We start from the raw sequence: 71,890 nt of genomic DNA, 5'->3' as shown, positions 1-71,890 counted from the left end.
TTCTGTGTTGCACATCACACATGAAAGGAGCCTTGATTTCCTTCATGGCACTCCAGAGAAACCCCAAGAACACTGTTTCAAGGCTAGAGGGATCCTGAGGTCACTGTAGCAACACGAAAGAGCTCCGTGGGCCAAAAATCAACTCCAGATGAGAGGTTAGTCCCTGGCTTCGACTCCAGAAGAATACCACCTTACCAAAAGCACCTCAAGAGGAGGCTTCTCTCAGCTCTAGGTATGTGAGAGGGACGCTGAGTTTGCGGCCTCAAGTGGAATGGACACCGCGATGCCCTGACTCGAAATAAGGCCGGATATCCCTGCAGTGACTGGAATGCAGGCTCGTCTTGCATCTCCCAAGACGAAAGGGTGTCTGAATCCCCTGTGGAGACCACAGAGAAAGACCTAGTTCCCCACCTCATCGCGACCGGAGGCCTCACATCCTTTGAAAACTCCAGAGGTACGCGGAGATCAGTGCCTCCAAAGGAGACGATGCCTGACTCCTCGTGAAACTTGATAGGAGTCCCAGGATTCCTGTGGCACTTGGAAAGGGACACTTGGTCTCCCGCCTCAGTTGGAGAGGCGTCCCAATTGCCCTGCCAAGCCTCGAGGAGAATCCAGAGTTGTCCCTCGCAACTAGGCAGGAGTCCTGACGTCGCTGAAGAAACACGTGGGTGGAAGGGCCATCCCCGTCGTAACTCGAGAATATACCCCAGGTTCCCGCCGCAACTCGAGAAAAACCATGAGACTTCCCCCTTGCCACGAGATGAGGCCCGATTCCCCTGAACTGCATGCAGAGCAATTCCGTGTTGCACATCACACTTGAAAGGAGCCTTGATTTCCTTGATGGCACTCCAGAGAAACCCCAAGAACACTGTTTCAAGGCTAGAGGGATCCTGAGGTCACTGTAGCAACACGAAAGAGCTCCGTGGGCCAAAAATCAACTCGAGATGAGAGGTTAGTCCCTGGCTTCGACTCCAGAGGAATACCACCTTACCACAAGCACCTCAAGAGGAGGCTTCTCTCAGCTCTAGGTATGTGAGAGGGACCCTGAGTTTGCGGCCTCAAGTGGAATGGACACCGCGATGCCCTGACTCGAAATAAGGCTGGATATCCCTGCAGTGACTTGAATGCATGCTCGTCTTGCATCTCCCAAGATGAATGGATGTCTGAATCCCCTGTGGAGACCACAGAGAAAGACCTAGTTCCCCACCTCATCGCGACCTGAGGCCTCACATCCTTTGAAAAGTCCAGAGGTACGCGGTGATCAGTGCCTCCAAAGGAGACGATGCCTGACTCCTCGTGAAACTTGATAGGAGTCCCAGGATTCCTGTGGCACGTGGAAAGGGACCCTTGGTCTCCCGCCTCAGCTGGAGAGGCGTCCCAATTGCCTTGCCAAGCCTCGAGGAGAATCCCGAGTTGTGTCTCGCAACTAGGCAAGAGTCCTGACGTGGCTGAACAAACACGTGTGTGGAAGGGCCATCCCCGTCGTAACTCGAGAATATACCCCAGGTTCCCGCCGCAACTCCAGAAAAACCATGAGACTTCCCCCTCGCCGCGAGATGAGGCCCGATTCCCCTGCACTGCGTGCAGAGCAATTCTGTGTTGCACATCACACATGAAAGGAGCCTTGATTTCCTTCATGGCACTTCAGAGAAACCCCAAGAACACTGTTTCAAGGCTAGAGGGATCCTGAGGTCACTGTAGCAACACGAAAGAATTCCGTGGACCAAAAATCAACTCGAGATGAGAGGTTAGTCCCTGGCTTCGACTCCAGAGGAATACCACCTTACCACAAGCACCTCAAGAGGAGGCTTCTCTCAGCTCTAGGTATGTGAGAGGGACCCTGAGTTTGCGGCCTCAAGTGGAATGGACACCGCGATGCCCTGACTCGAAATAAGGCCGGATATCCCTGCAGTGACTGGAATGCAGGCTCATCTTGCATCTCCCAAGACGAAAGGGTGTCTGAATCCCCTGTGGAGACCACAGAGAAAGACCTAGTTCCCCACCTCATCGCGACAGGAAGCCTCAAATCCTTTGAAATCTCCAGAGGTACGCGGAGATCAGTGCCTCCAAAGGAGACGATGCCTGACTCCTCGTGAAACTTGATAGGAGACCCAGGATTCCTGTGGCACGTGGAAAGGGACACTTGGTCTCCCGTCTCAGCTGGAGAGGCGTCCCAATTGCCCTGCCAAGCCTCGAGGAGAATCCAGAGTTGTTCCTTGCAACTAGGCAGGAGTCCTGACGTCGCTGAAGAAACACGTTGGTGGAAGGGCCATCCCCGTCGTAACTCGAGAATATACCCCAGGTTCCCGCCGCAACTCGAGAAAAACCATGAGACTTCCCCCTCGCCGCGAGATGAGGCCCGATTCCCCTGCACTGCGTGCAGAGCAATTCTGTGTTGCACATCACACATGAAAGGAGCCTTGATTTCCTTCATGGCACTCCAGAGAAACCCCAAGAACACTGTTTCAAGGCTAGAGGGATCCTGAGGTCACTGTAGCAACACGAAAGAGCTCCGTGGGCCAAAAATCAACTCGAGATGAGAGGTTAGTCCCTGGCTTCGACTCCAGAGGAATACCACCTTACCACAAGCACCTCAAGAGGAGGCTTCTCTCAGCTCTAGGTATGTGAGAGGGACCCTGAGTTTGCGGCCTCAAGTGGAATGGACACCGCGATGCCCTGACTCGAAATAAGGCCGGATATCCCTGCAGTGACTGGAATGCAGGCTCGTCTTGCATCTCCCAAGACGAAAGGGTGTCTGAATCCCCTGTGGAGACCACAGAGAAAGACCTAGTTCCCCACCTCATCGCGACAGGAGGCCTCAAATCCTTTGAAAACTCCAGAGGTATGCGGAGATCAGTGCCTCCAAAGGAGACGATGCCTGACTCCTCGTGAAACTTGATAGGAGACCCAGGATTCCTGTGGCACGTGGAAAGGGACCCTTGGTCTCCCGTCTCAGCTGGAGAGGCGTCCCAATTGCCCTGCAAATCCTCGAGGAGAATCCCGAGTTGTGCCTCACAACTAGGCAGGAGTCCTGACATGGCTGAACACACACGTGTGTGGAAGGGCCATCCCCGTCGTAACTCGAGAATATACCCCAGGTTCCCGCAGCAACTCGAGAAAAACCATGAGACTTCCCCCTCGCCGCGAGATGAGGCCCGATTCCCCTGCACTGCGTGCAGAGCAATTCCGTGTTGCACATCTCACATGAAAGGAGCCTTGATTTCCTTGATGGCACTCCAGAGAAACCCCAAGAACACTGTTTCAAGGCTAGAGGGATCCTGAGGTCACTGTAGCAACACGAAAGAGCTCCGTGGACCAAGAATCAACACGAGATGAGAGGTTAGTCCCTGTCTTCAACTCCTGAGGAATACCACCTTACCACAAGCACCTCAAGAGGAGGCTTCTCTCAGCTCTAGGTATGTGAGAGGGATCCTGAGTTTGCGGCCTCAAGTGGAATGGACACCGCGATGCCCTGACTCGAAATAAGGCCGGATATCCCTGCAGTGACTTGAATGCAGTCTCGTCTTGCATCTCCCAAGAAGAAAGGATGTCTGAATCCCCTGTGGAGACCACAGAGAAAGACCTAGTTCCCCACCTCATCACGACAGGAGGCCTCACATCCTTTGAAAACTCCAGAGGTATGCGGAGATCAGTGCCTCCAAAGGAGACGATGCCTGACTCCTCGTGAAACTTGATAGGCGTCCCAGGATTCCTGTGGCACGTGGAAAGGGACCCTTGGTCTCCCGCCTCAGCTGGAGAGGCGTCCCAATTGCCTTGCCAAGCCTCGAGGAGAATCCCGAGTTGTGTCTCGCAACTAGGGAAGAGTCCTGACGTCGTTGAACAAACACGTGTGTGGAAGGGCCATCCCCGTCGTAACTCGAGAATATACCCCAGGTTCCCGCCGCAACTCGAGAAAAACCATGAGACTTCCCCCTCGCCGCGAGATGAGGCCCGATTCCCCTGCACTGCGTGCAGAGCAATTCTGTGTTGCACATCACACGTGAAAGGAGACTTGATTTCCTTCATGGCACTCCAGAGAAATCCCAAGAACACTGTTTCAAGGCTAGAGGGATCCTGAGGTCACTGTAGCAACACGAAAGCGCTCCGTGGACCAAAAATCAACTCGAGATGAGAGGTTAGTCCCTGGCTTCGACTCCAGAGGAATACCACCTTACCACAAGCACCTCAAGAGGAGGCTTCTCTCAGCTCTAGGTATGTGAGAGCGACCCTGAGTTTGCGGCCTCAAGTGGAATGGACACCGCGATGCCCTGACTCGAAAAAAGGCCGGATATCCCTGCAGTGACTTCAATGCAGGCTCGTCTTGCATCTCCCAGGACGAAAGGATGTCTGAATCCCCTGTGGAAAGCACAGAGAAAGACTTAGTTCCCCACCTCATCGCGACCGATAGCCTCACATCCTTTGAAAACTCCAGAGGTACGCGGAGATCAGTGGCTCCAAAGGAGACGATGCCTGACTCCTCGTGAAACTTGATAGGAGTCCCAGGATTCCTGTGGCACTTGGAAAGGGACACTTGGTCTCCCGCCTCAGCTGGAGAGGCGTCCCAATTGCCCTGCCAAGCCTCGAGGAGAATCCCGAGTTGTCCCTCGCAAGTAGGCAGGAGTCCTGACGTCGCTGAAGAAACACGTGCGTGGAAGGGCCATCCCCGTCGTAACTCCAGAATATATCCCAGGTTCCCGCCGCAACTCGAGAAAAACCATGAGACTTCCCCCTCGCCGCGAGATGAGGCCCGATTCCCCTGCACTGCGTGCAGAGCAATTCCGTGTTGCACATCACACATGAAAGGAGCCCTGATTTCCTTGATGGCACTCCAGAGAAACCCCAAGAACACTGTTTCAAGGCTAGAGGGATCCTGAGGTCACTGTAGCAACACGAAAGAACTCTGTGGACAAAATCAACTAGAAAAGAGAGGTTAGTCCCTGGATTCGTCTCCAGAGGAATACCACCTTACCACAAGCACCTCAAGAGGAGGCTTCTCTCAGCTCTAGGTATGTGAGAGGGACCCTGAGTTTGCGGCCTCAAGTGGAATGGACACCGCGATGCCCTGACTCGAAATAAGGCCGGATATCCCTGCAGTGACTTCAATGCAGGCTCGTCTTGCATCTCCCAGGACGAAAGGATGTCTGAATCCCCTGTGGAAAGCACAGAGAAAGACTTAGTTCCCCACCTCATCGCGACCGATAGCCTCACATCCTTTGAAAACTCCAGAGGTACGCGGAGATCAGTGCCTCCAAAGGAGACGATGCCTGACTCCTCGTGAAACTTGATAGGAGTCCCAGGATTCCTGTGGCACTTGGAAAGGGACCCTTGGTCTCCCGTCTCAGCTGGAGAGGCGTTCCAATTGCCCTGCCAAGCCTCGAGGAGAATTCCGAGTTGTCCCTCGCAACTAGGCAGGAGTCCTGACGTGGCTGAACAAACACGTGGGTGGAAGGGCCATCCCCGTCGTAACTGGAGAATATACCCCAGGTTCCCGCCGCAACTCGAGAAAAACCATGAGACATCCCCCTCGATGCGAGATGAGGCCCGATTCCCCTGCACTGCGTGCAGAGCAATTCCGTGTTGCACATCACACATGAAAGGAGCCTTGATTTCCTTGATGGCACTCCAGAGAAACCCCAAGAACACTGTTTCAAGGCTAGAGGGATCCTGAGGTCACTGTAGCAACACGAAAGAGCTCCGTGGACCAAGAATCAACACGAGATGAGAGGTTAGTCCCTGGCTTCGACTCCTGAGGAATACCACCTTACCACAAGCACCTCAAGAGGAGGCTTCTCTCAGCTCTAGGTATGTGAGAGGGACCCTGAGTTTGCGGCCTCAAGTGGAATGGACACCGCGATGCCCTGACTCGAAATAAGGCCGGATATCCCTGCAGTGACTTGAATGCAGGCTCGTCTTGCATCTCCCAAGAAGAAAGGATGTCTGAATCCCCTGTGGAGACCACAGAGAAAGACCTAGTTCCCCACCTCATCGCGACCGGAGGCCTCACATCCTTTGAAAACTCCAGAGGTACGCGGAGATCAGTGCCTCCAAAGGAGACGATCCCTGACTCCTCGTGAAACTTGATAGGAGTCCCAGGATTCCTGTGGCACTTGGAAAGGGACCCTTGGTCTCCCGCCTCAGCTGGAGAGGCGTCCCAATTGCCCTGCCAAGCCTTGAGGAGAATCCAGAGTTGTCCCTCGCAACTAGGCAGGAGTCCTGACGTCGCTGAAGAAACACGTGGGTGGAAGGGCCATCCCCGTCGTAACTCGAGAATATACCCCAGGTTCCCGCCGCAACTCGAGAAAAACCATGAGACTTCCCCCTCGCCGCGAGATGAGGCCCGATTCCCCTGCACTGCGTGCAGAGCAATTCCGTGTTGCACATCACACATGAAAGGAGCCTTGATTTCCTTGATGGCACTCCAGAGAAACCCCAAGAACACTGTTTCAAGGCTAGAGGGATCCTGAGGTCACTGTAGCAACAAGAAAGAGCTCGGTGGGCCAAAAATCAACTCGAGATGAGAGGTTAGTCCCTGGCTTCGACTCCAGAGGAATACCACCTTACCACAAGCACCTCAAGAGGAGGCTTCTCTCAGCTCTAGGTATGTGAGAGGGACCCTGAGTTTGCGGCCTCAAGTGGAATGGACACCGCGAGGCCCTGACGCGAAATAAGGCTGGATATCCCTGCAGTGACTTGAATGCAGGCTCGTCTTGCATCTCCCAAGATGAAAGGATGTCTGAATCCCCTGTGGAGACCTCAGAGAAAGACCTAGTTCCCCATCTCATCGCGACCGGAGGCCTCACATCCTTTGAAAACTCCAGAGGTACGCGGAGATCAGTGCCTCCAAAGGAGACGATGCCTGACTCCTCGTGAAACTTGATAGGAGTCCCAGGATTCCTGTGGCACGTGGAAAGGGACCCTTGGTCTCCCGCCTCAGCTGGAGAGGCGTCCCAATTGCCTTGCCAAGCCTCGAGGAGAATCCCGAGTTGTGTCTCGCAACTAGGCAAGAGTCCTGACGTGGCTGAACAAACACGTGTGTGGAAGGGCCATCCCCGTCGTAACTCGAGAATATACCCCAGGTTCCCGCCGCAACTCGAGAAAAACCATGAGACTTCCCCCTCGCCGCGAGATGAGGCCCGATTCCCCTGCACTGCGTGCAGAGCAATTCCGTGTTGCACATCACACATGAAAGGAGCCTTGATTTCCTTCATGGCACTCCAGAGAAACCCCAAGAACACTGTTTCAAGGCTAGAGGGATCCTGAGGTCACTGTAGCAACACGAAAGAGCTCCGTGGACCATAAATCAACTCGAGATGAGAGGTTAGTCCCTGGCTTCGACTCCAGAGGAATACCACCTTACCACAAGCACCTCAACAGGAGGCTTCTCTCAGCTCTAGGTATGTGAGAGGGACCCTGAGTTTGCGGCCTCAAGTGGAATGGACACCGCGATGCCCTGACTCGAAATAAGGCCGGATATCCCTGCAGTGACTGGAATGCAGGCTCGTCTTGCATCTCCCAAGACGAAAGGGTGTCTGAATCCCCTGTGGAGACCACAGAGAAAGACCTAGTTCCCCACCTCATCGCGACAGGAGGCCTCAAATCCTTTGAAAACTCCAGAGGTATGCGGAGATCAGTGCCTCCATAGGAGACGATGCCTGACTCCTCGTGAAACTTGATAGGAGACCCAGGATTCCTGTGGCACGTGGAAAGGGACCCTTGGTCTCCCGTCTCAGCTGGAGAGGCGTCCCAATTGCCCTGCCAAGCCTCGAGGAGAATCCCGAGTTGTCCCTCGCAACTAGGCAGGAGTCCTGACGTGGCTGAACAAACACGTGGGTGGAAGGGCCATCCCCGTCGTAACTCGAGAATATACCCCAGGTTCCCGCCGCAACTCGAGAAAAACCATGAGACTTCCCCCTCGCCGCGACATGAGGCCCGATTCCCCTGAACTGCGTGCAGAGCAATTCCGTGTTGCACATCACACATGAAAGGAGCCTTGATTTCCTTGATGGCACTCCAGAGAAACCCCAAGAACACTGTTCCAAGGCTAGAGGGATCCTGAGGTCACTGTAGCAACACGAAAGAGCTCCGTGGACCAAGAATCAACACGAGATGAGAGGTTAGTCCCTGGCTTCGACTCCTGAGGAATACCACCTTACCATAAGCACCTCAAGAGGAGGCTTCTCTCAGCTCTAGGTATGTGAGAGGGACCCTGAGTTTGCGGCCTCAAGTGGAATGGACACCGCGATGCCCTGACTCGAAATAAGGCCGGATATCCCTGCAGTGACTTGAATGCAGGCTCGTCTTGCATCTCCCAAGAAGAAATGATGTCTGAATCCCCTGTGGAGACCACAGAGAAACACCTAGTTCCCCACCTCATCGCGACCGGAGGCCTCACATCCTTTGAAAACTCCAGAGGTACGCGGAGATCAGTGCCTCCAAAGGAGACGATGCCTGACTCCTCGTGAAACTTGATAGGAGTCCCAGGATTCTTGTGGCACGTGGAAAGGGACACTTGGTCTCCCGCCTCAGCTGGAGAGGCGTCCCAATTGCCCTGCCAAGCCTCAAGGAGAATCCAGAGTTGTCCCTCGCAACTAGGCAGGATTCCTGACGTCGCTGAAAAAACACGTGGGTGGAAGGGCCATCCCCGTCGTAACTCGAGAATATACCCCAGGTTCCCGCCGCAACTCGAGAAAAACCATGAGACTTCCCCCTCGTCGCGAGATGAGGCCCGATTCCCCTGCACTGCGTGCAGAGCAATTCCGTGTTGCACATCACACATGAAAGGAGCCTTGATTTCCTTGATGGCACTCCAGAGAAACCCCAAGAACACTGTTTCAAGGCTAGAGGGATCCTGAGGTCACTGTAGCAACACGAAAGAGCTCCGTGGACCAAGAATCAACACGAGATGAGAGGTTAGTCCCTGGCTTCGACTCCTGAGGAATACCACCTTACCACAAGCACCTCAAGAGGAGGCTTCTCTCAGCTCTAGGTATGTGAGAGGGATCCTGAGTTTGCGGCCTCAAGTGGAATGGACACCGCGATGCCCTGACTCGAAATAAGGCCGGATATCCCTGCAGTGACTTGAATGCAGGCTCGTCTTGCATCTCCCAAGAAGAAAGGATGTCTGAATCCCCTGTGGAGACCACAGAGAAACACCTAGTTCCCCACCTCATCGCGACCGGAGGCCTCACATCCTTTGAAAACTCCAGAGGTACGCGGAGATCAGTGCCTCCAAAGGAGACGATGCCTGACTCCTCGTGAAACTTGATAGGAGTCCCAGGATTCTTGTGGCACGTGGAAAGGGACCCTTGGTCTCCCGCCTCAGCTGGAGAGGCGTTCCAATTGCCCTGCCAAGCCTCGAGGAGAATCCCGAGTTGTCCCTCGCAACTAGGCAGGAGTCCTGACGTGGCTGAACAAACACGTGGGTGGAAGGGCCATCCCCGTCGTAACTCGAGAATATACCCCAGGTTCCCGCCGCAACTCGAGAAAAACCATGAGACTTCCCCCTCGATGCGAGATGAGGCCCGATTCCCCTGTACTGCGTGCAGAGCAATTCCGTCTTGCACATCATACATGAAAGGAGCCTTGATTTCCTTGATGGCACTCCAGAGAAACTCCAAGAACACTGTTTCAAGGATAGAGGGATCCTGAGGTCACTGTAGCAACACGAAAGAACTCTGTGGACCAAAAATCAACTCGAAAAGAGAGGTTAGTCCCTGGATTCGTCTCCAGAGGAATACCACCTTACCACAAGCACCTCAAGAGGAGGCTTCTCTCAGCTCTAGGTATGTGAGAGGGACCCTGAGTTTGCGGCCTCAAGTGGAATGGACACCGCGATGTCCTGACTCGAAATAAGGCCGGATATCCCTGCAGTGACTTCAATGCAGGCTCGTCTTGCATCTCCCAGGACGAAAGGATGTCTGAATCCCCTGTGGAAAGCACAGAGAAAGACTTAGTTCCCCACCTCATCGCGACCAATAGCCTCACATCCTTTGAAAACTCCAGAGGTACGCGGAGATAAGTGCCTCCAAAGGAGACGATGCCTGACTCCTCGTGAAACTTGATAGGAGTCCCAGGATTCCTGTGGCACTTGGAAAGGGACACTTGGTCTCCCGCCTCAGCTGGAGAGGCGTCCCAATTGCCCTGCCAAGCCTCAAGGAGAATCCAGAGTTGTCCCTCGCAACTAGGCAGGAGTCCTGACGTCGCTGAAGAAACACGTGGGTGGAAGGGCCATCCCCGTCGTAACTCGAGAATATACCCCAGGTTCCCGCCGCAACTCGAGAAAAACCATGAGACTTCCCCCTCGTCGCGAGATGAGGCCCGATTCCCCTGCACTGCGTGCAGAGCAATTCCGTGTTGCACATCACACATGAAAGGAGCCTTGATTTCCTTGATGGCACTCCAGAGAAACCCCAAGAACACTGTTTCAAGGCTAGAGGGATCCTGAGGTCACTGTAGCAACACGAAAGAGCTCCGTGGACCAAGAATCAACACGAGATGAGAGGTTAGTCCCTGGCTTCGACTCCTGAGGAATACCACCTTACCACAAGCACCTCAAGAGGAGGCTTCTCTCAGCTCTAGGTATGTGAGAGGGATCCTGAGTTTGCGGCCTCAAGTGGAATGGACACCGTGATGCCCTGACTCGAAATAAGGCCGGATATCCCTGCAGTGACTTGAATGCAGGCTCGTCTTGCATCTCCCAAGAAGAAAGGATGTCTGAATCCCCTGTGGAGACCACAGAGAAACACCTAGTTCCCCACCTCATCGCGACCGGAGGCCTCACATCCTTTGAAAACTCCAGAGGTACGCGGAGATCAGTGCCTCCAAAGGAGACGATGCCTGACTCCTCGTGAAACTTGATAGGAGTCCCAGGATTCTTGTGGCACGTGGAAAGGGACCCTTGGTCTCCCGCCTCAGCTGGAGAGGCGTTCCAATTGCCCTGCCAAGCCTCGAGGAGAATCCCGAGTTGTCCCTCGCAACTAGGCAGGAGTCCTGACGTGGCTGAACAAACACGTGGGTGGAAGGGCCATCCCCGTTGTAACTCGAGAATATACCCCAGGTTCCCGCCGCAACTCGAGAAAAACCATGAGACTTCCCCCTCGATGCGAGATGAGGCCCGATTCCCCTGTACTGCGTGCAGAGCAATTCCCTCTTGCACATCACACATGAAAGGAGCCTTGATTTCCTTCATGGCACTCCAGAGAAACCCCAAGAACACTGTTTCAAGGATAGAGGGATCCTGAGGTCACTGTAGCAACACAAAAGAACTCTGTGGACCAAAAATCAACTCGAAAAGAGACGTTAGTCCCTGGATTCGTCTCCAGAGGAATACCACCTTACCACAAGCACCTCAAGAGGAGGCTTCTCTCAGCTCTAGGTATGTGAGAGGGACCCTGAGTTTGCGGCCTCAAGTGGAATGGACACCGCGATGCCCTGACTCGAAATAAGGCTGGATATCCCTGCAGTGACTTCAATGCAGGCTCGTCTTGCATCTCCCAGGACGAAAGGATGTCTGAATCCCCTGTGGAAAGCACAGAGAAAGACTTAGTTCCCCACCTCATCGCGACCGATAGCCTCACATCCTTTGAAAACTCCAGAGGTACGCGGAGATCAGTGCCTCCAAAGGAGACGATGCCTGACTCCTCGTGAAACTTGATAGGAGTCCCAGGATTCCTGTGGCACTTGGAAAGGGACACTTGGTCTCCCGCCTCAGCTGGAGAGGCGTCCCAATTGCCCTGCCAAGCCTCGAGGAGAATCCAGTGTTGTCCCTCGCAAGTAGGCAGGAGTCCTGACGTCGCTGAAGAAATACGTGGGTGGAAGGGCCATCCCCGTCGTAACTCGAGAATATACCCCAGGTTCCCGCCGCAACTCGAGAAAAACCATGAGACTTCCCCCTCGCCGCGAGATGAGGCCCGATTGCCCTGCACTGCGTGCAGAGCAATTCCGTGTTGCACATCACACATGAAAGGAGCCTTGATTTCCTTGATGGCACTCCAGAGAAACCCCAAGAACACTGTTTCAAGGCTAGAGGGATCCTGAGGTCACTGTAGCAACACGAAAGAGCTCCGTGGACCAAGAATCAACACGAGATGAGAGGTTAGTCCCTGGCTTCGATTCCAGAGGAATACCACCTTACCACAAGCACCTCAAGAGGAGGCTTCTCTCAGCTCTAGGTATGTGAGAGGGACCCTGAGTTTGCGGCCTCAAGTGGAATGGACACCGCGATGCCCTGACGCGAAATAAGGCTGGATATCCCTGCAGTGACTTGAATGCAGGCTCGTCTTGCATCTCCCAAGATGAACGGATGTCTGAATCCCCTGTGGAGACCACAGAGAAAGACCTAGTTCCCCACCTCATCGCGACCGGAGGCCTCACATCCTTTGAAAACTCCAGAGGTACGCGGAGATCAGTGCCTCCAAAGGAGACGATGCCTGACTCCTCGTGAAACTTGATAGGAGTCCCAGGATTCCTGTGGCACGTTCAAAGGGACCCTTGGTCTCCCGCCTCAGCTGGAGAGGCGTCCCAATTGCCTTGCCAAGCCTCGAGGAGAATCCCGAGTTGTGTCTCGCAACTAGGCAAGAGTCCTGACGTGGCTGAACAAACACGTGTGTGGAAGGGCCATCCCCGTCGTAACTCGAGAATATACCCCAGGTTCCCGCCGCAACTCGAGAAAAACCATGAGACTTCCCCCTCGCCGCGAGATGAGGCCCGATTCCCCTGCACTGCGTGCAGAGCAATTCTGTGTTGCACATCACACATGAAAGGAGCCTTGATTTCCTTCATGGCACTCCAGAGAAACCCCAAGAACACTGTTTCAAGGCTAGAGGGATCCTGAGGTCACTGTAGCAAAAGGAAAGAGCTCCGTGGGCCAAAAATCAACTTGAGATGAGAGGTTAGTCCCTGGCTTCGACTCCAGAGGAATACCACCTTACCACAAGCACCTCAAGAGGAGGCTTCTCTCAGCTCTAGGTATGTGAGAGGGACCCTGAGTTTGCGGCCTCAAGTGGAATGGACACCGCAATGCCCTGACTCGAAATAAGGCCGGATATCCCTGCAGTGACTGGAATGCAGGCTCGTCTTGCATCTCCCAAGACGAAAGGGTGTCTGAATCCCCTGTGGAGACCACAGACAAAGACCTAGTTCCCCACCTCATCGCGATAGGAGGCCTCACATCCTTTGAAAACTCCAGAGGTATGCGGAGATCAGTGCCTCCAAAGGAGACGATGCCTGACTCCTCGTGAAACTTGATAGGAGACCCAGGATTCCTGTGGCATGTGGAAAGGGACCCTTGGTCTCCCGTCTCAGCTGGAGAGGCGTCCCAATTGCCCTGCCAAGCCTCGAGGAGAATCCAGAGTTGTCCCTCGCAACTAGGCAGGAGTCCTGACGTCGCTGAAGAAACACGTGGGTGGAAGGGCCATCCCCGTCGTAACTCGAGAATATACCCCAGGTTCCCGCCGCAACTCGAGAAAAACCATGAGACTTCCCCCTCGCCGCGAGATGAGGCCCGATTCGCCTGCACTGCGTGCAGAGCAATTCCGTGTTGCACATCACACATGAAAGGAGCCTTGATTTCCTTGATGGCACTCCAGAGAAACCCCAAGAACACTGTTTCAAGGCTAGAGGGATCCTGAGGTCACTGTAGCAACACGAAAGAGTTCCGTGGACCAAGAATCAACACAAGATGAGAGGTTAGTCCCTGGCTTCGACTCCTGAGGAATACCACCTTACCACAAGCACCTCAAGAGGAGGCTTCTCTCAGCTCTAGGTATGTGAAAGGGATCCTGAGTTTGCGGCCTCAAGTGGAATGGACACCGCGATGCCCTGACTCGAAATAAGGCCGGATATTCCTGCAGTGACTGGAATGCAGGCTCGTCTTGCATCTCCCAAGAAGAAAGGATGTCTGAATCCCCTGTGGAGACCACAGAGAAACACCTAGTTCCCAACCTCATCGCGACCGGACGCCTCACATCCTTTGAAAACTCCAGAGGTACGCGGAGATCAGTGCCTCCAAAGGAGACGATGCCTGACTCCTCGTGAAAATTGATAGGAGTCCCAGGATTCCTGTGGCACTTGGAAAGGGACCCTTGGTCTCCCGCCTCAGCTGGAGAGGCGTTCCAATTGCCCTGCCATGCCTCGAGGTGAATCCCGAGTTGTCCCTCGCAACTAGGCAGGAGTCCTGACGTGGCTGAACAAACACGTGGGTGGAAGGGCCATCCCCGTCGTAACTCGAGAATATACCCCAGGTTCCCGCCGCAACTCGAGAAAAACCATGAGACTTCCCCCTCGATGCGAGATGAGGCCCGATTCCCCTGTACTGCGTGCAGAGCAATTCCGTCTTGCACATCACACATGAAAGGAGCCTTGATTTCCTTGATGGCACTCCAGAGAAACCCCAAGAACACTGTTTCAAGGCTAGAGGGATCCTGAGGTCACTGTAGCAACACGAAAGAGCTCCGTGGACCAAAAATCAACTCGAGATGAGAGGTTAGTCCCTGGATTCGTCTCCAGAGGAATACCACCTTACCACAAGCACCTCAAGAGGAGGCTTCTCTCAGCTCTAGGTATGTGAGAGGGACCCTGAGTTTGCGGCCTCAAGTGGAATGGACACCGCGATGCCCTGACGCGAAATAAGGCTGGATATCCCTGCAGTGACTTGAATGCAGGCTCGTCTTGCATCTCCCAAGATGAACGGATGTCTGAATCCCCTGTGGAGACCACAGAGAAAGACCTAGTTCCCCACCTCATCGCGACCGGAGGCCTCACATCCTTTGAAAACTCCAGAGGTATGCGGAGATCAGTGCCTCCAAAGGAGACGATGCCTGACTCCTCGTGAAACTTGATAGGAGACCCAGGATTCCTGTGGCATGTGGAAAGGGACCCTTGGTCTCCCGTCTCAGCTGGAGAGGCGTCCCAATTGCCCTGCCAAGCCTCGAGGAGAATCCAGAGTTGTCCCTCGCAACTAGGCAGGAGTCCTGACGTCGCTGAAGAAACACGTGGGTGGAAGGGCCATCCCCGTCGTAACTCGAGAATATACCCCAGGTTCCCGCCGCAACTCGAGAAAAACCATGAGACTTCCCCCTCGCCGCGAGATGAGGCCCGATTCGCCTGCACTGCGTGCAGAGCAATTCCGTGTTGCACATCACACATGAAAGGAGCCTTGATTTCCTTGATGGCACTCCAGAGAAACCCCAAGAACACTGTTTCAAGGCTAGAGGGATCCTGAGGTCACTGTAGCAACACGAAAGAGTTCCGTGGACCAAGAATCAACACAAGATGAGAGGTTAGTCCCTGGCTTCGACTCCTGAGGAATACCACCTTACCACAAGCACCTCAAGAGGAGGCTTCTCTCAGCTCTAGGTATGTGAAAGGGATCCTGAGTTTGCGGCCTCAAGTGGAATGGACACCGCGATGCCCTGACTCGAAATAAGGCCGGATATTCCTGCAGTGACTGGAATGCAGGCTCGTCTTGCATCTCCCAAGAAGAAAGGATGTCTGAATCCCCTGTGGAGACCACAGAGAAACACCTAGTTCCCAACCTCATCGCGACCGGAGGCCTCACATCCTTTGAAAACTCCAGAGGTACGCGGAGATCAGTGCCTCCAAAGGAGACGATGCCTGACTCCTCGTGAAAATTGATAGGAGTCCCAGGATTCCTGTGGCACTTGGAAAGGGACCCTTGGTCTCCCGCCTCAGCTGGAGAGGCGTTCCAATTGCCCTGCCATGCCTCGAGGTGAATCCCGAGTTGTCCCTCGCAACTAGGCAGGAGTCCTGACGTGGCTGAACAAACACGTGGGTGGAAGGGCCATCCCCGTCGTAACTCGAGAATATACCCCAGGTTCCCGCCGCAACTCGAGAAAAACCATGAGACTTCCCCCTCGATGCCAGATGAGGCCCGATTCCCCTGTACTGCGTGCAGAGCAATTCCGTCTTGCACATCACACATGAAAGGAGCCTTGATTTCCTTGATGGCACTCCAGAGAAACCCCAAGAACACTGTTTCAAGGCTAGAGGGATCCTGAGGTCACTGTAGCAACACGAAAGAGCTCCGTGGACCAAAAATCAACTCGAGATGAGAGGTTAGTCCCTGGATTCGTCTCCAGAGGAATACCACCTTACCACAAGCACCTCAAGAGGAGGCTTCTCTCAGCTCTAGGTATGTGAGAGGGACCCTGAGTTTGCGGCCTCAAGTGGAATGGACACCGCGATGCCCTGACTCGAAATAAGGCCGGATATCCCTGCAGTGACTTCAATGCAGGCTCGTCTTGCATCTCCCAGGACGAAAGGATGTCTGAATCCCCTGTGGAAAGCACAGAGAAAGACTTAGTTCCCCACCTCATCGCGACCGATAGCCTCACATCCTTTGAAAACTCCAGAGGTACGCGGAGATCAGTGCCTCCAAAGGAGACGATGCCTGACTCCTCGTGAAACTTGATAGGAGTCCCAGGATTCCTGTGGCACTTGGAAAGGGACCCTTGGTCTCCCGCCTCAGCTGGAGAGGCGTCCCAATTGCCCTGCCTAGCCTCGAGGAGAATCCAGAGTTGTCCCTCGCAACTAGGCAGGAGTCCTGACGTCGCTGAAGAAACACGTGGGTGGAAGGGCCATCCCCGTCGTAACTCGAGAATATACCCCAGGTTCCCGCCGCAACTCGAGAAAAACCATGAGACTTCCCCCTCGCCGCGAGATGAGGCCCGATTCCCCTGCACTGCGTGCAGAGCAATTCTGTGTTGCACATCACACATGAAAGGAGCCTTGATTTTCTTCATGGCACTCCAGAGAAACCCCAAGAACACTGTTTCAAGGCTAGAGGGATCCTGAGGTCACTGTAGCAACACGAAAGAGCTCCGTGGACCAAAAATCAACTCGAGATGAGAGCTTAGTCCCTGGCTTCGACTCCAGAGGAATACCACCTAACCACAAGCACCTCAAGAGGAGGCTTCTCTCAGCTCTAGGTATGTGAGAGGGACCCTGAGTTTGCGGCCTCAAGTGGAATGGACACCGCGATGCCCTGACTCGAAATAAGGCCGGATATCCCTGCAGTGACTGGAATGCAGGCTCGTCTTGCATCTCCCAAGACGAAAGGGTGTCTGAATCCCCTGTGGAGACCACAGAGAAAGACCTAGTTCCCCACCTCATCGCGACAGGAGGCCTCAAATCCTTTGAAAACTCCAGAGGTATGCGGAGATCAGTGCCTCCAAAGGAGACGATGCCTGACTCCTCGTGAAACTTGATAGGAGACACAGGATTCCTGTGGCACGTGGAAAGGGACCCTTGGTCTCCCGTCTCAGCTGGAGAGGCGTCCCAATTGCCCTGCCAAGCCTCGAGGAGAATCCCGAGTTGTCCCTCGCAACTAGGCAGGAGTCCTGACATGGCTGAACACACACGTGTGTGGAAGGGCCATCCCCGTCGTAACTCGAGAATATACCCCAGGTTCCCGCCGCAACTCGAGAAAAACCATGAGACTTCCCCCTCGCCGCGAGATGAGGCCCGATTCCCCTGCACTGCGTGCAGAGCAATTCCGTGTTGCACATCACACATGAAAGGAGCCTTGATTTCCTTGATGGCACTCCAGAGAAACCCCAAGAACACTGTTTCAAGGCTAGAGGGATCCTGAGGTCACTGTAGCAACACGAAAGAGCTCCGTGGACCAAGAATCAACACGAGATGAGAGGTTAGTCCCTGGCTTCGGCTCCTGAGGAATACCACCTTACCACAAGCACCTCAAGAGGAGGCTTCTCTCAGCTCTAGGTATGTGAGAGGGATCCTGAGTTTGCGGCCTCAAGTGGAATGGACACCGCGATGCCCTGACTCGAAATAAGGCCGGATATCCCTGCAGTGACTTGAATGCAGGCTCGTCTTGCATCTCCCAAGAAGAAAGGATGTCTGAATCCCCTGTGGAGACCACAGAGAAACACCTAGTTCCCCACCTCATCGCGACCGGAGGCCTCACATCCTTTGAAAACTCCAGAGGTACGCGGAGATCAGTGCCTCCAAAGGAGACGATGCCTGACTCCTCGTGAAACTTGATAGGAGTCCCAGGATTCTTGTGGCACGTGGAAAGGGACGCTGGTCTCCCGCCTCAGCTGGAGAGGCGGTCCAATTGCCCTGCCAAGCCTCGAGGAGAATCCCGAGTTGTCCCTCGCAACTAGGCAGGAGTCCTGACGTGGCTGAACAAACACGTGGTTGGAAGGGCCATCCCCGTCGTAACTCGAGAATATACCCCAGGTTCCCGCCGCAACTCGAGAAAAACCATGAGACTTGCCCCTCGATGCGAGATGAGGCCCGATTCCCCTGTACTGCGTGCAGAGCAATTCCGTCTTGCACATCACACATGAAAGGAGCCTTGATTTCCTTGATGGCACTCCAAAGAAACCCCAAGAACACTGTTTCAAGGATAGAGGGATCCTGAGGTCACTGTAGCAACACGAAAGAACTCTGTGGACCAAAAATCAACTCGAAAAGAGAGGTTAGTCCCTGGATTCGTCTCCAGAGGAATACCACCTTACCACAAGCACCTCAAGAGGAGGCTTCTCTCAGCTCTAGGTATGTGAGAGGGACCCTGAGTTTGCGGCCTCAAGTGGAATGGACACCGCGATGCCCTGACTCGAAATAAGGCCGGATATCCCTGCAGTGACTTCAATGCAGGCTCGTCTTGCATCTCCCAGGACGAAAGGATGTCTGAATCCCCTGTGGAAAGCACAGAGAAAGACTTAGTTCCCCACCTCATCGCGACCGATAGCCTCACATCCTTTGAAAACTCCAGAGGTACGCGGAGATCAGTGCCTCCAAAGGAGACGATGCCTGACTCCTCGTGAAACTTGATAGGAGTCCCAGGATTCCTGTGGCACTTGGAAAGGGACCCTTGGTCTCCCGCCTCAGCTGGAGAGGCGTCCCAATTGCCCTGCCAAGCCTCGAGGAGAATCCAGAGTTGTCCCTCGCAACTAGGCAGGAGTCCTGACGTCGCTGAACAAACACGTGGGTGGAAGGGCCAGCCCCGTCATAACTCGAGAATATACCCCAGGTTCCCGCCGCAACTCGAGAAAAACCATGAGACTTCCCCCTCGCCGCGAGATGAGGCCCGATTCCCCTGCACTGCGTGCAGAGCAATTCCGTGTTGCACATCACACATGAAAGGAGCCTTGATTTCCTTGATGGCACTCCAGAGAAACCCCAAGAACACTGTTTCAAGGCTAGAGGGATCCTGAGGTCACTGTAGCAACACGAAAGAGCTCCGTGGACCAAAAATCAACTCGAGATGAGAGGTTAGTCCCTGGATTCTTCTCCAGAGGAATACCACCTTACCACAAGCACCTCAAGAGGAGGCTTCTCTCAGCTCTAGGTATGTGAGAGGGACCCTGAGTTTGCGGCCTCAAGTGGAATGGACACCGCGATGCCCTGACTCGTAATAAGGCCGGATATCCCTGCAGTGACTTCAATGCAGGCTCGTCTTGCATCTCCCAGGACGAAAGGATGTCTGAATCCCCTGTGGAAAGCACAGAGAAAGACTTAGTTCCCCACCTCATCGCGACCGATAGCCTCACATCCTTTGAAAACTCCAGAGGTACGCGGAGATCAGTGCCTCCAAAGGAGACGATGCCTGACTCCTCGTGAAACTTGATAGGAGTCCCAGGATTCCTGTGGCACTTGGAAAGGGACCCTTGGTCTCCCGCCTCAGCTGGAGAGGCGTCCCAATTGCCCTGCCTAGCCTCGAGGAGAATCCAGAGTTGTCCCTCGCAACTAGGCAGGAGTCCTGACGTCGCTGAAGAAACACGTGGGTGGAAGGGCCATCCCCGTCGTAACTCGAGAATATACCCCAGGTTCCCGCCGCAACTCGAGAAAAACCATGAGACTTCCCCCTCGCCGCGAGATGAGGCCCGATTCCCCTGCACTGCGTGCAGAGCAATTCTGTGTTGCACATCACACATGAAAGGAGCCTTGATTTTCTTCATGGCACTCCAGAGAAACCCCAAGAACACTGTTTCAAGGCTAGAGGGATCCTGAGGTCACTGTAGCAACACGAAAGAGCTCCGTGGACCAAAAATCAACTCGAGATGAGAGCTTAGTCCCTGGCTTCGACTCCAGAGGAATACCACCTAACCACAAGCACCTCAAGAGGAGGCTTCTCTCAGCTCTAGGTATGTGAGAGGGACCCTGAGTTTGCGGCCTCAAGTGGAATGGACACCGCGATGCCCTGACTCGAAATAAGGCCGGATATCCCTGCAGTGACTGGAATGCAGGCTCGTCTTGCATCTCCCAAGACGAAAGGGTGTCTGAATCCCCTGTGGAGACCACAGAGAAAGACCTAGTTCCCCACCTCATCGCGACAGGAGGCCTCAAATCCTTTGAAAACTCCAGAGGTATGCGGAGATCAGTGCCTCCAAAGGAGACGATGCCTGACTCCTCGTGAAACTTGATAGGAGACACAGGATTCCTGTGGCACGTGGAAAGGGACCCTTGGTCTCCCGTCTCAGCTGGAGAGGCGTCCCAATTGCCCTGCCAAGCCTCGAGGAGAATCCCGAGTTGTCCCTCGCAACTAGGCAGGAGTCCTGACATGGCTGAACACACACGTGTGTGGAAGGGCCATCCCCGTCGTAACTCGAGAATATACCCCAGGTTCCCGCCGCAACTCGAGAAAAACCATGAGACTTCCCCCTCGCCGCGAGATGAGGCCCGATTCCCCTGCACTGCGTGCAGAGCAATTCCGTGTTGCACATCACACATGAAAGGAGCCTTGATTTCCTTGATGGCACTCCAGAGAAACCCCAAGAACACTGTTTCAAGGCTAGAGGGATCCTGAGGTCACTGTAGCAACACGAAAGAGCTCCGTGGACCAAGAATCAACACGAGATGAGAGGTTAGTCCCTGGCTTCGACTCCTGAGGAATACCACCTTACCACAAGCACCTCAAGAGGAGGCTTCTCTCAGCTCTAGGTATGTGAGAGGGATCCTGAGTTTGCGGCCTCAAGTGGAATGGACACCGCGATGCCCTGACTCGAAATAAGGCCGGATATCCCTGCAGTGACTTGAATGCAGGCTCGTCTTGCATCTCCCAAGAAGAAAGGATGTCTGAATCCCCTGTGGAGACCACAGAGAAACACCTAGTTCCCCACCTCATCGCGACCGGAGGCCTCACATCCTTTGAAAACTCCAGAGGTACGCGGAGATCAGTGCCTCCAAAGGAGACGATGCCTGACTCCTCGTGAAACTTGATAGGAGTCCCAGGATTCTTGTGGCACGTGGAAAGGGACGCTGGTCTCCCGCCTCAGCTGGAGAGGCGGTCCAATTGCCCTGCCAAGCCTCGAGGAGAATCCCGAGTTGTCCCTCGCAACTAGGCAGGAGTCCTGACGTGGCTGAACAAACACGTGGTTGGAAGGGCCATCCCCGTCGTAACTCGAGAATATACCCCAGGTTCCCGCCGCAACTCGAGAAAAACCATGAGACTTGCCCCTCGATGCGAGATGAGGCCCGATTCCCCTGTACTGCGTGCAGAGCAATTCCGTCTTGCACATCACACATGAAAGGAGCCTTGATTTCCTTGATGGCACTCCAAAGAAACCCCAAGAACACTGTTTCAAGGATAGAGGGATCCTGAGGTCACTGTAGCAACACGAAAGAACTCTGTGGACCAAAAATCAACTCGAAAAGAGAGGTTAGTCCCTGGATTCGTCTCCAGAGGAATACCACCTTACCACAAGCACCTCAAGAGGAGGCTTCTCTCAGCTCTAGGTATGTGAGAGGGACCCTGAGTTTGCGGCCTCAAGTGGAATGGACACCGCGATGCCCTGACTCGAAATAAGGCCGGATATCCCTGCAGTGACTTCAATGCAGGCTCGTCTTGCATCTCCCAGGACGAAAGGATGTCTGAATCCCCTGTGGAAAGCACAGAGAAAGACTTAGTTCCCCACCTCATCGCGACCGATAGCCTCACATCCTTTGAAAACTCCAGAGGTACGCGGAGATCAGTGCCTCCAAAGGAGACGATGCCTGACTCCTCGTGAAACTTGATAGGAGTCCCAGGATTCCTGTGGCACTTGGAAAGGGACCCTTGGTCTCCCGCCTCAGCTGGAGAGGCGTCCCAATTGCCCTGCCAAGCCTCGAGGAGAATCCAGAGTTGTCCCTCGCAACTAGGCAGGAGTCCTGACGTCGCTGAACAAACACGTGGGTGGAAGGGCCATCCCCGTCGTAACTCGAGAATATACCCCAGGTTCCCGCCGCAACTCGAGAAAAACCATGAGACTTCCCCCTCGCCGCGAGATGAGGCCCGATTCCCCTGCACTGCGTGCAGAGCAATTCCGTGTTGCACATCACACATGAAAGGAGCCTTGATTTCCTTGATGGCACTCCAGAGAAACCCCAAGAACACTGTTTCAAGGCTAGAGGGATCCTGAGGTCACTGTAGCAACACGAAAGAGCTCCGTGGGCCAAAAATCAACTCGAGATGAGAGGTTAGTCCCTGGCTTCGACTCCAGAGGGATACCACCTAACCACAAGCACCTCAAGAGGAGGCTTCTCTCAGCTCTAGGTATGTGAGAGGGACCCTGAGTTTGCGGCCTCAAGTGGAATGGACACCGCGATGCCCTGACTCGAAATAAGGCTGGATATCCCTGCAGTGACATGAATGCAGGCTCGTCTTGCATCTCCCAAGATGAAAGGATGTCTGAATCCCCTGTGGAGACCACAGAGAAAGACCTAGTTCCCCACCTCATCGCGACCGGAGGCCTCACATCCTTTGAAAACTCCAGAGGTACGCGGAGATCAGTGCCTCCAAAGGAGACGATGCCTGACTCCTCGTGAAACTTGATAGGAGTCCCAGGATTCCTGTGGCACGTGGAAAGGGACCCTTGGTCTCCCGCCTCAGCTGGAGAGGCGTCCCAATTGCCTTGCCAAGCCTCGAGGAGAATCCCGAGTTGTGTCTCGCAACTAGGCAAGAGTCCTGACGTGGCTGAACAAACACGTGTGTGGAAGGGCCATCCCCGTCGTAACTCGAGAATATACCCCAGGTTCCCGCCGCAACTCGAGGAAAACCATGAGACTTCCCCCTCGCCGCGAGATGAGGCCCGATTCCCCTGCACTGCGTGCAGAGCAATTCTGTGTAGCACATCACACATGAAAGGAGCCTTGATTTCCTTCATGGAACTCCAGAGAAACCCCAAGAACACTGTTTCAAGGCTAGAGGGATCCTGAGGTCACTGTAGCAACACAAAAGAGCTCCGTGGACCAAAAATCAACTCGAGATGAGAGGTTAGTCCCTGGCTTCGTCTCCAGAGGAATACCACCTTACCACAAGCACCTCAAGAGGAGGCTTCTCTCAGCTCTAGGTATGTGAGAGGGACCCTGAGTTTGCGGCCTCAAGTGGAATGGACACCGCGAAGCCCTGACTCGAAATAAGGCCGGATATCCCTGCAGTGACTGGAATGCAGGCTCGTCTTCCATCTCCCAAGAAGAAAGGGTGTCTGAATCCCCTGTGGAGACCACAGAGAAAGACCTAGTTCCCCACATCATCGCGACAGGAGGCCTCAAATCCTTTGAAAACTCCAGAGGTATGCGGAGATCAGTGCCTCCAAAGGAGACGATGCCTGACTCCTCGTGAAACTTGATAGGAGACCCAGGATTCCTGTGGCACGTGGAAAGGGACACTTGGTCTCCCGTCTCAGCTGGAGAGGCGTCCCAATTGCCCTGCAAAGCCTCGAGGAGAATCCAGAGTTGTCCCTCGCAACTAGGCAGGAGTCCTGACATGGCTGAACACACACGTGTGTGGAAGGGCCATCCCCGTCGTAACTCGAGAATATACCCCAGGTTCCCGCCGCAACTCGAAAAAAACCATGAGACTTCCCCCTCCCCGCGAGATGAGGCCCGATTCCCCTGCACTGCGTACAGAGCAATTCTGTGTTGCACATCACACATGAAAGGAGCCTTGATTTCCTTCATGGCACTCCAGAGAAACCCCAAGAACACTGTTTCAAGGCTAGAGGGATCCTGAGGTCACTGTAGCAACACGAAAGAGCTCCGTGGACCAAGAATCAACACGAGATGAGAGGTTAGTCCCTGGCTTCGACTCCTGAGGAATACCACCTTACCACAAGCACCTCAAGAGGAGGCTTCTCTCAGCTCTAGGTATGTGAGAGGGATCCTGAGTTTGCGGCCTCAAGTGGAATGGACACCGCGATGCCCTGACTCGAAATAAGGCCGGATATCCCTGCAGTGACTTGAATGCAGGCTCGTCTTGCATCTCCCAAGAAGAAAGGATGTCTGAATCCCCTGTGGAGACCACAGAGAAACACCTAGTTCCCCACCTCATCGCGACCGGAGGCCTCACATCCTTTGAAAACTCCAGAGGTACGCGGAGATCAGTGCCTCCAAAGGAGACGATGCCTGACTCCTCGTGAAACTTGATAGGAGTCCCAGGATTCCTGTGGCACTTGGAAAGGGACACTTGGTCTCCCGCCTCAGCTGGAGAGCCGTCCCAATTGCCCTGCCAAGCTTCGAGGAGAATCCAGAGTTGTCCCTCGCAACTAGGCAGGAGTCCTGACGTGGCTGAACAAACACTTGGGTGGAAGGGCCATCCCCATCGTAACTCGAGAATATACCCCAGGTTCCCGCCGCAACTCGAGAAAAACCATGAGACTTGCCCCTCGATGCGAGATGAGGCCCGATTCCCCTGTACTGCGAGCAGAGCAATTCCGTCTTGCACATCACACATGAAAGGAGCCTTGATTTCCTTGATGGCACTCCAGAGAAACCCCAAGAACACTGTTTTAAGGATAGAGGGATCCTGAGGTCACTGTAGCAACACGAAAGAACTCTGTGGACCAAAAATCAACTCGAAAAGAGAGGTTAGTCCCTGGATTCGTCTCCAGAGGAATACCACCTTACCACAAGCACCTCAAGAGGAGGCTTCTCTCAGCTCTAGGTATGTGAGAGGGACCCTGAGTTTGCGGCCTCAAGTGGAATGGACACCGCGATGCCCTGACTCGAAATAAGGCCGGATATCCCTGCAGTGACTTCAATGCAGGTTCGTCTTGCATCTCCCAGGACGAAAGGATGTCTGAATCCCCTGTGGAAAGCACAGAGAAAGACTTAGTTCCCCACCTCATCGCGACCGATAGCCTCACATCCTTTGAAAACTCCAGAGGTACGCGGAGATCAGTGCCTCCAAAGGAGACAATGCCTGACTCCTCGTGAAACTTGATAGGAGTCCCAGGATTCCTGTGGCACTTGGAAAGGGACACTTGGTCTCCCGCCTCAGCTGGAGAGCCGTCCCAATTGCCCTGCCAAGCTTCGAGGAGAATCCAGAGTTGTCCCTCGCAACTAGGCAGGAGTCCTGGCGTCGCTGAAGAAACACGTGGGTGGAAGGGCCATCCCCGTCGTAACTCGAGAATATACCCCAGGTTCCCGCCGCAACTCGAGAAAAACCATGAGACTTCCCCCTCGCCGCGAGATGAGGCCCGATTCCCCTGCACTGCGTGCAGAGCAATTCCGTGTTGCACATCACACATGAAAGGAGCCTTGATTTCCTTGATGGCACTCCAGAGAAACCCCAAGAACACTGTTTCAAGGCTAGAGGGATCCTGAGGTCACTGTAGCAACACGAAAGAGCTCCGTGGGACAAAAATCAACTCGAGATGAGAGCTTAGTCCCTGGCTTCGACTCCAGAGGAATACCACCTTACCACAAGCACCTCAAGAGGAGGCTTCTCTCAGCTCTAGGTATGTGAGAGGGACCCTGAGTTTGCGGCCTCAAGTGGAATGGACACCGCGATGCCCTGACGCGAAATAAGGCTGGATATCCCTGCAGTGACTTGAATGCAGGCTCGTCTTGCATCTCCCAAGATGAAAGGATGTCTGAATCCCCTGTGGAGACCACAGAGAAAGACCTAGTTCCCCACCTCATCGCGACCGGAGGCCTCACATCTTTGAAAACTCCAGAGGTATGCGGAGATCAGTGCCTCCAAAGGAGACGATGCCTGACTCCTCGTGAAACTTGATAGGAGTCCCAGGATTCCTGTGGCACTTGGAAAGGGACACTTGGTCTCCCGCCTCAGCTGGAGAGGCGTCCCAATTGCCCTGCCAAGCCTCGAGGAGAATCCAGAGTTGTCCCTCGCAACTAGGCAGGAGTCCTGACATGGCTGAACACACACGTGGGTGGAAGGGCCATCCCCGTCGTAACTCGAGAATATACCCCAGGTTCCCGCCGCAACTCGAGAAAAACCATGAGACTTCCCCCTCGCCGCGAGATGAGGCCCGATTCCCCTGCACTGCGTGCAGAGCAATTCCGTGTTGCACATCACACATGAAAGGAGCCTTGATTTCCTTGATGGCACTCCAGAGAAACCCCAAGAACACTGTTTCAAGGCTAGAGGGATCCTGAGGTCACTGTAGCAACACGAAAGAGCTCCGGGGACGAAAAATCAACTCGAGATGAGAGGTTAGTCCCTGGCTTCGACTCCAGAGGAATACCACCTTACCACAAGCACCTCAAGAGGAGGCTTCTCTCAGCTCTAGGTATGTGAGAGGGACCCTGAGTTTGCGGCCTCAAGTGGAATGGACACCGCGATGCCCTGACTCGAAATAAGGCCGGATATCCCTGCAGTGACTGGAATGCAGGCTCGTCTTGCATCTCCCAAGACGAAAGGGTGTCTGAATCCCCTGTGGAGACCACAGAGAAAGACCTAGTTCCCCACCTCATCGCGACAGGAGGCCTCAAATCCTTTGAAAACTCCAGAGGTATGTGGCGATCAGTGCCTCCAAAGGAGACGATGCCTGACTCCTCGTGAAACTTGATAGGAGACCCAGGATTCCTGTGGCACGTGGAAAGGGACCCTTGGTCTCCCGTCTCAGCTGGAGAGGCGTCCCAATTGCGCTGCAAAGCCTCGAGGAGAATCCCGAGTTGTCCCTCGCAACTAGGCAGGAGTCCTGACGTCGCTGAAGAAACACATGGGTGGAAGGGCCATCCCCGTCGTAACTCGAGAATATACCCCAGGTTCCCGCCGCAACTCGAGAAAAACCATGAGACTTCCCCCTCGATGTGAGATGAGGCCCGATTCCCCTGTACTGCGTGCAGAGCAATTCCGTCTTGCACACCACACATGAAAGGAGCCTTGATTTCCTTGATGGCACTCCAGAGAAACCCCAAGAACACTGTTTCAAGGATAGAGGGATCCTGAGGTCACTGTAGCAACACGAAAGAACTCTGTGGACCAAAAATCAACTCGAAAAGAGAGGTTAGTCCCTGGATTCGTCTCCAGAGGAATACCACCTTACCACAAGCACCTCAAGAGGAGGCTTCTCTCAGCTCTAGGTATGTGAGAGGGACCCTGAGTTTGCGGCCTCAAGTGGAATGGACACCGCGATGCCCTGACTCGAAATAAGGCTGGATATCCCTGCAGTGACTTCAATGCAGGCTCATCTTGCATCTCCCAGGACGAAAGGATGTCTGAATCCCCTGTGGAAAGCACAGAGAAAGACTTAGTTCCCCACCTCATCGCGACCGATAGCCTCACATCCTTTGAAAACTCCAGAGGTACGCGGAGATCAGTGCCTCCAAAGGAGACGATGCCTGACTCCTCGTGAAACTTGATAGGAGTCCGAGGATTCCTGTGGCACTTGGAAAGGGACCCTTGGTCTCCCGCCTCAGCTGGAGAGGCGTCCCAATTGCCCTGCCAAGCCTCGAGGAGAATCCAGAGTTGTCCCTCGCAACTAGGCAGGAGTCCTGACGTCGCTGAAGAAACACGTGGGTGGAAGGGCCATCCCCGTCGTAACTCGAGAATATACCCCAGGTTCCCGCCGCAACTCGAGAAAAACCATGAGACTTCCCCCTCACCGCGAGATGAGGCCCGATTCCCCTGCACTGCGTGCAGAGCAATTCCGTGTTGCACATCACACATGAAAGGAGCCTTGATTTCCTTGATGGCACTCCAGAGAAACCCCAAGAACACTGTTTCAAGGCTAGAGGGATCCTGAGGTCACTGTAGCAACATGAAAGAACTTTGTGGGCCAAAAATCAACTCGAGATGAGAGGTTAGTCCCTGGCTTCGACTCCAGAGGAATACCACCTTACCACAAGCACCTCAAGAGGAGGCTTCTCTCAGCTCTAGGTATGTGAGAGGGACCCTGAGTTTGCGGCCTCAAGTGGAATGGACACTGCGATGCCCTGACGGGAAATAAGGCTGGATATCCCTGCAGTGACATGAATGCAGGCACGTCTTGCATCTCCCAAGATGAAAGGATGTCTGAATCCCCTGTGGAGACCAGAGAGAAAGACCTAGTTCCCCACCTCATTGCGACCGGAGGCCTCACATCCTTTGAAAACTCCAGAGGTACGCGGAGATCAGTGCCTCCAAAGGAGACGATGTCTGACTCCTCGTGAAACTTGATAGGAGTCCCAGGATTACTGTGGCACGTGGAAAGGGACCCTTGGTCTCCCGCCTCAGCTGGAGAGGCGTCCCAATTGCCTTGCCAAGCCTCGAGGAGAATCCCGAGTTGTGTCTCGCAACTAGGCAAGAGTCCTGACGTGGCTGAACAAAAACGTGTGTGGAAGGGCCATCCCCGTCGGAACTCGAGAATATACCCCAGGTTCCCGCCGCAACTTGAGAAAAACCATGAGACTTCCCCCTCGTCGCGAGATGAGGCCCGATTCCCCTGCACTGCGTGCAGAGCAATTCCGTGTTGCACATCACACATAAAAGGAGCCTTGATTTCCTTGATGGCACTCCAGAGAAACCCCAAGAACACTGTTTCAAGGCTAGAGGGATCCTGAGGTCACTGTAGCAACACAAAAGAGCTCCGTGGACCAAGAATCAACACGAGATGAGAGGTTAGTCCCTGGCTTCGACTCCTGAGGAATACCACCTTACCACAAGCACCTCAAGAGGAGGCTTCTCTCAGCTCTAGGTATGTGAGAGGGATCCTGAGTTTGCGGCCTCCAGTGGAATGGACACCGCGATGCCCTGACTCGAAATAAGGCCGGATATCCCTGCAGTGACTGGAATGCAGGCTCGTCTTGCATCTCCCAAGAAGAAAGGATGTCTGAATCCCCTGTGGAGACAACAGAGAAACACCTAGTTCCCCACCTCATCGCGACCGGAGGCCTCACATCCTTTGAAAACTCCAGAGGTACGCGGAGATCAGTGCCTCCAAAGGAGACGATGCCTGACTCCTCGTGAAACTTGATAGGAGTCCCAGGATTCTTGTGGCACGTGGAAAGGGACCCTTGGTCTCCCGCCTCAGCTGGAGAGGCGTTCCAATTGCCCTGCCAAGCCTCGAGGAGAATCCCGAGTTGTCCCTCGCAACTAGGCAGGAGTCCTGACGTGGCTGAACAAACACGTGGGTGGAAGGGCCATCCCCGTCGCAACTCGAGAATATACCCCAGGTTCCCGCCGCAACTCGAGAAAAACCATGAGACTTCCCCCTCGATGCGAGATGAGGCCTGATTCCCCTGTGCTGCGTGCAGAGCAATTCCGTCTTGAACATCACACATGAAAGAGGCCTTGATTTCCTTGATGGCACTCCAGAGAAACCCCAAGAACACTGTTTCAAGGATAGAGGGATCCTGAGGTCACTGTAGCAACACGAAAGAACTCTGTGGACCAAAAATCAACTCGAAAAGAGAGGTTAGTCCCTGGATTCGTCTCCAGAGGAATACCACCTTACCACAAGCACCTCAAGAGGAGGCTTCTCTCAGCTCTAGGTATGTGAGAGGGATCCTGAGTTTGCGGCCTCAAGTGGAATGGACACCGTGATGCCCTGACTCGAAATAAGGCCGGATATCCCTGCAGTGACCTGAATGCAGGCTCGTCTTGCATCTCCCAAGAAGAAAGGATGTCTGAATCTCCTGTGGAGACCACAGAGAAACACCTAGTTCCCCACCTCATCGCGACCGGAGGCCTCACATCCTTTGAAAACTCCAGAGGTACGCGGAGATCAGTGCCTCCAAAGGAGACGATGCCTGACTCCTCGTGAAACTTGATAGGAGTCCCAGGATTCCTGTGGCACTTGGAAAGGGACCCTTGGTCTCCCGCCTCAGCTGGAGAGGCGTCCCAATTGCCCTGCCAAGCCTCGAGGAGAATCCAGAGTTGTCCCTCGCAACTAGGCAGGAGTCCTGACGTCGCTGAAGAAACACGTGGGTGGAAGGGCCATCCCCGTCGTAACTCGAGAATATACCCCAGGTTCCCGCCGCAACTCGAGAAAAACCATGAGACTTCCCCCTCGCTGCGAGATGAGGCCCGATTCCCCTGCACTGCATGCAGAGCAATTCCGTGTTGCACATCACACATGAAAGGAGCCTTGATTTCCTTGATGGCACTCCAGAGAAACCCCAAGAACACTGTTTCAAGGCTAGAGGGATCCTGAGGTCACTGTAGCAACACGAAAGAGCTCCGTGGGCCAAAAATCAACTCGAGATGAGAGGTTAGTCCCTGGCTTCGACTCCAGAGGAATACCACCTTACCACAAGCACCTCAAGAGGAGGCTTCTCTCAGCTCTAGGTATGTGAGAGGGACCCTGAGTTTGCGGCCTCAAGTGGAATGGACACCGCGAAGCCCTGACTCGAAATAAGGCCGGATATCCCTGCAGTGACTGGAATGCAGGCTCGTCTTCCATCTCCCAAGAAGAAAGGGTGTCTGAATCCCCTGTGGAGACCACAGAGAAAGACCTATTTCCCCACATCATCGCGACAGGAGGCCTCAAATCCTTTGAAAACTCCAGAGGTATGCGGAGATCAGTGCCTCCAAAGGAGACGATGCCTGACTCCTCGTGAAACTTGATAGGAGACCCAGGATTCCTGTGGCACGTGGAAAGGGACACTTGGTCTCCCGTCTCAGCTGGAGAGGCGTCCCAATTGCCCTGCAAAGCCTCGAGGAGAATCCAGAGTTGTCCCTCGCAACTAGGCAGGAGTCCTGACATGGCTGAACACACACGTGTGTGGAAGGGCCATCCCCGTCGTAACTCGAGAATATACCCCAGGTTCCCGCCGCAACTCGAAAAAAACCATGAGACTTCCCCCTCCCCGCGAGATGAGGCCCGATTCCCCTGCACTGCGTACAGAGCAATTCTGTGTTGCACATCACACATGAAAGGAGCCTTGATTTCCTTCATGGCACTCCAGAGAAACCCCAAGAACACTGTTTCAAGGCTAGAGGGATCCTGAGGTCACTGTAGCAACACGAAAGAGCTCCGTGGACCAAGAATCAACACGAGATGAGAGGTTAGTCCCTGGCTTCGACTCCTGAGGAATACCACCTTACCACAAGCACCTCAAGAGGAGGCTTCTCTCAGCTCTAGGTATGTGAGAGGGATCCTGAGTTTGCGGCCTCAAGTGGAATGGACACCGCGATGCCCTGACTCGAAATAAGGCCGGATATCCCTGCAGTGACTTGAATGCAGGCTCGTCTTGCATCTCCCAAGAAGAAAGGATGTCTGAATCCCCTGTGGAGACCACAGAGAAACACCTAGTTCCCCACCTCATCGCGACCGGAGGCCTCACATCCTTTGAAAACTCCAGAGGTACGCGGAGATCAGTGCCTCCAAAGGAGACGATGCCTGACTCCTCGTGAAACTTGATAGGAGTCCCAGGATTCCTGTGGCACTTGGAAAGGGACACTTGGTCTCCCGCCTCAGCTGGGGAGCCGTCCCAATTGCCCTGCCAAGCTTCGAGGAGAATCCAGAGTTGTCCCTCGCAACTAGGCAGGAGTCCTGACGTGGCTGAACAAACACTTGGGTGGAAGGGCCATCCCCGTCGTAACTCGAGAATATACCCCAGGTTCCCGCCGCAACTCGAGAAAAACCATGAGACTTGCCCCTCGATGCGAGATGAGGCCCGATTCCCCTGTACTGCGAGCAGAGCAATTCCGTCTTGCACATCACACATGAAAGGAGCCTTGATTTCCTTGATGGCACTCCAGAGAAACCCCAAGAACACTGTTTTAAGGATAGAGGGATCCTGAGGTCACTGTAGCAACACGAAAGAACTCTGTGGACCAAAAATCAACTCGAAAAGAGAGGTTAGTCCCTGGATTCGTCTCCAGAGGAATACCACCTTACCACAAGCACCTCAAGAGGAGGCTTCTCTCAGCTCTAGGTATGTGAGAGGGACCCTGAGTTTGCGGCCTCAAGTGGAATGGACACCGCGATGCCCTGACTCGAAATAAGGCCGGATATCCCTGCAGTGACTTCAATGCAGGTTCGTCTTGCATCTCCCAGGACGAAAGGATGTCTGAATCCCCTGTGGAAAGCACAGAGAAAGACTTAGTTCCCCACCTCATCGCGACCGATAGCCTCACATCCTTTGAAAACTCCAGAGGTACGCGGAGATCAGTGCCTCCAAAGGAGACAATGCCTGACTCCTCGTGAAACTTGATAGGAGTCCCAGGATTCCTGTGGCACTTGGAAAGGGACACTTGGTCTCCCGCCTCAGCTGGAGAGCCGTCCCAATTGCCCTGCCAAGCTTCGAGGAGAATCCAGAGTTGTCCCTCGCAACTAGGCAGGAGTCCTGGCGTCGCTGAAGAAACACGTGGGTGGAAGGGCCATCCCCGTCGTAACTCGAGAATATACCCCAGGTTCCCGCCGCAACTCGAGAAAAACCATGAGACTTCCCCCTCGCCGCGAGATGAGGCCCGATTCCCCTGCACTGCGTGCAGAGCAATTCCGTGTTGCACATCACACATGAAAGGAGCCTTGATTTCCTTGATGGCACTCCAGAGAAACCCCAAGAACACTGTTTCAAGGCTAGAGGGATCCTGAGGTCACTGTAGCAACACGAAAGAGCTCCGTGGGACAAAAATCAACTCGAGATGAGAGCTTAGTCCCTGGCTTCGACTCCAGAGGAATACCACCTTACCACAAGCACCTCAAGAGGAGGCTTCTCTCAGCTCTAGGTATGTGAGAGGGACCCTGAGTTTGCGGCCTCAAGTGGAATGGACACCGCGATGCCCTGACGCGAAATAAGGCTGGATATCCCTGCAGTGACTTGAATGCAGGCTCGTCTTGCATCTCCCAAGATGAAAGGATGTCTGAATCCCCTGTGGAGACCACAGAGAAAGACCTAGTTCCCCACCTCATCGCGACCGGAGGCCTCACATCTTTGAAAACTCCAGAGGTATGCGGAGATCAGTGCCTCCAAAGGAGACGATGCCTGACTCCTCGTGAAACTTGATAGGAGTCCCAGGATTCCTGTGGCACTTGGAAAGGGACACTTGGTCTCCCGCCTCAGCTGGAGAGGCGTCCCAATTGCCCTGCCAAGCCTCGAGGAGAATCCAGAGTTGTCCCTCGCAACTAGGCAGGAGTCCTGACATGGCTGAACACACACGTGGGTGGAAGGGCCATCCCCGTCGTAACTCGAGAATATACCCCAGGTTCCCGCCGCAACTCGAGAAAAACCATGAGACTTCCCCCTCGCCGCGAGATGAGGCCCGATTCCCCTGCACTGCGTGCAGAGCAATTCCGTGTTGCACATCACACATGAAAGGAGCCTTGATTTCCTTGATGGCACTCCAGAGAAACCCCAAGAACACTGTTTCAAGGCTAGAGGGATCCTGAGGTCACTGTAGCAACACGAAAGAGCTCCGGGGACGAAAAATCAACTCGAGATGAGAGGTTAGTCCCTGGCTTCGACTCCAGAGGAATACCACCTTAGCACAAGCACCTCAAGAGGAGGCTTCTCTCAGCTCTAGGTATGTGAGAGGGACCCTGAGTTTGCGGCCTCAAGTGGAATGGACACCGCGATGCCCTGACTCGAAATAAGGCCGGATATCCCTGCAGTGACTGGAATGCAGGCTCGTCTTGCATCTCCCAAGACGAAAGGGTGTCTGAATCCCCTGTGGAGACCACAGAGAAAGACCTAGTTCCCCACCTCATCGCGACAGGAGGCCTCAAATCCTTTGAAAACTCCAGAGGTATGTGGCGATCAGTGCCTCCAAAGGAGACGATGCCTGACTCCTCGTGAAACTTGATAGGAGACCCAGGATTCCTGTGGCACGTGGAAAGGGACCCTTGGTCTCCCGTCTCAGCTGGAGAGGAGTCCCAATTGCGCTGCAAAGCCTCGAGGAGAATCCCGAGTTGTCCCTCGCAACTAGGCAGGAGTCCTGACGTCGCTGAAGAAACACATGGGTGGAAGGGCCATCCCCGTCGTAACTCGAGAATATACCCCAGGTTCCCGCCGCAACTCGAGAAAAACCATGAGACTTCCCCCTCGATGTGAGATGAGGCCCGATTCCCCTGTACTGCGTGCAGAGCAATTCCGTCTTGCACACCACACATGAAAGGAGCCTTGATTTCCTTGATGGCACTCCAGAGAAACCCCAAGAACACTGTTTCAAGGATAGAGGGATCCTGAGGTCACTGTAGCAACACGAAAGAACTCTGTGGACCAAAAATCAACTCGAAAAGAGAGGTTAGTCCCTGGATTCGTCTCCAGAGGAATACCACCTTACCACAAGCACCTCAAGAGGAGGCTTCTCTCAGCTCTAGGTATGTGAGAGGGACCCTGAGTTTGCGGCCTCAAGTGGAATGGACACCGCGATGCCCTGACTCGAAATAAGGCTGGATATCCCTGCAGTGACTTAAATGCAGGCTCATCTTGCATCTCCCAGGACGAAAGGATGTCTGAATCCCCTGTGGAAAGCACAGAGAAAGACTTAGTTCCCCACCTCATCGCGACCGATAGCCTCACATCCTTTGAAAACTCCAGAGGTACGCGGAGATCAGTGCCTCCAAAGGAGACGATGCCTGACTCCTCGTGAAACTTGATAGGAGTCCGAGGATTCCTGTGGCACTTGGAAAGGGACCCTTGGTCTCCCGCCTCAGCTGGAGAGGCGTCCCAATTGCCCTGCCAAGCCTCGAGGAGAATCCAGAGTTGTCCCTCGCAACTAGGCAGGAGTCCTGACGTCGCTGAAGAAACACGTGGGTGGAAGGGCCATCCCCGTCGTAACTCGAGAATATACCCCAGGTTCCCGCCGCAACTCGAGAAAAACCATGAGACTTCCCCCTCACCGCGAGATGAGGCCCGATTCCCCTGCACTGCGTGCAGAGCAATTCCGTGTTGCACATCACACATGAAAGGAGCCTTGATTTCCTTGATGGCACTCCAGAGAAACCCCAAGAACACTGTTTCAAGGCTAGAGGGATCCTGCGGTCACTGTAGCAACATGAAAGAACTTTGTGGGCCAAAAATCAACTCGAGATGAGAGGTTAGTCCCTGGCTTCGACTCCAGAGGAATACCACCTTACCACAAGCACCTCAAGAGGAGGCTTCTCTCAGCTCTAGGTATGTGAGAGGGACCCTGAGTTTGCGGCCTCAAGTGGAATGGACACTGCGATGCCCTGACGGGAAATAAGGCTGGATATCCCTGCAGTGACATGAATGCAGGCACGTCTTGCATCTCCCAAGATGAAAGGATGTCTGAATCCCCTGTGGAGACCAGAGAGAAAGACCTAGTTCCCCACCTCATTGCGACCGGAGGCCTCACATCCTTTGAAAACTCCAGAGGTACGCGGAGATCAGTGCCTCCAAAGGAGACGATGTCTGACTCCTCGTGAAACTTGATAGGAGTCCCAGGATTACTGTGGCACGTGGAAAGGGACCCTTGGTCTCCCGCCTCAGCTGGAGAGGCGTCCCAATTGCCTTGCCAAGCCTCGAGGAGAATCCCGAGTTGTGTCTCGTAACTAGGCAAGAGTCCTGACGTGGCTGAACAAAAACGTGTGTGGAAGGGCCATCCCCGTCGGAACTCGAGAATATACCCCAGGTTCCCGCCGCAACTTGAGAAAAACCATGAGACTTCCCCCTCGTCGCGAGATGAGGCCCGATTCCCCTGCACTGCGTGCAGAGCAATTCCGTGTTGCACATCACACATAAAAGGAGCCTTGATTTCCTTGATGGCACTCCAGAGAAACCCCAAGAACACTGTTTCAAGGCTAGAGGGATCCTGAGGTCACTGTAGCAACACAAAAGAGCTCCGTGGACCAAGAATCAACACGAGATGAGAGGTTAGTCCCTGGCTTCGACTCCTGAGGAATACCACCTTACCACAAGCACCTCAAGAGGAGGCTTCTCTCAGCTCTAGGTATGTGAGAGGGATCCTGAGTTTGCGGCCTCAAGTGGAATGGACACCGCGATGCCCTGACTCGAAATAAGGCCGGATATCCCTGCAGTGACTGGAATGCAGGCTCGTCTTGCATCTCCCAAGAAGAAAGGATGTCTGAATCCCCTGTGGAGACAACAGAGAAACACCTAGTTCCCCACCTCATCGCGACCGGAGGCCTCACATCCTTTGAAAACTCCAGAGGTACGCGGAGATCAGTGCCTCCAAAGGAGACGATGCCTGACTCCTCGTGAAACTTGATAGGAGTCCCAGGATTCTTGTGGCACGTGGAAAGGGACCCTTGGTCTCCCGCCTCAGCTGGAGAGGCGTTCCAATTGCCCTGCCAAGCCTCGAGGAGAATCCCGAGTTGTCCCTCGCAACTAGGCAGGAGTCCTGACGTGGCTGAACAAACACGTGGGTGGAAGGGCCATCCCCGTCGCAACTCGAGAATATACCCCAGGTTCCCGCCGCAACTCGAGAAAAACCATGAGACTTCCCCCTCGATGCGAGATGAGGCCTGATTCCCCTGTGCTGCGTGCAGAGCAATTCCGTCTTGAACATCACACATGAAAGAGGCCTTGATTTCCTTGATGGCACTCCAGAGAAACCCCAAGAACACTGTTTCAAGGATAGAGGGATCCTGAGGTCACTGTAGCAACACGAAAGAACTCTGTGGACCAAAAATCAACTCGAAAAGAGAGGTTAGTCCCTGGATTCGTCTCCAGAGGAATACCACCTTACCACAAGCACCTCAAGAGGAGGCTTCTCTCAGCTCTAGGTATGTGAGAGGGATCCTGAGTTTGTGGCCTCAAGTGGAATGGACACCGTGATGCCCTGACTCGAAATAAGGCCGGATATCCCTGCAGTGACCTGAATGCAGGCTCGTCTTGCATCTCCCAAGAAGAAAGGATGTCTGAATCTCCTGTGGAGACCACAGAGAAACACCTAGTTCCCCACCTCATCGCGACCGGAGGCCTCACATCCTTTGAAAACTCCAGAGGTACGCGGAGATCAGTGCCTCCAAAGGAGACGATGCCTGACTCCTCGTGAAACTTGATAGGAGTCCCAGGATTCCTGTGGCACTTGGAAAGGGACCCTTGGTCTCCCGCCTCAGCTGGAGAGGCGTCCCAATTGCCCTGCCAAGCCTCGAGGAGAATCCAGAGTTGTCCCTCGCAACTAGGCAGGAGTCCTGACGTCGCTGAAGAAACACGTGGGTGGAAGGGCCATCCCCGTCGTAACTCGAGAATATACCCCAGGTTCCCGCCGCAACTCGAGAAAAACCATGAGACTTCCCCCTCGCTGCGAGATGAGGCCCGATTCCCCTGCACTGCATGCAGAGCAATTCCGTGTTGCACATCACACATGAAAGGAGCCTTGATTTCCTTGATGGCACTCCAGAGAAACCCCAAGAACACTGTTTCAAGGCTAGAGGGATCCTGAGGTCACTGTAGCAACACGAAAGAGCTCCGTGGGCCAAAAATCAACTCGAGATGAGAGGTTAGTCCCTGGCTTCGACTCCAGAGGAATACCACCTTACCACAAGCACCTCAAGAGGAGGCTTCTCTCAGCTCTAGGTATGTGAGAGGGACCCTGAATTTGCGGCCTCAAGTGGAATGGACACCGCGATGCCCTGACGCGAAATAAGGCTGGATATCCCTGCAGTAACTTGAATGCAGGCTCGTCTTGCATCTCCCAAGATGAAAGGATGTCTGAATCCCCTGTGGAGACCACAGAGAAAGACCTAGTTCCCCACCTCATCGCGACCGGAGGCCTCACATCCTTTGAAAACTCCAGAGGTACGCGGAGATCAGTGCCTCCAAAGGAGACGATGCCTGACTCCTCGTGAAACTTGATAGGAGACCCAGGATTCCTGTGGCACGTGGAAAGGGACCCTTGGTCTCCCGTCTCAGCTGGAGAGGCGTCCCAATTGCCCTGCCAAGCCTCGAGGAGAATCACGAGTTGTCCCTCACAACTAGGCAGGAGTCCTGACATGGCTGAACACACACGTGTGTGGAAGGGCCATCCCCGTCGGAACTCGAGAATATACCCCAGGTTCCCGCCGCAACTCGAGAAAAACCATGAGACTTCCCCCTCACCGCGAGATGAGGCCCGATTCCCCTGCACTGCGTGCAGAGCAATTCCGTGTTGCACATCACACATGAAAGGAGCCTTGATTTCCTTGATGGCACTCCAGAGAAACCCCAAGAACACTGTTTCAAGGCTAGAGGGATCCTGAGGTCACTGTAGCAACACGAAAGAGCTCCGTGGACCAAGAATCAACCCGAGATGAGAGGTTAGTTCCTGGCTTCGACTCCTGAGGAATACCACCTTACCACAAGCACCTCAAGAGGAGGCCTCTCTCAGCTCTAGGTATGTGAGAGTGACCCTGAGTTTGCGGCCTCAAGTAGAATGGACACCGCGATGCCCTGACTCAAAATAAGGCCGGATATCCCTGCAGTGACTGGAATGCAGGCTCATCTTGCATCTCCCAAGATGAAAGGGTGTCTGAATCCCCTGTGGAGACCACAGAGAAAGACCTAGTTCCCCACCTCATTGCGACCGGAGGCCTCACATCCTTTGAAAACTCCAGAGTTATGCGGAGATCAGTGCCTCCAAAGGAGACGATGCCTGACTCCTCGTGAAACTTGATAGGAGACCCAGGATTCCTGTGGCACGTGGAAAGGGACCCTTGGTCTCCCGTCTCAGCTGGAGAGGCGTCCCAATTGCCCTGCAAAGCCTCGAGGAGAATCCCGAGTTGTCCCTCGCAACTAGGCAGGAGTCCTGACATGGCTGAACACACACGTGGGTGGAAGGGCCATCCCCGTCGTAACTCGAGAATATACCCCAGGTTCCCGCCGCAACTCGAGAAAAACCATGAGACTTCCCCCTCGCTGCGAGATGAGGCCCGATTCCCCTGCACTGCGTGCAGAGCAATTCCGTGTTGCACATCACACATGAAAGGAGCCTTGATTTCCTTGATGGCACTCCAGAGAAACCCCAAGAACACTGTTTCAAGGCTAGAGGGATCCTGAGGTCACTGTAGCAACACGAAAGAGCTCCGTGGGACAAAAATCAACTCGAGATGAGAGGTTAGTCCCTGGCTTCGACTCCAGAGGAATACCACCTTACCACAAGCACCTCAAGAGGAGGCTTCTCTCAGCTCTAGGTATGTGAGAGGGACCCTGAGTTTGCGGCCTCAAGTGGAATGGACACCGCGATGTCCTGACTCGAAATAAGGCCAGATATCCCTGCAGTGACTGGAATGCAGGCTCGTCTTGCATCTCCCAAGAAGAAAGGGTGTCTGAATCCCCTGTGGAGACCACAGAGAAAGACCTAGTTCCCCACCTCATCGCGACAGGAGGCCTCAAATCCTTTGAAAACTCCAGAGGTATGCGGAGATCAGTGCCTCCAAAGGAGACGATGCCTGACTCCTTGTGAAACTTGATAGGAGACCCAGGATTCCTGTGGCACGTGGAAAGGGACCTTTGGTCTCCCGTCTCAGCTGGAGAGGCGTCCCAATTGCCCTGCAAAGCCTCGAGGAGAATCCCGAGTTGTGTCTCGCAACTAGGCAGGAGTCCTGACATGGCTGAACACACACGTGTGTGGAAGGGCCATCCCCGTCGTAACTCGAGAATATACCCCAGGTTCCCGCCGCAACTCGAGAAAAACCATGAGACTTCCCCCTCGCCGCGAGATGAGGCCCGATTCCCCTGCACTGCGTGCAGAGCAATTCCGTGTTGCACATCACACATGAAAGGAGCCTTGATTTCCTTGATGGCACTCCAGAGAAACCCCAAGAACACTGTTTCAAGGTTAGAGGGATCCTGAGGTCACTGTAGCAACACAAAAGAGCTCCGTGGACCAAGAATCAACACGAGATGAGAGGTTAGTCCCTGGCTTCGACTCCTGAGGAATACCACCTTACCACAAGCACCTCAAAAGGAGGCTTCTCTCAGCTCTAGGTATGTGAGAGGGACCCTGAGTTTGCGGCCTCAAGTGGAATGGACACCGCGATGCCCTGACTCGAAATAAGGCCGGATATCCCTGCAGTGACTGGAATGCAGGCTCGTCTTGCATCTCCCAAGAAGAAAGGATGTCTGAATCCCCTGTGGAGACCACAGAGAAAGACCTAGTTCCCCACCTCATCGCGACCGGAGGCCTCACATCCTTTGAAAACTCCAGAGGTACGCGGAGATCAGTGCCTCCAAAGGAGACGATGCCTGACTCCTCGTGAAAATTGATAGGAGTCCCAGGATTCTTGTGGCACGTGGAAAGGGACCCTTGGTCTCCCGCCTCAGCTGGAGAGGCGTTCCAATTGCCCTGCCAAGCCTCGAGGAGAATCCCGAGTTGTCCCTCGCAACTAGGCAGGAGTCCTGACGTGGCTGAACAAACACGTGAGTTGAAGGGCCATCCCCGTCGTAACTCGAGAATATACCCCAGGTTCCCGCCGCAACTCGAGAAAAACCATGAGACTTCCCCGTCGATGCGAGATGAGGCCCGATTCCCCTGTACTGCGTGCAGAGCAATTCCGTCTTGCACATCACACATGAAAGGAGCCTTGATTTCCTTGATGGCACTCCAGAGAAACCCCAAGAACACTGTTTCAAGGCTAGAGGGATCCTGAGGTCACTGTAGCAACACGAAAGAACTCTGTGGACCAAAAATCAACTCGAAAAGAGAGGTTAGTCCCTGGATTCGTCTCCAGAGGAATACCACCTTACCACAAGCACCTCAAGAGGAGGCTTCTCTCAGCTCTAGGTATGTGAGAGGGACCCTGAATTTGCGGCCTCAAGTGGAATGGACACCGCGATGCCCTGACTCGAAATAAGGCCAGATATCCCTGCAGTGACTGGAATGCAGGCTCGTCTTGCATCTCCCAAGAAGAAAGGGTGTCTGAATCCCCTGTGGAGACCACAGAGAAAGACCTAGTTCCCCACCTCATCGCGACAGGAGGCCTCAAATCCTTTGAAAACTCCAGAGGTATGCGGAGATCAGTGCCTCCAAAGGAGACGATGCCTGACTCCTCGTGAAACTTGATTGGAGACCCAGGATTCCTGTGGCACGTGGAAAGGGACCCTTGGTCTCCCGTCTCAGCTGGAGAACCGTCCCAATTGCCCTGCAAAGCCTCGAGGAGAATCCCGAGTTGTCCCTCGCAACTAGGCAGGAGTCCTGACATGGCTGAACACACACGTGGGTGGAAGGGCCATCCCCGTCGTAACTCGAGAATATACCCCAGGTTCCCGCCGCAACTCGAGAAAAACCATGAGACTTCCCCCTCGCTGCGAGATGAGGCCCGATTCCCCTGCACTGCGTGCAGAGCAATTCCGTGTTGCACATCACACATGAAAGGAGCCTTGATTTCCTTGATGGCACTCCAGAGAAACCCCAAGAACACTGTTTCAAGGCTAGAGGGATCCTGAGGTCACTGTAGCAACACGAAAGAGCTCCGTGGGACAAAAATCAACTCGAGATGAGAGGTTAGTCCCTGGCTTCGACTCCAGAGGAATACCACCTTACCACAAGCACCTCAAGAGGAGGCTTCTCTCAGCTCTAGGTATGTGAGAGGGACCCTGAGTTTGCGGCCTCAAGTGGAATGGACACCGCGATGTCCTGACTCGAAATAAGGCCAGATATCCCTGCAGTGACTGGAATGCAGGCTCGTCTTGCATCTCCCAAGAAGAAAGGGTGTCTGAATCCCCTGTGGAAACCACAGAGAAAGACCTAGTTCCCCACCTCATCGCGACAGGAGGCCTCAAGTCCTTTGAAAACTCCAGAGGTATGCGGAGATCAGTGCCTCCAAAGGAGACGATGCCTGACTCCTTGTGAAACTTGATAGGAGACCCAGGATTCCTGTGGCACGTGGAAAGGGACCTTTGGTCTCCCGTCTCAGCTGGAGAGGCGTCCCAATTGCCCTGCAAAGCCTCGAGGAGAATCCCGAGTTGTGTCTCGCAACTAGGCAGGAGTCCTGACATGGCTGAACACACACGTGTGTGGAAGGGCCATCCCCGTCGTAACTCGAGAATATACCCCAGGTTCCCGCCGCAACTCGAGAAAAACCATGAGACTTCCCCCTCGCCGCGAGATGAGGCCCGATTCCCCTGCACTGCGTGCAGAGCAATTCCGTGTTGCACATCACACATGAAAGGAGCCTTGATTTCCTTGATGGCACTCCAGAGAAACCCCAAGAACACTGTTTCAAGGCTAGAGGGATCCTGAGGTCACTGTAGCAACACGAAAGAGCTCCGTGGACCAAGAATCAACCCGAGATGAGAGGTTAGTTCCTGGCTTCAACTCCTGAGGAATACCACCTTACCACAAGCACCTCAAGAGGAGGCCTCTCTCAGCTCTAGGTATGTGAGAGGGACCCTGAGTTTGCGGCCTCAAGTAGAATGGACACCGCGATGCCCTGACTCAAAATAAGGCCGGATATCCCTGCAGTGACTGGAATGCAGGCTCATCTTGCATCTCCCAAGATGAAAGGGTGTCTGAATCCCCTGTGGAGACCACAGAGAAAGACCTAGTTCCCCACCTCATTGCGACCGGAGGCCTCACATCCTTTGAAAACTCCAGAGTTATGCGGAGATCAGTGCCTCCAAAGGAGACGATGCCTGACTCCTCGTGAAACTTGATAGGAGACCCAGGATTCCTGTGGCACGTGGAAAGGGACCCTTGGTCTCCCGTCTCAGCTGGAGAGGCGTCCCAATTGCCCTGCAAAGCCTCGAGGAGAATCCCGAGTTGTCCCTCGCAACTAGGCAGGAGTCCTGACATGGCTGAACACACACGTGGGTGGAAGGGCCATCCCCGTCGTAACTCGAGAATATACCCCAGGTTCCCGCCGCAACTCGAGAAAAACCATGAGACTTCCCCCTCGCTGCGAGATGAGGCCCGATTCCCCTGCACTGCGTGCAGAGCAATTCCGTGTTGCACATCACACATGAAAGGAGCCTTGATTTCCTTGATGGCACTCCAGAGAAACCCCAAGAACACTGTTTCAAGGCTAGAGGGATCCTGAGGTCACTGTAGCAACACGAAAGAGCTCCGTGGGACAAAATCAACTCGAGATGAGAGGTTAGTCCCTGGCTTCGACTCCAGAGGAATACCACCTTACCACAAGCACCTCAAGAGGAGGCTTCTCTCAGCTCTAGGTATGTGAGAGGGACCCTGAGTTTGCGGCCTCAAGTGGAATGGACACCGCGATGTCCTGACTCGAAATAAGGCCAGATATCCCTGCAGTGACTGGAATGCAGGCTCGTCTTGCATCTCCCAAGAAGAAAGGTTGTCTGAATCCCCTGTGGAGACCACAGAGAAAGACCTAGTTCCCCACCTCATCGCGACAGGAGGCCTCAAATCCTTTGAAAACTCCAGAGGTATGCGGAGATCAGTGCCTCCAAAGGAGACGATGCCTGACTCCTTGTGAAACTTGATAGGAGACCCAGGATTCCTGTGGCACGTGGAAAGGGACCTTTGGTCTCCCGTCTCAGCTGGAGAGGCGTCCCAATTGCCCTGCAAAGCCTCGAGGAGAATCCCGAGTTGTGTCTCGCAACTAGGCAGGAGTCCTGACATGGCTGAACACACACGTGTGTGGAAGGGCCATCCCCGTCGTAACTCGAGAATATACCCCAGGTTCCCGCCGCAACTCGAGAAAAACCATGAGACTTCCCCCTCGCCGCGAGATGAGGCCCGATTCCCCTGCACTGCGTGCAGAGCAATTCCGTGTTGCACATCACACATGAAAGGAGCCTTGATTTCCTTGATGGCACTCCAGAGAAACCCCAAGAACACTGTTTCAAGGCTAGAGGGATCCTGAGGTCACTGTAGCAACACAAAAGAGCTCCGTGGACCAAGAATCAACACGAGATGAGAGGTTAGTCCCTGGCTTCGACTCCTGAGGAATACCACCTTACCACAAGCACCTCAAAAGGAGGCTTCTCTCAGCTCTAGGTATGTGAGAGGTATCCTGAGTTTGCGGCCTCAAGTGGAATGGACACCGCGATGCCCTGACTCGAAATAAGGCCGGATATCCCTGCAGTGACTGGAATGCAGGCTCGTCTTGCATCTCCCAAGAAGAAAGGATGTCTGAATCCCCTGTGGAGACCACAGAGAAAGACCTAGTTCCCCACCTCATCGCGACCGGAGGCCTCACATCCTTTGAAAACTCCAGAGGTACGCGGAGATCAGTGCCTCCAAAGGAGACGATGCCTGACTCCTCGTGAAAATTGATAGGAGTCCCAGGATTCTTGTGGCACGTGGAAAGGGACCCTTGGTCTCCCGCCTCAGCTGGAGAGGCGTTCCAATTGCCCTGCCAAGCCTCGAGGAGAATCCCGAGTTGTCCCTCGCAACTAGGCAGGAGTCCTGACGTGGCTGAACAAACACGTGGGTTGAAGGGCCATCCCCGTCGTAACTCGAGAATATACCCCAGGTTCCCGCCGCAACTCGAGAAAAACCATGAGACTTCCCCCTCGCCGCGAGATGAGGCCCGATTCCCCTGCACTGCGTGCAGAGCAATTCCGTCTTGCACATCACACATGAAAGGAGCCTTGATTTCCTTGATGGCACTCCAGAGAAACCCCAAGAACACTGTTTCAAGGTTAGAGGGATCCTGAGGTCACTGTAGCAACACGAAAGAACTCTGTGGACCAAAAATCAACTCGAAAAGAGAGGTTAGTCCCTGGATTCGTCTCCAGAGGAATACCACCTTACCACAAGCACCTCAAGAGGAGGCTTCTCTCAGCTCTAGGTATGTGAGAGGGACCCTGAGTTTGCGGCCTCAAGTGGAATGGACACCGCGATGCCCTGACTCGAAATAAGGCCAGATATCCCTGCAGTGACTGGAATGCAGGCTCGTCTTGCATCTCCCAAGAAGAAAGGGTGTCTGAATCCCCTGTGGAGACCACAGAGAAAGACCTAGTTCCCCACCTCATCGCGACAGGAGGCCTCAAATCCTTTGAAAACTCCAGAGGTATGCGGAGATCAGTGCCTCCAAAGGAGACGATGCCTGACTCCTCGTGAAACTTGATTGGAGACCCAGGATTCCTGTGGCACGTGGAAAGGGACCCTTGGTCTCCCGTCTCAGCTGGAGAACCGTCCCAATTGCCCTGCAAAGCCTCGAGGAGAATCCCGAGTTGTCCCTCGCAACTAGGCAGGAGTCCTGACATGGCTGAACACACACGTGGGTGGAAGGGCCATCCCCGTCGTAACTCGAGAATATACCCCAGGTTCCCGCCGCAACTCGAGAAAAACCATGAGACTTCCCCCTCGCTGCGAGATGAGGCCCGATTCCCCTGCACTGCGTGCAGAGCAATTCCGTGTTGCACATCACACATGAAAGGAGCCTTGATTTCCTTGATGGCACTCCAGAGAAACCCCAAGAACACTGTTTCAAGGCTAGAGGGATCCTGAGGTCACTGTAGCAACACGAAAGAGCTCCGTGGGACAAAAATCAACTCGAGATGAGAGGTTAGTCCCTGGCTTCGACTCCAGAGGAATACCACCTTACCACAAGCACCTCAAGAGGAGGCTTCTCTCAGCTCTAGGTATGTGAGAGGGACCCTGAGTTTGCGGCCTCAAGTGGAATGGACACCGCGATGTCCTGACTCGAAATAAGGCCAGATATCCCTGCAGTGACTGGAATGCAGGCTCGTCTTGCATCTCCCAAGAAGAAAGGGTGTCTGAATCCCCTGTGGAAACCACAGAGAAAGACCTAGTTCCCCACCTCATCGCGACAGGAGGCCTCAAGTCCTTTGAAAACTCCAGAGGTATGCGGAGATCAGTGCCTCCAAAGGAGACGATGCCTGACTCCTTGTGAAACTTGATAGGAGACCCAGGATTCCTGTGGCACGTGGAAAGGGACCTTTGGTCTCCCGTCTCAGCTGGAGAGGCGTCCCAATTGCCCTGCAAAGCCTCGAGGAGAATCCCGAGTTGTCCCTCACAACTAGGCAGGAGTCCTGACATGGCTGAACACACACGTGTGTGGAAGGGCCATCCCCGTCGTAACTCGAGAATATACCCCAGGTTCCCGCCGCAACTCGAGAAAAACCATGAGACTTCCCCCTCGCCGCGAGATGAGGCCCGATTCCCCTGCACTGCGTGCAGAGCAATTCCGTGTTGCACATCACACATGAAAGGAGCCTTGATTTCCTTGATGGCACTCCAGAGAAACCCCAAGAACACTGTTTCAAGGCTAGAGGGATCCTGAGGCCACTGTAGCAACACAAAAGAGCTCCGTGGACCAAGAATCAACACGAGATGAGAGGTTAGTCCCTGGCTTCGACTCCTGAGGAATACCACCTTACCACAAGCACCTCAAAAGGAGGCTTCTCTCAGCTCTAGGTATGTGAGAGGTATCCTGAGTTTGCGGCCTCAAGTGGAATGGACACCGCGATGCCCTGACTCGAAATAAGGCCGGATATCCCTGCAGTGACTGGAATGCAGGCTCGTCTTGCATCTCCCAAGAAGAAAGGATGTCTGAATCCCCTGTGGAGACCACAGAGAAAGACCTAGTTCCCCACCTCATCGCGACCGGAGGCCTCACATCCTTTGAAAACTCCAGAGGTACGCGGAGATCAGTGCCTCCAAAGGAGACGATGCCTGACTCCTCGTGAAAATTGATAGGAGTCCCAGGATTCTTGTGGCACGTGGAAAGGGACCCTTGGTCTCCCGCCTCAGCTGGAGAGGCGTTCCAATTGCCCTGCCAAGCCTCGAGGAGAATCCCGAGTTGTCCCTCGCAACTAGGCAGGAGTCCTGACGTGGCTGAACAAACACGTGGGTGGAAGGGCCATCCCCGTCGTAACTCGAGAATATACCCCAGGTTCCCGCCGCAACTCGAGAAAAACCATGAGACTTCCCCCTCGATGCGAGATGAGGCCCGATTCCCCTGTACTGCGTGCAGAGCAATTCCGTCTTGCACATCACACATGAAAGGAGCCTTGATTTCCTTGATGGCACTCCAGAGAAACCCCAAGAACACTGTTTCAAGGCTAGAGGGATCCTGAGGTCACTGTAGCAACACGAAAGAACTCTGTGGACCAAAAATCAACTCGAAAAGAGAGGTTAGTCCCTGGATTCGTCTCCAGAGGAATACCACCTTACCACAAGCACCTCAAGAGGAGGCTTCTCTCAGCTCTAGGTATGTGAGAGGGACCCTGAGTTTGCGGCCTCAAGTGGAATGGACACCGCGATGCCCTGACTCGAAATAAGGCCAGATATCCCTGCAGTGACTGGAATGCAGGCTCGTCTTGCATCTCCCAAGAAGAAGGGGTGTCTGAATCCCCTGTGGAGACCACAGAGAAAGACCTAGTTCCCCACCTCATCGCGACAGGAGGCCTCAAATCCTTTGAAAACTCCAGAGGTATGCGGAGATCAGTGCCTCCAAAGGAGACGATGCCTGACTCCTCGTGAAACTTGATTGGAGACCCAGGATTCCTGTGGCACGTGGAAAGGGACCTTTGGTCTCCCATCTCAGCTGGAGAGGCGTCCCAATTGCCCTGCAAAGCCTCGAGGAGAATCCCGAGTTGTGTCTCGCAACTAGGCAGAAGTCCTGACATGGCTGAACACACACGTGTGTGGAAGGGCCATCCCCGTCGTAACTCGAGAATATACCCCAGGTTCCCGCCGCAACTCGAGAAAAACCATGAGACTCCCCCTCGCCGCGAGATGAGGCCCGATTCCCCTGCACTGCGTTCAAAGCAATTCCGTGTTGCACATCACACATGAAAGGAGCCTTGATTTCCTTGATGGCACTCCAGAGAAACCCCAAGAACACTGTTTCAAGGCTAGAGGGATCCTGAGGTCACTGTAGCAACACGAAAGAGCTCCGTGGACCAAGAATCAACACGAGATGAGAGGTTAGTCCCTGGCTTCGACTCCTGAGGAATACCACCTTACCACAAGCACCTCAAGAGGAGGCTTCTCTCAGCTCTAGGTTTGTGAGAGGGATCCTGAGTTTGCGGCCTCAAGTGGAATGGACACCGCGATGCCCTGACTCGAAATAAGGCCGGATATCCCTGCAGTGACTGGAATGCAGGCTCGTCTTGCATCTTCCAAGAAGAAAGGATGTCTGAATCCCCTCTGGAGACCACAGAGAAAGACCTAGTTCCCCACCTCATCGCGACCGGAGGCCTCACATCCTTTGAAAACTCCAGAGGTACGCGGAGATCAGTGCCTCCAAAGGAGACGATGCCTGACTCCTCGTGAAACTTGATAGGAGTCCCAGGATTCCTGTGGCACGTGGAAAGGGACCCTTGGTCTCCCGCCTCAGCTGGAGAGGCGTCCCAATTGCCTTGCCAAGCCTCGAGGAGAATCCCGAGTTGTGTCTCGCAACTAGGCAAGAGTCCTGACGTGGCTGAACAAACACGTGTGTGGAAGGGCCATCCCCGTCGTAACTCGAGAATATACCCCAGGTTCCCGCCGCAACTCGAGAAAAACCATGAGACTTCCCCATCGCCGCGAGATGAGGCCCGATTCCCCTGCACTGCGTGCAGAGCAATTCTGTGTTGCACATCACACATGAAAGGAGCCTTGATTTCCTTCATGACACTCCAGAGAAACGCCAAGAACACTGTTTCAAGGCTAGAGGGATCCTGAGGTCACTGTAGCAACACGAAAGAGCTCTGTGGGCCAAAAATCAACTCGAGATGAGAGGTTGGTCCCTGGCTTCGACTCCAGAGGAATACCACCTTACCACAAGCACCTCAAGAGGAGGCTTCTCTCAGCTCTAGGTATGTGAGAGGGACCCTGAGTTTGCGGCCTCAAGTGGAATGGACACCGCGATGTCCTGACTCGAAATAAGGCCAGATATCCCTGCAGTGACTGGAATGCAGGCTCGTCTTGCATCTCCCAAGAAGAAAGGGTGTCTGAATCCCCTGTGGAGACCACAGAGAAAGACCTAGTTCCCCACCTCATCGCGACAGGAGGCCTCAAATCCTTTGAAAACTCCAGAGGTATGCGGAGATCAGTGCCTCCAAAGGAGACGATGCCTGACTCCTCGTGAAACTTGATAGGAGACCCAGGATTCCTGTGACACGTGGAAAGGGACCTTTGGTCTCCCGTTTCAGCTGGAGAGGCGTCCCAATTGCCCTGCAAAGCCTCGAGGAGAATCCCGAGTTGTCCCTCACAACTAGGCAGGAGTCCTGACATGGCTGAACACACACGTGTGTGGAAGGGCCATCCGCGTCGTAACTCGAGAATATACCGCAGGTTCCCGCCGCAACTCGAGAAAAACCATGAGTCTTCCCCCTCGCCGCGTGATGAGGCCCGATTCCCCTGCACTGCGTGCAGAGCAATTCCGTGTTGCACATCACACATGAAAGGAGCCTTGATTTCCTTCATGGCACTCCAGAGAAACCCCAAGAACACTGTTTCAAGGCTAGAGCGATCCTGAGGTCACTGTAGCAACACGAAAGAGCTCCGTGGACCAAGAATCAACACGAGATGAGAGGTTAGTCCCTGGCTTCGACTCCAGAGGAATACCACCTTACCACAAGCACCTCAAGAGGAGGCTTCTCTCAGCTCTAGGTATGTGAGAGGGATCCTGAGTTTGTGGCCTCAAGTGGAATGGACACCGCGATGCCCTGACTCGAAATAAGGCCGGATATCCCTGCAGTGACTTGAATGCAGGCTCGTCTTGCATCTCCCAAGAAGAAAGGTTGTCTGAATCCCCTCTGGAGACCACAGAGAAACACCTAGTTCCCCACCTCATCGCGACCGATAGCCTCACATCCTTTGAAAACTCCAGAGGTACGCGGAGATCAGTGCCTCCAAAGGAGACGATGCCTGACTCCTCGTGAAACTTGATAGGAGTCCCAGGATTCTTGTGGCACGTGGAAAGAGACCCTTGGTCTCCCGCCTCAGCTGGAGAGGCGTTCCAATTGCCCTGCTAAGCCTCGAGGAGAATCACGAGTTGTCCCTCGCAACTAGGCAGGAGTCCTGACGTGGCTGAACAAACACGTGTGTGGAAGGGCCATCCCCGTCGTAACTCGAGAATATACCCCAGGTTCCCGCCGCAACTCGAGAAAAACCATGAGACTTCCCCCTCGCCGCGAGATGAGGCCCGATTCCCCTGCACTGCGTGCAGAGCAATTCTGTGTTGCACATCACACATGAAAGGAGCCTTGATTTCCTTCATGGCACTCCAGAGAAACCCCAAGAACACTGTTTCAAGGCTAGAGGGATCCTGAGGTCACTGTAGCAACAGGAAAGAGCTCTGTGGACCAAAAATCAACTCGCGATGAGAGGTTAGTCCCTGGCTTCGACTCCAGAGGAATACCACCTTACCACAAGCACCTCAAGCGGAGGCTTCTCTCAGCTCTAGGTATGTGAGAGGGACCCTGAGTTTGCGGCCTCAAGTGGAATGGACACCGCGATGCCCTGACTCGAAATAAGGCCGGATATCCCTGCAGTGACTTGAATGCAGGCTCGTCTTGCATCTCCCAAGACGAAAGGGTGTCTGAATCCCCTGTGGAGACCACAGAGAAACACCAAGTTCCCCACCTTATCGCGACCGGAGGCCTCACATCCTTTGAAAACTCCAGAGGTACGCGGAGATCAGTGCCTCCAAAGGAGACGATGCCTGACTCCTCGTGAAACTTGATAGGAGTCCCAGGATTCTTCTGGCACGTGGAAAGGGACACTTGGTCTCCCGCCTCAGCTGGAGAGGCGTTCCAATTGCCCTGCCAAGCCTCGAGGAGAATCCCGAGTTGTCCCTCGCAACTAGGCAGGAGTCCTGACGTGGCTGAACAAACACTTGGGTGGAAGGGCCATCCCCGTCGTAACTCGAGAATATACCCCAGGTTCCCGCCGCAACTCGAGAAAAACCATGAGACTTCCCCCTCGATGCGAAATGAGGCCCGATTCCCCTGTACTGCATGCAGAGCAATTCCGTCTTGCACATCACACATGAAAGGAGCCTTGATTTCCTTGATGGCACTCCAGAGAAACCCCAAGAACACTGTTTCAAGGATAGAGGGATCCTGAGGTCACTGTAGCAACACGAAAGAACTCTGTGGACCAAAAATCAACTCGAAAAGAGAGGTTAGTCCCTGGATTCGTCTCCAGAGGAATACCACCTTACCACAAGCACCTCAAGAGGAGGCTTCTCTCAGCTCTAGGTATGTGAGAGGGACCCTGAGTTTGCGGCCTCAAGTGGAATGGACACCGCGATGCCCTGACTCGAAATAAGGCCGGATATCCCTGCAGTGACTTCAATGCAGGCTCGTCTTGCATCTCCCAGGACGAAAGGATGTCTGAATCCCCTGTGGAAAGCACAGAGAAAGACTTAGTTTCCCACCTCATCGCGACCGATAACCTTACATCCTTTGAAAACTCCAGAGGTACGCGGAGATCAGTGCCTCCAAAGGAGACGATGCCTGACTCCTCGTGAAACATGATAGGAGTCCCAGGATTCCTGTGGCACTTGGAAAGGGACCCTTGGTCTCCCGCCTCAGCTGGAGAGGCATCCCAATTGCCCTGCCAAGCCTCGAGGAGAATCCAGAGTTGTCCCTCGCAACTAGGCAGGAGTCCTGACGTCGCTGAAGAAACACGTGGGTGGAAGGGCCATCCCCGTCGTAACTCGAGAATATACCCCAGGTTCCCGCCGCAACTCGAGAAAAACCATGAGACTTCCCCCTCGCCGCGAGATGAGGCCCGATTCCCCTGCACTGCGTGCAGAGCAATTCCGTGTTGCACATCACACATGAAAGGAGCCTTGATTTCCTTGATGGCACTCCAGAGAAACCCCAAGAACACTGTTTCAAGGCTAGAGGGATCCTGAGGTCACTGTAGCAACACGAAAGAGTTCCGTGGGCCAAAAATCAACTCGAGATGAGAGGTTAGTCCCTGGCTTCGACTCCAGAGGAATACCACCTTACCACAAGCACCTCAAGAGGAGGCTTCTCTCAGCTCTAGGTATGTGAGAGGGACCCTGAGTTTGCGGCCTCAAGTGCAATGGACACCGCGATGCCCTGACTCGAAATAAGGCTGGATATCCCTGCAGTGACTTGAATGCAGGCTCGTCTTGCATCTCCCAAGATGAAAGGATGTCTGAATCCCCTGTGGAGACCACAGAGAAAGACCTAGTTCCCCACCTCATCGCGACCGGAGGCATCACATCCTTTGAAAACTCCAGAGGTACGCGGAGATCAGTGCCTCCAAAGGAGACGATGCCTGACTCCTCGTGAAACTTGATAGGAGTCCCAGGATTCCTGTGGCACGTGGAAAGGGACCCTTGGTCTCCCGCCTCAGCTGGAGAGGCGTCCCAATTGCCTTGCCAAGCCTCGAGGAGAATCCCGAGTTGTGTTTCGCAACTAGGCAAGAGTCCTGACGTGGCTGAACAAACACGTGAGTGGAAGGGCCATCCCCGTCGTAACTCGAGAATATACCCCAGGTTCCCGCCGCAACTCGAGAAAAACCATGAGACTTCCCCCTCGCCGCGAGATGAGGCCCGATTCCCCTGCACTGCGTGCAGAGCAATTCTGTGTTGCACATCACACATGAACGGAGCCTTGATTTCCTTCATGGCACTCCAGAGAAACCCCAAGAACACTGTTTCAAGGCTAGAGGGATCCTGAGGTCACTGTAGCAACATGAAAGAGCTCCGTGGACCAAAAATCAACTCGAGATGAGAGGTTAGTCCCTGGCTTCGACTCCAGAGGAATACCACCTTACCACAAGCACCTCAAGAGGAGGCTTCTCTCAGCTCTAGGTATGTGAGAGGGACCCTGAGTTTGCGGCGTCAAGTGGAATGGACACCACGATGCCCTGACTTGAAATAAGGGCGGATATCCCTGCAGTGACTGGAATGCAGGCTCGTCTTGCATCTCCCAAGACGAAAGGGTGTCTGAATCCCCTGTGGAGACCACAGAGAAAGACCTAGTTCCCCACCTCATCGCGACAGGAGGCCTCAAATCCTTTGAAAACTCCAGAGGTATGCGGAGATCAGTGCCTCCAAAGGAGACGATGCCTGACTCCTCGTGAAACTTGATAGGAGACCCAGGATTCCTGTGGCACGTGGAAAGGGACCCTTGGTCTCCCGTCTCAGCTGGAGAGGCGTCCCAATTGCCCTGCAAAGCCTCGAGGAGAATCCCGAGTTGTCCCTCGCAACTAGGCAGGAGTCCTGACATGGCTGAACACACACGTGTGTGGAAGGGCCATCCCCGTCGTAACTCGAGAATATACCCCAGGTTCCCGCCGCAACTCGAGAAAAACCATGAGACTTCCCCCTCGCCGCGAGATGAGGCCCGATTCCCCTGCACTGCGTGCAGAGCAATTCCGTGTTGCACATCACACATGAAAGGAGCCTTGATTTCCTTGATGGCACTCCAGAGAAACCCCAAGAACACTGTTTCAAGGCTAGAGGGATCCTGAGGTCACTGTAGCAACACGAAAGAGCTCCGTGGACCAAGAATCAACACGAGATGAGAGGTTAGTCCCTGGCTTCGACTCCTGAGGAATACCACCTTACCACAAGCAGCTCAAGAGGAGGCTTCTCTCAGCTCTAGGTATGTGAGAGGGACCCTAAGTTTGCGGTCTCAAGTGGAATGGACACCGCGATGCCCTGACGCGACATAAGGCTGGATATCCCTGCAGTGACTTCAATGCAGGCTCGTCTTGTATCTCCCAAGACGAAATGGTGTCTGAATCCCCTGTGGAGACCACAGAGAAAGACCTAGTTCCCCACCTCATCGCGACCGGAGGCCTCACATCCTTTGAAAACTCCAGAGGTAGGCGGAGATCAGTGCCTCCAATGGAGAGGATGCCTGACTCCTCGTGAAACTTGATAGGAGTCCCAGGATTCCTGTGGCACTTGGAAAGGGACCCTTGGTCTCCCGCCTCAGCTGGAGAGGCGTCCCAATTGCCTTGCCAAGCCTCGAGGAGAATCCCGAGTTGTGTCTCGCAACTAGGCAAGAGTCCTGACGTGGCTGAACAAACACGTGTGTGGAAGGGCCATCCCCGTCGTAACTCGAGAATATACCCCAGGTTCCCGCCGCAACTCGAGAAAAACCATGAGACTTCCCCCTCGCCGCGAGATGAGGCCCGATTCCCCTGCACTGCGTGCAAAGCAATTCTGTGTTGCACATCACACATGAAAGGAGACTTGATTTCCTTCATGGCACTCCAGAGAAACCCCAAGAACACTGTTTCAAGGCTAGAGGGATCCTGAGGTCACTGTAGCAACACGAAAGAGCTCCGTGGACCAAAAATCAACTCGAGATGAGAGGTTAGTCCCTGGCTTCGACTCCAGAGGAATACCACCTTACCACAAGCACCTCAAGAGGAGGCTTCTCTCAGCTCTAGGTATGTGAGAGGGACCCTGAGTTTGCGGCCTCAAGTGGAATGGACACCGCGATGCCCTGACTCGAAATAAGGCCGGATATCCCTGTAGTGACTTCAATGCAGGCTCGTCTTGCATCTCCCAGGACGAAAGGATGTCTGAATCCCCTGTGGAAAGCACAGAGAAAGACTTAGCTCCCCACCTCATCGCGACCGATAGCCTCACATCCGTTGAAAACTCCAGAGGTATGCGGAGATCAGTGCCTCCAAAGGAGACGATGCCTGACTCCTCGTGAAACTTGATAGGAGTCCCAGGATTCCTGTGGCACTTGGAAAGGGACACTTGGTCTCCCGCCTCAGCTGGAGAGGCGTCCCAATTGCCCTGCCAAGCCTCGAGGAGAATCCAGAGTTGTCCCTCGCAACTAGGCAGGAGTCCTGACGTCGCTGAAGAAACACGTGGGTGGAAGGGCCATCCCCGTCGTAACTCGAGAATATACCCCAGGTTCCCGCCGCAACTCGAGAAAAACCATGAGACTTCCCCCTCGCCGCGAGATGAGGCCCGATTCCCCTGCACTGCGTGCAGAGCAATTCCGTGTTGCACATCACACATGAAAGGAGACTTGATTTCCTTCATGGCACTCCAGAGAAACCCCAAGAACACTGTTTCAAGGCTAGAGGGATCCTGAGGTCACTGTAGCAACACGAAAGAGCTCCGTGGACCAAAAATCAACTCGAGATGAGAGGTTAGTCCCTGGCTTCGACTCCAGAGGAATACCACCTTACCACAAGCACCTCAAGAGGAGGCTTCTCTCAGCTCTAGGTATGTGAGAGGGACCCTGAGTTTGCGGCGTCAAGTGGAATGGACACCACGATGCCCTGACTTGAAATAAGGGCGGATATCCCTGCAGTGACTGGAATGCAGGCTCGTCTTGCATCTCCCAAGACGAAAGGGTGTCTGAATCCCCTGTGGAGACCACAGAGAAAGACCTAGTTCCCCACCTCATCGCGACAGGAGGCCTCAAATCCTTTGAAAACTCCAGAGGTATGCGGAGATCAGTGCCTCCAAAGGAGACGATGCCTGACTCCTCGTGAAACTTGATAGGAGACCCAGGATTCCTGTGGCACGTGGAAAGGGACCCTTGGTCTCCCGTCTCAGCTGGAGAGGCGTCCCAATTGCCCTGCAAAGCCTCGAGGAGAATCCCGAGTTGTCCCTCACAACTAGGCAGGAGTCCTGACATGGCTGAACACACACGTGTGTGGAAGGGCCATCCCCGTCGTAACTCGAGAATATACCCCAGGTTCCCGCCGCAACTCGAGAAAAACCATGAGACTTCCCCCTCGCCGCGAGATGAGGCCCGATTCCCCTGCACTGCGTGCAGAGCAATTCCGTGTTGCACATCACACATGAAAGGAGCCTTGATTTCCTTGATGGCACTCCAGAGAAACCCCAAGAACACTGTTTCAAGGCTAGAGGGATCCTGAGGTCACTGTAGCAACACGAAAGAGCTCCGTGGACCAAGAATCAACACGAGATGAGAGGTTAGTCCCTGGCTTCGACTCCTGAGGAATACCACCTTACCACAAGCAGCTCAAGAGGAGGCTTCTCTCAGCTCTAGGTATGTGAGAGGGACCCTAAGTTTGCGGTCTCAAGTGGAATGGACACCGCGATGCCCTGACGCGACATAAGGCTGGATATCCCTGCAGTGACTTCAATGCAGGCTCGTCTTGTATCTCCCAAGACGAAATGGTGTCTGAATCCCCTGTGGAGACCACAGAGAAAGACCTAGTTCCCCACCTCATCGCGACCGGAGGCCTCACATCCTTTGAAAACTCCAGAGGTAGGCGGAGATCAGTGCCTCCAATGGAGAGGATGCCTGACTCCTCGTGAAACTTGATAGGAGTCCCAGGATTCCTGTGGCACTTGGAAAGGGACCCTTGGTCTCCCGCCTCAGCTGGAGAGGCGTCCCAATTGCCTTGCCAAGCCTCGAGGAGAATCCCGAGTTGTGTCTCGCAACTAGGCAAGAGTCCTGACGTGGCTGAACAAACACGTGTGTGGAAGGGCCATCCCCGTCGTAACTCGAGAATATACCCCAGGTTCCCGCCGCAACTCGAGAAAAACCATGAGACTTCCCCCTCGCCGCGAGATGAGGCCCGATTCCCCTGCACTGCGTGCAAAGCAATTCTGTGTTGCACATCACACATGAAAGGAGACTTGATTTCCTTCATGGCACTCCAGAGAAACCCCAAGAACACTGTTTCAAGGCTAGAGGGATCCTGAGGTCACTGTAGCAACACGAAAGAGCTCCGTGGACCAAAAATCAACTCGAGATGAGAGGTTAGTCCCTGGCTTCGACTCCAGAGGAATACCACCTTACCACAAGCACCTCAAGAGGAGGCTTCTCTCAGCTCTAGGTATGTGAGAGGGACCCTGAGTTTGCGGCCTCAAGTGGAATGGACACCGCGATGCCCTGACTCGAAATAAGGCCGGATATCCCTGTAGTGACTTCAATGCAGGCTCGTCTTGCATCTCCCAGGACGAAAGGATGTCTGAATCCCCTGTGGAAAGCACAGAGAAAGACTTAGCTCCCCACCTCATCGCGACCGATAGCCTCACATCCGTTGAAAACTCCAGAGGTATGCGGAGATCAGTGCCTCCAAAGGAGACGATGCCTGACTCCTCGTGAAACTTGATAGGAGTCCCAGGATTCCTGTGGCACTTGGAAAGGGACACTTGGTCTCCCGCCTCAGCTGGAGAGGCGTCCCAATTGCCCTGCCAAGCCTCGAGGAGAATCCAGAGTTGTCCCTCGCAACTAGGCAGGAGTCCTGACGTCGCTGAAGAAACACGTGGGTGGAAGGGCCATCCCCGTCGTAAGTCGAGAATATACCCCAGGTTCCCGCCGCAACTCGAGAAAAACCATGAGACTTCCCCCTCGCCGCGAGATGAGGCCCGATTCCCCTGCACTGCGTGCAGAGCAATTCCGTGTTGCACATCACACATGAAAGGAGACTTGATTTCCTTCATGGCACTCCAGAGAAACCCCAAGAACACTGTTTCAAGGCTAGAGGGATCCTGAGGTCACTGTAGCAACACGAAAGAGCTCCGTGGACCAAAAATCAACTCGAGATGAGAGGTTAGTCCCTGGCTTCGACTCCAGAGGAATACCACCTTACCACAAGCACCTCAAGAGGAGGCTTCTCTCAGCTCTAGGTATGTGAGAGGGACCCTGAGTTTGCGGCCTCAAGTGGAATGGACACCGCGATGCCCTGACTCGAAATAAGGCCGGATATCCCTGTAGTGACTTCAATGCAGGCTCGTCTTGCATCTCCCAGGACGAAAGGATGTCTGAATCCCCTGTGGAAAGCACAGAGAAAGACTTAGCTCCCCACCTCATCGCGACCGATAGCCTCACATCCGTTGAAAACTCCAGAGGTATGCGGAGATCAGTGCGTCCAAAGGAGACGATGCCTGACTCCTCGTGAAACTTGATAGGAGTCCCAGGATTCCTGTGGCACTTGGAAAGGGACACTTGGTCTCCCGCCTCAGCTGGAGAGGCGTCCCAATTGCCCTGCCAAGCCTCGAGGAGAATCCAGAATTGTCCCTCGCAACTAGGCAGGAGTCCTGACGTCGCTGAAGAAACACGTGGGTGGAAGGGCCATCCCCGTCGTAAGTCGAGAATATACCCCAGGTTCCCGCCGCAACTCGAGAAAAACCATGAGACTTCCCCCTCGCCGCGAGATGAGGCCCGATTCCCCTGCACTGCGTGCAGAGCAATTCCGTGTTGCACATCACACATGAAAGGAGACTTGATTTCCTTCATGGCACTCCAGAGAAACCCCAAGAACACTGTTTCAAGGCTAGAGGGATCCTGAGGTCACTGTAGCAACACGAAAGAGCTCCGTGGACCAAAAATCAACTCGAGATGAGAGGTTAGTCCCTGGCTTCGACTCCAGAGGAATACCACCTTACCACAAGCACCTCAAGAGGAGGCTTCTCTAAGCTCTAGGTATGTGAGAGGGACCCTGAGTTTGCGGCCTCAAGTGGAATTGACACCGCGATGCCCTGACTCGAAATAAGGCCGGATATCCCTGTAGTGACTTCAATGCAGGCTCGTCTTGCATCTCCCAGGACGAAAGGATGTCTGAATCCCCTGTGGAAAGCACAGAGAAAGACTTAGCTCCCCACCTCATCGCGACCGATAGCCTCACATCCGTTGAAAACTCCAGAGGTATGCGGAGATCAGTGCCTCCAAAGGAGACGATGCCTGACTCCTCGTGAAACTTGATAGGAGTCCCAGGATTCCTGTGGCACTTGGAAAGGGACACTTGGTCTCCCGCCTCAGCTGAAGAGGCGTCCCAATTGCCCTGCCAAGCCTCGAGGAGAATCCCGAGTTGTGTCTCGCAACTAGGCAAGAGTCCTGACGTGGCTGAACAAACACGTGAGTGGAAGGGCCATCCCCGTCGTAACTCGAGAATATACCCCAGGTTCCCGCCGCAACTCGAGAAAAACCATGAGACTTCCCCCTCGCCGCGAGATGAGGCCCGATTCCCCTGCACTGCGTGCAGAGCAATTCTGTGTTGCACATCACACATGAACGGAGCCTTGATTTCCTTCATGGCACTCCAGAGAAACCCCAAGAACACTGTTTCAAGGCTAGAGGGATCCTGAGGTCACTGTAGCAACATGAAAGAGCTCCGTGGACCAAAAATCAACTCGAGATGAGAGGTTAGTCCCTGGCTTCGACTCCAGAGGAATACCACCTTACCACAAGCACCTCAAGAGGAGGCTTCTCTCAGCTCTAGGTATGTGAGAGGGACCCTGAGTTTGCGGCCTCAAGTGGAATGGACACCACGATGCCCTGACTTGAAATAAGGCCGGATATCCCTGCAGTGACTGGAATGCAGGCTCGTCTTGCATCTCCCAAGACGAAAGGGTGTCTGAATCCCCTCTGGAGACGACAGAGAAAGACCTAGTTCCCCACCTCATCGCGACAGGAGGCCTCAAATCCTTTGAAAACTCCAGAGGTATGCGGAGATCAGTGCCTCCAAAGGAGACGATGCCTGACTCCTCGTGAAACTTGATAGGAGACCCAGGATTCCTGTGGCACGTGGAAAGGGACCCTTGGTCTCCCGTCTCAGCTGGAGAGGCGTCCCAATTGCCCTGCAAAGCCTCGAGGAGAATCCCGAGTTGTCCCTCACAACTAGGCAGGAGTCCTGACATGGCTGAACACACACGTGTGTGGAAGGGCCATCCCCGTCGTAACTCGAGAATATACCCCAGGTTCCCGCCGCAACTCGAGAAAAACCATGAGACTTCCCCCTCGCCGCGAGATGAGGCCCGATTCCCCTGAACTGCGTGCAGAGCAATTCCGTGTTGCACATCACACATGAAAGGAGCCTTGATTTCCTTGATGGCACTCCAGAGAAACCCCAAGAACACTGTTTCAAGGCTAGAGGGATCCTGAGGTCACTGTAGCAACACGAAAGAGCTCCGTGGACCAAGAATCAACACGAGATGAGAGGTTAGTCCCTGGCTTCGACTCCTGAGGAATACCACCTTACCACAAGCACCTCAAGAGGAGGCTTCTCTCAGCTCTAGGTATGTGAGAGGGACCCTGAGTTTGCGGCCTCAAGTGGAATGGACACCGCGATGCCCTGACGCGAAATAAGGCTGGATATCCCTGCAGTGACTTCAATGCAGGCTCGTCTTGCATCTTCCAAGATGAAAGGATGTCTGAATCCCCTGTGGAGACCACAGAGAAAGACCTAGTTCCCCACCTCATCGCGACCGGAGGCCTCACATCCTTTGAAAACTCCAGAGGTACGCGGAGATCAGTGCCTCCAAAGGAGACGATGCCTGACTCCTCATGAAACTTGATAGGAGTCCCAGGATTCCTGTGGCACGTGGAAAGGGACCCTTGGTCTCCCGCCTCTGCTGGAGAGGCGTCCCAATTGCCTTGCCAAGCCTCGAGGAGAATCCCGAGTTGTGTCTCGCAACTAGGCAAGAGTCCTGACGTGGCTGAACAAACACGTGTGTGGAAGGGCCATCCCCGTCGTAACTCGAGAATATACCCCAGGTTCCCGCCGCAACTCGAGAAAAACCATGAGACTTCCCCCTCGCAGCGAGATGAGGCCCGATTCCCCTGCACTGCGTGCAGAGCAATTCCGTGTTGCACATCACACATGAAAGGAGCCTTGATTTCCTTGATGGCACTCCAGAGAAACCCCAAGAACACTGTTTCAAGGCTAGAGGGATCCTGAGGTCACTGTAGCAACACGAAAGAGCTCCGTGGACCAAGAATCAACACGAGATGAGAGGTTAGTCCCTGGCTTCGACTCCTGAGGAATACCACCTTACCACAAGCACCTCAAGAGGAGGCTTCTCTCAGCTCTAGGTATGTGAGAGGGACCCTGATTTTGCGGCCTCAAGTGGAATGGACACCGCGATGCCCTGACGCGAAATAAGGCTGGATATCCCTGCAGTGACTTCAATGCAGGCTCGTCTTGCATCTCCCAAGATGAAAGGATGTCTGAATCCCCTGTGGAGACCACAGAGAAAGACCTAGTTCCCCACCTCATCGCGACCGGAGGCCTCACATCCTTTGAAAACTCCAGAGGTACGCGGAGATCAGTGCCTCCAAAGGAGACGATGCCTGACTCCTCGTGCAACTTGATAAGAGTCCCAGGATTCCTGTGGCACGTGGAAAGGGACCCTTGGTCTCCCGCCTCAGCTGGAGAGGCGTCCCAATTGCCTTGCCAAGCCTCGAGGAGAATCCCGAGTTGTGTCTCGCAACTAGGCAAGAGTACTGACGTGGCTGAACAAACACGTGTGTGGAAGGGCCATCCCCGTCGTAACTCGAGAATATACCCCAGGTTCCCGCCGCAACTCGAGAAAAACCATGAGACTTCCCCCTCGCCGCGAGATGAGGCCCGATTCCCCTGAACTGCGTGCAGAGCAATTCCGTGTTGCACATCACACATGAAAGGAGCCTTGATTTCCTTGATGGCACTCCAGAGAAACCCCAAGAACACTGTTTCAAGGCTAGAGGGATCCTGAGGTCACTGTAGCAACACGAAAGAGCTCCGTGGACCAAGAATCAACACGAGATGAGAGGTTAGTCCCTGGCTTCGACTCCAGAGGAATACCACCTTACCACAAGCACCTCAAGAGGAGGCTTCTCTCAGCTCTAGGTATGTGAGAGGGACCCTGAGTTTGCGGCCTCAAGTGGAATGGACACCGCGATGCCCTGACGCGAAATAAGGCTGGATATCCCTGCAGTGACTTCAATGCAGGCTCGTCTTGCATCTTCCAAGATGAAAGGATGTCTGAATCCCCTGTGGAGACCACAGAGAAAGACCTAGTTCCCCACCTCATCGCGACCGGAGGCCTCACATCCTTTGAAAACTCCAGAGGTACGCGGAGATCAGTGCCTCCAAAGGAGACGATGCCTGACTCCTCATGAAACTTGATAGGAGTCCCAGGATTCCTGTGGCACGTGGAAAGGGACCCTTGGTCTCCCGCCTCTGCTGGAGAGGCGTCCCAATTGCCTTGCCAAGCCTCGAGGAGAATCCCGAGTTGTGTCTCGCAACTAGGCAAGAGTCCTGACGTGGCTGAACAAACACGTGTGTGGAAGGGCCATCCCCGTCGTAACTCGAGAATATACCCCAGGTTCCCGCCGCAACTCGAGAAAAACCATGAGACTTCCCCCTCGCAGCGAGATGAGGCCCGATTCCCCTGCACTGCGTGCAGAGCAATTCCGTGTTGCACATCACACATGAAAGGAGCCTTGATTTCCTTGATGGCACTCCAGAGAAACCCCAAGAACACTGTTTCAAGGCTAGAGGGATCCTGAGGTCACTGTAGCAACACGAAAGAGCTCCGTGGACCAAGAATCAACACGAGATGAGAGGTTAGTCCCTGGCTTCGACTCCTGAGGAATACCACCTTACCACAAGCACCTCAAGAGGAGGCTTCTCTCAGCTCTAGGTATGTGAGAGGGACCCTGAGTTTGCGGCCTCAAGTGGAATGGACACCGCGATGCCCTGACGCGAAATAAGGCCGGATATCCCTGCAGTGACTTCAATGCAGGCTCGTCTTGAATCTCCCAAGATGAAAGGATGTCTGAATCCCCTGTGGAGACCACAGAGAAAGACCTAGTTCCCCACCTCATCGCGACCGGAGGCCTCACATCCTTTGAAAACTCCAGAGGTACGCGGAGATCAGTGCCTCCAAAGGAGACGATGCCTGACTCCTCGTGAAACTTGATAGGAGTCCCAGGATTCCTGTGGCACGTGGAAAGGGACCCTTGGTCTCCCGCCTCAGCTGGAGAGGCGTCCCAATTGCCTTGCCAAGCCTCGAGGAGAATCCCGAGTTGTGTCTCGCAACTAGGCAAGAGTACTGACGTGGCTGAACAAACACGTGTGTGGAAGGGCCATCCCCGTCGTAACTCGAGAATATACCCCAGGTTCCCGCCGCAACTCGAGAAAAACCATGAGACTTCCCCCTCGCCGCGAGATGAGGCCCGATTCCCCTGCACTGCGTGCAGAGCAATTCCGTGTTGCACATCACACATGAAAGGAGCCTTGATTTCCTTGATGGCACTCCAGAGAAACCCCAAGAACACTGTTTCAAGGCTAGAGGGATCCTGAGGTCACTGTAGCAACACGAAAGAGCTCCGTGGAACAAGAATCAACACGAGATGAGAGGTTAGTCCCTGGCTTCGACTCCAAAGGAATACCACCATACCACAAGCACCTCAAGAGGAGGCTTCTCTCACCTCTAGGTATGTGAGAGGGATCCTGAGTTTGCGGCCTCAAGTGGAATGGACACCGCGATGCCCTGACTCGAAATAAGGCTGGATATCCCTCCAGTGACTTGAATGCAGGCTCGTCTTGCATCTCCCAAGAAGAAAGGATGTTTGAATCCCGTGTGGAGACCACAGAGAAACTCCTAGTTCCCCACCTCATCGCGACCGGAGGCCTCACATCCTTTGAAAACTCCAGAGGTACGCGGAGATCAGTGCCTCCAAAGGAGACGATGCCTGACTCCTCGTGAAACTTGATAGGAGTCCCAGGATTCTTGTGGCACGTGGAAAGGGACCCTTGGTCTCCCGCCTCAGCTGGAGAGGCGTCCCAATTGCCCTGCCAAGCCTCGAGGAGAATCCCGAATTGTCCCTCGCAACTAGGCAGGAGTCCTGACGTGGCTGAACAAACACGTGGGTGGAAGGGCCATCCCCGTCGTAACTCGAGAATATACCCCAGGTTCCCGCCGCAACTCGAGAAAAACCATGAGACTTCCCCCTCGCCGCGAGATGAGGCCCGATTCCCCTGCACTGCATGCAGAGCAATTCCGTCTTGCACATCACACATGAAAGGAGCCTTGATTTCCTTGATGGCACTCCAGAGAAACCCCAAGAACACTGTTTCAAGGATAGAGGGATCCTGAGGTCACTGTAGCAACACGAAAGAACTCTGTGGACCAAAAATCAACTCGAAAAGAGAGGTTAGTCCCTGGATTCGTCTCCAGAGGAATACCACCTTACCACAAGCACCTCAAGAGGAGTCTTCTCTCAGCTCTAGGTATGTGAGAGGGACCCTGAGTTTGCGGCCTCAAGTGGAATGGACACCGCGATGCCCTGACTCGAAATAAGGCCGGATATCCCTGCAGTGACTTCAATGCAGGCTCGTCTTGCATCTCCCAGGACGAAAGGATGTCTGAATCCCCTGTGGAAAGCACAGCGAAAGACTTAGTTCCCCACCTCATCGCGACCGATAGCCTCACATCCTTTGAAAACTCCAGAGGTACGCGGAGATCAGTGCCTCCAAAGGAGACTATGCCTGACTCCTCGTGAAACTTGATAGGAGTCCCAGGATTCCTGTGGCACTTGGAAAGGGACCCTTGGTATCCCGCCTCAGCAGGAGAGGCGTCCCAAGTGCCCTGCCAAGCCTCGAGGAGAATCCAGAGTTGTCCCTCGCAACTAGGCAGGAGTCCTGACGTCGCTGAAGAAACACGTGGGTGGAAGGGCCATCCCCGTCGTAACTCGAGAATATACCCCAGGTTCCCGCCGCAACTCGAGAAAAACCATGAGACTTCCCCCTCGCCGCGAGATGAGGCCCGATTCCCCTGCACTGCATGCAGAGCAATTCCGTGTTGCACATCACACATGAAAGGAGCCTTGATTTCCTTGATGGCACTCCAGAGAAACCCCAAGAACACTGTTTCAAGGCTAGAGGGATCCTGAGGTCACTGTAGCAACACGAAAGAGCTCCGTTGGCCAAAAATCAACTCGAGATGAGAGGTTAGTCCCTGGCTTCGACTCCAGAGGAATACCACCTTACCACAAGCACCTCAAGAGGAGGCTTCTCTCAGCTCTAGGTATGTGAGAGGGACCCTGAGTTTGCGGCCTCAAGTGGAATGGACACCGCGATGCCCTGACGCGAAATAAGGCTGGATATCCCTGCAGTGACTTGAATGCAGGCTCGTCTTGCATCTCCCAAGATGAAAGGATGTCTGAATCCCCTGTGGAGACCACAGAGAAAAACCTAGTTCCCCACCTCATCGCGACCGGAGGCCTCACATCCTTTGAAAACTCCAGAGGTACGCGGAGATCAGTGCCTCCAAAGGAGACGATGCCTGACTCCTCGTGAAACTTGATAGGAGTCCCAGGATTCCTGTGGCACTTGGAAAGGGACACTTGGTCTCCCGCCTCAGCTGGAGAGGCGTCACAATTTCCCTGCCAAGCCTCGAGGAGAATCCAGAGTTGTCCCTCGCAACTAGGCAGGAGTCCTGACGTCGCTGAAGAAACACGTGGGTGGGAGGGCCATCCCCGTCGTAACTCGAGAATATACCCCAGGTTCCCGCCGCAACTCGAGAAAAACCATGAGACTTCCCCCTCGCCGCGAGATGAGGCCCGATTCCCCTGCACTGCGTGCAGAGCAATTCCGTGTTGCACATCACACATGAAAGGAGCCTTGATTTCCTTGATGGCACTCCAGAGAAACCCCAAGAACACTGTTTCAAGGCTAGAGGGATCCTGAGGTCACTGTAGCAACACGAAAGAGCTCCGTGGGCCAAAAATCAACTCGAGATGAGAGGGTAGTCCCTGGCTTCAACTCCAGAGGAATACCACCTTACCACAAGCACCTCAAGAGGAGGCTTCTCTCAGCTCTAGGTATGTGAGAGGGACCCTGAGTTTGCGGCCTCAAGTGGAATGGACACCGCGATGCCCTGACGCGAAATAAGGCTGGATATCCCTGCAGTGACTTGAATGCAGGCTCGTCTTGCATCTCCCAAGATGAAAGAATGTCTGAATCCCCTGTGGAGACCACAGAGAAAGACCTAGGTCCCCACCTCATCGCGACCGGAGGACTCACATCCTTTGAAAACTCCAGAGGTACGCGGAGATCAGTGCCTCCAAAGGAGACGATGCCTGACTCCTCGTGAAACTTGATAGGAGTCCCAGGATTCCTGTGGCCCGTGGAAAGGGACTCTTGGTCTCCCGCCTCAGCTGGAGAGGCGTCCCAATTGCCCTGCAAAGCCTCGAGGAGAATCCCGAGTTGTCCCTCGCAAGTAGGCAGGAGGCCTGACGTCGCTGAAGAAACACGTGGGTGGAAGGGCCATCCCCGTCGGAACTCGAGAATATACCCCAGGTTCCCGCCGCAACTCGAGAAAAACCATGAGACTTCCCCCTCGCCGCGAGATGAGGCCCGATTCCCCTGCACTGCGTGCAGAGCAATTCCGTCTTGCACATCACACATGAAAGGAGCCTTGATTTCCTTGATGGCACTCCAGAGAAACCCCAAGAACACTGTTTCAAGGCTAGAGGGATCCTGAGGTCACTGTAGCAACACGAAAGAGCTCCGTGGACCAAGAATCAACACGAGATGAGAGGTTAGTCCCTGGCGTCGACTCCTGAGGAATACCACCTTACCACAAGCACCTCAAGAGGAGGCTTCTCTCAGCTCTAGGTATGTGAGAGGGATCCTGAGTTTGCGGCCTCAAGTGGAATGGACACCGCGATGCCCTGACTCGAAATAAGGCCGGATATCCCTGCAGTGACTTGAATGCAGGCTCGTCTTGCATCTCCCAAGAAGAAAGGATGTCTGAATCCCCTGTGGAGACCACAGAGAAAGACCTAGTTCCCCACCTCATCGCGACCGGAGGCCTCACATCCTTTGAAAACTCCAGAGGTACGCGGAGATCAGTGCCTCTAAAGGAGACGATGCCTGACTCCTCGTGAAACTTGATAGGAGTCCCAGGATTCTTGTGGCACGTGGAAAGGGACCCTTGGTCTCCCGCCTCAGCTGGAGAGCCGTTCCAGTTGCCCTGCCAAGCCTCGAGGAGAATCCCGAGTTGTCCCTCGCAACTAGGCAGGAGTCCTGACGTGGCTGAACAAACACGTGGGTGGAAGGGCCATCCCCGTCGTAACTCGAGAATATACCCCAGGTTCCCGCCGCAACTCGAGAAAAACCATGAGACTTCCCCCTCGCCGCGAGATGAGGCCCGATTCCCCTGCACTGCGTGCAGAGCAATTCTGTGTTGCACATCACACATGAACGGAGCCTTGATTTCCTTCATGGCACTCCAGAGAAACCCCAAGAACACTGTTTCAAGGCTAGAGGGATCCTGAGGTCACTGTAGCAACATGAAAGAGCTCCGTGGACCAAAAATCAACTCGAGATGAGAGGTTAGTCCCTGGCTTCGACTCCAGAGGAATACCACCTTACCACAAACACCTCAAGAGGAGGCTTCTCTCAGCTCTAGGTATGTGAGAGGGACCCTGAGTTTGCGGCCTCAAGTGGAATGGACACCACGATGCCCTGACTTGAAATAAGGCCGGATATCCCTGCAGTGACTGGAATGCAGGCTCGTCTTGCATCTCCCAAGACGAAAGGGTGTCTGAATCCCCTCTGGAGAACACAGAGAAATACCTAGTTCCCCACCTCATCGCGACAGGAGGCCTCAAATCCTTTGAAAACTCCAGAGGTATACGGAGATCAGTGCCTCCAAAGGAGACGATGCCTGACTCCTCGTGAAACTTGATAGGAGACCCAGGATTCCTGTGGCACGTGGAAAGGGACCCTTGGTCTCCCGTCTCAGCTGGAGAGGCGTCCCAATTGCCCTGCAAAGCCTCGAGGAGAATCCCGAGTTGTCCCTCACAACTAGGCAGGAGTCCTGACATGGCTGAACACACACGTGTGTGGAAGGGCCATCCCCGTCGTAACTCGAGAATATACCCCAGGTTCCCGCCGCAACTCGAGAAAAACCATGAGACTTCCCCCTCGCCGCGAGATGAGGCCCGATTCCCCTGAACTGTGTGCAGAGCAATTCCGTGTTGCACATCACACATGAAAGGAGCCTTGATTTCCTTGATGGCACTCCAGAGAAACCCCAAGAACACTGTTTCAAGGCTAGAGGGATCCTGAGGTCACTGTAGCAACACGAAAGAGCTCCGTGGACCAAGAATCAACACGAGATGAGAGGTTAGTCCCTGGCTTCGACTCCTGAGGAATACCACCTTACCACAAGCACCTCAAGAGGAGGCTTCTCTCAGCTCTAGGTATGTGAGAGGGACCCTGAGTTTGCGGCCTCAAGTGGAATGGACACCGCGATGCCCTGACGCGAAATAAGGCTGGATATCCCTGCAGTGACTTCAATGCAGGCTCGTCTTGCATCTTCCAAGATGAAAGGATGTCTGAATCCCCTGTGGAGACCACAGAGAAAGACCTAGTTCCCCACCTCATCGCGACCGGAGGCCTCACATCCTTTGAAAACTCCAGAGGTACGCGGAGATCAGTGCCTCCAAAGGAGACGATGCCTGACTCCTCGTGAAACTTGATAGGAGTCCCAGGATTCCTGTGGCACGTGGAAAGGGACCCTTGGTCTCCCGCCTGAGCTGGAGAGGCGTCCCAATTGCCTTGCCAAGCCTCGAGGAGAATCCCGAGTTGTGTCTCGCAACTAGGCAAGAGTCCTGACGTGGCTGAACAAACACGTGTGTGGAAGGGCCATCCCCGTCGTAACTCGAGAATATACCCCAGGTTCCCGCCGCAACTCGAGAAAAACCATGAGACTTCCCCCTCGCAGCGAGATGAGGCCCGATTCCCCTGCACTGCGTGCAGAGCAATTCCGTGTTGCACATCACACATGAAAGGAGCCTTGATTTCCTTGATGGCACTCCAGAGAAACCCCAAGAACACTGTTTCAAGGCTAGAGGGATCCTGAGGTCACTGTAGCAACACGAAAGAGCTCCGTGGACCAAGAATCAACACGAGATGAGAGGTTAGTCCCTGGCTTCGACTCCTGAGGAATACCACCTTACCACAAGCACCTCAAGAGGAGGCTTCTCTCAGCTCTAGGTATGTGAGAGGGATCCTGAGTTTGCGGCCTCAAGTGGAATGGACACCGCGATGCCCTGACTCGAAATAAGGCCGGATATCCCTCCAGTGACTTGAATGCAGGCTCGTCTTGCATCTCCCAAGAAGAAAGGATGTTTGAATCCCCTGTGGAGACCACAGAGAAACACCTAGTTCCCCACCTCATCGCGACCGGAGGCCTCACATCCTTTGAAAACTCCAGAGGTACGCGGAGATCAGTGCCTCCAAAGGAGACGATGCCTGACTCCTCGTGAAACTTGATAGGAGTCCCAGGATTCTTGTGGCACGTGGAAAGGGACCCTTGGTCTCCCGCCTCAGGTGGAGAGGCGTCCCAATTGCCCTGCCAAGCCTCGAGGAGAATCCCGAGTTGTCCCTCGCAACTAGGCAGGAGTCCTGACGTGGCTGAACAAACACGTGGGTGGAAGGGCCATCCCCGTCGTAACTCGAGAATATACCCCAGGTTCCCGCCGCAACTCGAGAAAAACCATGAGACTTCCCCCTCGCCGCGAGATGAGGCCCGATTCCCCTGCACTGCATGCAGAGCAATTCCGTCTTGCACATCACACATGAAAGGAGCCTTGATTTCCTTGATGGCACTCCAGAGAAACCCCAAGAACACTGTTTCAAGGATAGAGGGATCCTGAGGTCACTGTAGCAACACGAAAGAACTCTGTGGACCAAAAATCAACTCGAAAAGAGAGGTTAGTCCCTGGATTCGTCTCCAGAGGAATACCACCTTACCACAAGCACCTCAAGAGGAGGCTTCTCTCAGCTCTAGGTATGTGAGAGGGACCCTGAGTTTGCGGCCTCAAGTGGAATGGACACCGCGATGCCCTGACTCGAAATAAGGCCGGATATCCCTGCAGTGACTTCAATGCAGGCTCGTCTTGCATCTCCCAGGACGAAAGGATGTCTGAATCCCCTGTGGAAAGCACAGAGAAAGACTTAGTTCCCCACCTCATCGCGACCGATAGCCTCACATCCTTTGAAAACTCCAGAGGTACGCGGAGATCAGTGCCTCCAAAGGAGACGATGCCTGACTTCTCGTGAAACTTGATAGTAGTCCCAGGATTCCTGTGGCACTTGGAAAGGGACCCTTGGTATCCCGCCTCAGCAGGAGAGGCGTCCCAATTGCCCTGCCAAGCCTCGAGGAGAATCCAGAGTTGTCCCTCGCAACTAGGCAGGAGTCCTGACGTCGCTGAAGAAACACGTGGGTGGAAGGGCCATCCCCGTCGTAACTCGAGAATATACCCCAGGTTCCCGCCGCAACTCGAGAAAAACCATGAGACTTCCCCCTCGCCGCGAGATGAGGCCCGATTCCCCTGCACTGCGTGCAGAGCAATTCCGTGTTGCACATCACACATGAAAGGAGCCTTGATTTCCTTGATGGCACTCCAGAGAAACCCCAAGAACACTGTTTCAAGGCTAGAGGGATCCTGAGGTCACTGTAGCAACACGAAAGAGCTCCGTGGACCAAAAATCAACTCGAGATGAGAGGTTAGTCCCTGGCTTCGACTCCAGAGGAATACCACCTTACCACAAGCACCTCAAGAGGAGGCTTCTCTCAGCTCTAGGTATGTGAGAGGGACCCTGAGTTTGCGGCCTCAAGTGGAATGGACACCGCGATGCCCTGACGCGAAATAAGGCCGGATATCCCTGCAGTGACTTCAATGCAGGCTCGTCTTGCATCTCCCAAGATGAAAGGATGTCTGAATCCCCTGTGGAGACCACAGAGAAAGACCTAGTTCCCCACCTCATCGCGACCGGAGGCCTCACATCCTTTGAAAACTCCAGAGGTACGCGGAGATCAGTGCCTCCAAAGGAGACGATGCCTGACTCCTCGTGAAACTTGATAGGAGTCCCAGGATTCCTGTGGCACTTGGAAAGGGACACTTGGTCTCCCGCCTCAGCTGGAGAGGCGTCACAATTGCCCTGCCAAGCCTCGAGGAGAATCCAGAGTTGTCCCTCGCAACTAGGCAGGAATCCTGACGTCGCTGAAGAAACACGTGGGTGGGAGGGCCATCCCCGTCGTAACTCGAGAATATACCCCAGGTTCCCGCCGCAACTCGAGAAAAACCATGAGACTTCCCCCTCGCCGCGAGATGAGGCCCGATTCCCCTGCACTGCGTGCAGAGCAATTCCGTGTTGCACATCACACATGAAAGGAGCCTTGATTTCCTTGATGGCACTCCAGAGAAACCCCAAGAACACTGTTTCAAGGCTAGAGGGATCCTGAGGTCATTGTAGCAACACGAAAGAGCTCCGTGGGCCAAAAATCAACTCGAGATGAGAGGGTAGTCCCTGGCTTCAACTCCAGAGGAATACCACCTTACCACAAGCACCTCAAGAGGAGGCTTCTCTCAGCTCTAGGTATGTGAGAGGGACCCTGAGTTTGGGGCCTCAAGTGGAATGGACACCGCGATGCCCTGACGCGAAATAAGGCTGGATATCCCTGCAGTGACTTGAATGCAGGCTCGTCTTGCATCTCCCAAGATGAAAGGATGTCTGAATCCCCTGTGGAGACCACAGAGAAAGACCTAGGTCCCCACCTCATCGCGACCGGAGGACTCACATCCTTTGAAAACTCCAGAGGTACGCGGAGATCAGTGCCTCCAAAGGAGACGATGCCTGACTCCTCGTGAAACTTGATAGGAGTCCCAGGATTCCTGTGGCACGTGGAAAGGGACCCTTGGTCTCCCGCCTCAGCTGGAGAGGCGTCCCAATTGCCCTGCAAAGCCTCGAGGAGAATCCCGAGTTGTCCCTCGCAAGTAGGCAGGAGTCCTGACGTCGCTGAAGAAACACGTGGGTGGAAGGGCCATCCCCGTCGGAACTCGAGAATATACCCCAGGTTCCCGACGCAACTCGAGAAAAACCATGAGACTTCGCCCTCGCCGCGAGATGAGGCCCGATTCCCCTGCACTGCGTGCAGAGCAATTCTGTGTTGCACATCACACATGAAAGGAGCCTTGATTTCCTTGATGGCACTCCAGAGAAACCCCAAGAACACTGTTTCAAGGCTAGAGGGATCCTGAGGTCACTGTAGCAACACGAAAGAGCTCCGTGGACCAAGAATCAACACGAGATGAGAGGTTAGTCCCTGGCGTCGACTCCTGAGGAATACCACCTTACCACAAGCACCTCAAGAGGAGGCTTCTCTCAGCTCTAGGTATGTGAGAGGGATCCTGAATTTGC

This window comes from Cervus elaphus, chromosome 20 (genome assembly GCF_910594005.1).
Source record: "Cervus elaphus chromosome 20, mCerEla1.1, whole genome shotgun sequence".
Taxonomy (NCBI): Eukaryota; Metazoa; Chordata; class Mammalia; order Artiodactyla; family Cervidae; genus Cervus; species Cervus elaphus.
This window is presented reverse-complemented; position numbering follows the sequence as displayed.